General features: G+C 39.8%; 2 protein-coding genes across 2 annotated transcripts; both read left to right on the forward strand.

The window, feature by feature from the left end:
- Positions 1–32,173: 32,173 nt before the first annotated feature.
- On the forward strand, positions 32,174–36,566 carry LOC145124444 (protein trichome birefringence-like 41). The gene is made up of 5 exons (XM_079059764.1): positions 32,174–32,533; positions 35,320–35,497; positions 35,597–35,772; positions 35,847–36,005; positions 36,132–36,566. Exons 1-5 carry the CDS (start codon positions 32,262–32,264, stop codon positions 36,415–36,417), a joined length of 1,071 nt encoding a protein of 356 aa, XP_078915890.1. The 5' UTR covers positions 32,174–32,261; the 3' UTR covers positions 36,418–36,566.
- An 88-nt stretch (positions 36,567–36,654) lies between these two features.
- LOC145124443 (protein ROOT INITIATION DEFECTIVE 3-like) lies at positions 36,655–38,159 on the forward strand. Its single transcript, XM_079059763.1, has one exon. The coding sequence runs from the start codon at positions 36,850–36,852 to the stop codon at positions 38,068–38,070; it is 1,221 nt and encodes a 406-aa protein (XP_078915889.1). The 5' UTR covers positions 36,655–36,849; the 3' UTR covers positions 38,071–38,159.
- The last annotated feature ends 33,930 nt before the right edge of the window (positions 38,160–72,089 follow it).

The raw sequence follows: 72,089 nt of genomic DNA on the forward strand, positions 1-72,089 counted from the left end.
GTCTGAAACTAGAAAGCTCAACTCCCGGATCACCACCACAAACTCCACCACCTATATCCGACACATCACAAGGTTCATAAATTCCCAAGATACCCCCTTCAGAAGTCAACTGGTCAACCCTTGGTCAAAGTCAAAGTCAACTGTCAAGGTCAACAGTCCATGTTGATGTAACAACGTAAATTTCCAAAACATTTTTTCATTTTTAAAACATACTTTTATTCGTAAGGTAATATCAAAACATAATGTATCCAACGTTATCATAACAAAACATATCCCAAAATCTCAAGACATAAACTCCATGAGTGTGTACGGATCATGTCGGCGCCTTCCCGCGATTCTCGCTAGTACCTGAAACACATAACACAACAACTGTAAGCATAAATGCTTAGTGAGTTCCCCAAAATACCACATACGCCACTCAAGGCTATAAGACCTTCCAGTCACTGTGTCTCAGAGGACTTCCGTCCCACAACCCTGGTAGACCTTCCGGTCCTACCCGTAATGACCTTCCGGTCCATATCATCTTGACCTTTCGGTCCATATCATAATGACCTTCCGGTCCTTAGCATTCATAACATAAATAACACACCCATATCATATAACAGCATACAGCACATACATCTCATAGCATATAAGACCTTCCGGTCACACATAGGTACCACTCTAGGTACAGTATAGTGAGAAGACTCACCTCGTACGAAGTCGGATAAACTCTCATGCTTGACGTCCCGACCTAGCCTCCTCCTCAAAGTTGCAGATCCAAGCTGGAAATCTACATAATAGCAATCCCCTTGACCTCCTCTTGCTGGAAACACCTTCTTCTTTGCAAAATCACACTAATAAGGATGAAAAAGGCTCTCTCTCTTATACCACTCGTTCAAGCTCTCTAGGGTTTCTCTCTCTGGACTGGTAGCCGAAATTGAGGGCTATAAGGATCCTTAAATAGGGCACAGGCCCAAAGATTTAGGGTTTCTGTCCACAGCGCGGACTCGTCGAGTCCACCCATCGACTCGTCGAGTCCCTTCATTAATCCAGTCAGCAAATCGCGATCCTACTCGACGAGTCTAGGCGTCAACTCGTCGAGTCCCTCCTCATAACTCAAAATAAATGAATAACGTAGAATACCTGGGAATCCGGATGTTACAATTCTCCCCCACTAGAATCAGACTTCGCCCTCGAAGTCTCGCTCGGCAAACAACTCTGGATGCTGCTCCCGCATCTCTAACTCCGGCTCCCAAGTCAGCTCGGACCCTCTCCGATGTTGCCACTGGACCTGAACCAGGGGCACCTCCTTGTTCCTCAGAACCTTGATCTTCCGATCCAGGATCGCGATCGGTCTCTCAACATAATTCAGGCTCGCATCCACCTGAATATCCTCCAGCGGCACCACCGCCGACTCGTAGGCTACACACTTCCTCAACTGAGACACGTGGAAGGTATCATGAATCTGGCTCAACTCTGTAGGTAGCTCCAAACGATACGCTACCCTGCCCATCCTCGCGGTCACCCTGAACGGACCAATGTACCGGGGCCCCAGCTTGCCCCTCTTCCTGAATCGGATCACTCCTTTCCAAGGAGACACCTTCAGGAGTACGAAGTCTCCCACCTAAAACTCAAGTTCGGATCGTCGCCTATCCGCATAACTCTTCTGGCGACTCTAAGCTGTCAACAACCTTTGCCTGACCTGTTGTATCTGCTCAGTCGTCTGAAGCACTATCTCGGTGCTACCCATCATGCGCTGCCCTACCTCTCCCCAACAAATGGGAGTCCGACATCTCCTCCCATACAACAACTCGAAGGGAGGCATACCAATACTCGAATGGTGGCTGTTGTTATAGGAAAACTCAGCCAACGACAAGTACGTGTCCCAATTCCTCCGAAATCTAACACACATGCTCGAAGCATATCCTCGAGCGTCTGAATCGTCCGCTCACTCTGTCAGTCCGTCTGTGGGTGGTAGGCGGTACTGAAATGCAATCTCATACCCAACTCCTCATGGAACTTCTTCCAGAACCTGGAAGTGAAACGTACATCTCGATCTGACACAATCGAGATCGGTTCTCCATGACGCGATACCACCTCTCTCACATATAACTCGGCCAGCCTCTCTACGGAAGAGCTCTCACTGATAGCAAGGAAGTGAGCGCTCTTCGTCAGCCGGTCAACAATCACCCAAATTGCATCGACACCCCTCGCGGTCCTTGGCAATTTGGTGATAAAATCCATGGAAATTTGTTCCCACTTCCACTGGGTAACCTCAAGTGGCTACAACTTGCCATGCGGACGCTGGTGCTCGGCCTTAACCCGGGGACAGGTCAAGCACCTCTCGACGAACCATGCAACATCCCTCTTCATACAGGGCCACTAATAGTCTCTCTTCAGATCCAAATGCATCTTAGTGGCTCCGGGATGGATCGAGAACCTCGATCTGTGAGCCTCCTCCATCAGAATGGTACGTTCCCCGCCTGTATACGGCACCCAAATCCGACCTTGAAAGGTCATCAGCCCTCGGCTATCGATAACGAACTTAGACACCTGCCCGATCACCCGCTCCCTCTTGCGGTTCTCTGGTATCACAGCCTCTTCCTGGGCCTCCCGAATGGTGTCCAACACCGGAGTCATCACCGTCAATCGCATACAAGTGTCTCAAATCGGGGCACTCTCTGCCCTACGGCTCAGAGCATCAGCTACAACATTAGCTTTGCCCGGGTGGTACAGGATCTCACAATCGTAATCCTTTACCACATCCAACCATCTCCTCTGGCGCATATTCAGGTTAGGCTGATCCATCAGATACTTCAAACTCTTGTGGTCCGTGTATATGGTACACCGAACCCCATACAGATAGTGACGCCAGATCTTGAGGGTGAACATCACCGCCCCCAACTCCAGATCGTGGGTGGGATACCTCATCTCATGAGGCTTCAGCTGCCTCGATGCATACGCTATCACATGCCCTCTCTGCATAAGCACCGCACCTAACCCCGATATCGATGCGTCGCAGTACACTACAAAATCCTCCATTCCCTCTGGAAGGGATAACACCGGGGCTTCGCACAACCTCTGGCGAAGAGTCTCAAACGAGGTCTGCTGCTCCGGACCCCACGAAAAAGCAACGCCCTTCCGGGTCAACTTGGTGAGAGGCACGGCAATCTTGGTGAAATCCCTGATAAATCTCCGATAGTAGCCGGCCAACCCCAGAAAACTCCTGATCTCGGTGGGTGATCTCGGCACCTCCCAACTCATCACAGCCTCAATCTTGGCCGGATCGACCAATATCCCATTTTGGTTAACGAGATGCCCCAAGAACTGGACCTCCCGTAACCAGAACTCGCACTTGGAGAATTTTGCATAGAGCCTCTCTGATCTCAAAACTCTGAGAATCTCTCTCAGATGCTCCTCATGCTGCTCTCTAGATCTCGAATACACTAGAATATCATCGATGAATACAATCACCGACCTATCCAACATCGGTCTGCATACCCTGTTCATGAGATCCATGAACGTTGCTGGTGCATTGGTGAGCCCAAAAGGCATCACCACAAACTCGTAGTGCCCATAACGAGTCCTAAACGCCGTCTTCTGGATATCCTCATCTCGCACCCTCATCCGGTGATATCCAGACCTCAAGTCTATCTTGGAGAACCAAGATGCTCCCTGCAACTGATCGAACAGATCGTCAATCCTCGGCAGTGGATAACGGTTCTTGACCGTCAACTTGTTCAACTCCTGGTAATCAATGCACATCCGGTGTGAACCATCCTTTTTCTTGACAAAAAGGATCGGCGCTCCCCAAGGTGAGCTACTTGGTCTGATAAATCCTTTCCCCAACAGCTCCTGAAGCTGTGAGGATAACTCCTGCATCTCTGGTGGCGCAAGGCGATAGGGCGCCTTGGCGATAGGCGCCGCTCCCGGAACCAAATCGATGCGAAACTCCACTTGCCTCTTGGGAGGCACACCCGGCAACTCCTCGGGGAAAACATCCGGGAACTCATGCACTATCGGCACATCACTAACCGAACCCGGCCCCTCAGCGGCCACCCGTGAATCCATCACATAAGCCACAAACCCGCTACAGCCCTGTTGTAGGCTCCGCCTCGCTCTAGCAGCCGAACAAAATGCTGACCTAAAACGGGTACCCTCGCCGTACACCGTAAGTACTCCCCCACTAGGGTCTCGTATCGTCACCAACTGTCGCTCGCAGTCTATAACAGCCCTAAATTGGCTCAACCAATCCATGCCCACTATGACACATACGTCCCTCATCGCAATCGGGACTAGATCTATCGGGAACTCAACTCCGAAGATCTCGAGTACACATCCTCGAATCACATCTGTAGCATACACCGCTCGCTCGTCAGCTATGGAAACCCGTAGAGGTCGACTCAACGCCACCCGCTGGATACTGATGTGCTGACTAAACGCTAACGACACAAAAGACCGACCCGCACCCGAGTCAAATAACACCAAAGCAGGTACAGAACTCACAAGAAAAGTACCTACGCATACCATAATATAAGCACAATATCTCAAACTCAACATAAGTACATGAAAGAATACATACCAGCCACGACATCGGGCGCTGCGCGGACCTCCTCCGCTGTCAACTGGAAGGCTCTCCCGCGAGCCTTCGGTGCCTCGGCCTTCATCGGCCGAACCTCAGTAGCTCGCATGGCAGCAGGGGCGGATCCCTGCGGTGCTCCCTGTGCTGTCCCCCACAGCTGCGGACACTCGGCCTTCCGGTGTCCGGTTTGGTTGCAATGAAAGCAAACCATGAACCCCTTGGGGCAATCCTTGGCTATGTGCCCCTCCTTGCCACATTTGTAGCAAGCACCTGATCGACAAACCCCATCATGTCCCTTGCCGCACTTCCCACAAGTGTGGCCCTTCTGGCCTCCAGATCTCGAATCGGCGGGCTTTGCCCGCTTGGCTGCCGGCTGAGACTGTGCCGGCCGCCGGTCCCTCCCCTGAGACTCGGCCTCCTCCCGGGCCTGAGTCTCCAGCTCAATCTCCCTCTTCCGTGCATTTGCCTGGAGCTCAGCAAATTTCCGGTATGATGAGTTCGCCACGAACTCCCTGATATCCCTCCTCAAAATGCTCAAGTACCGACTCATGCGTGCCTGCTCACGTGCTCAGGTCAAAACAACGCCCTCTCATGGAACATCCGTGTGATCACGGTCACTGACTCTGTCCCCTGCTTGAGGGACAAAAACTCCTGTGCCAACCGTTCCCTCTCCATCAGGGGAACGTACTCGTCTCTGAACATGATGGTGAACCTCTCCCAAGTCACCTCCGAAATCTCTGCAAGAGTGAAGTTCGCCGTCACAAACTTCCACCAGTCCTTCGCTCCCAAGCGAAGCTGGTTCAGTGCAAACCGAACCCTCAAATGCTCCGGACACGAACAGGTGTAGAAGCATCCCTCGATATCAGAAATCCATCTCATCGCAGCAATCGGATCCTGCGTCCCATCAAACTCCGGTGGCTTCGTGTTGCTGAACTCCCAGAACAACATCGAGTCACCCCCTAAGGTCTAGCAGCAGCAACAGCTGCAGTAGCTGCAGCAGCCGCAACCTCAGTAACCGCTGCGTACCGCTCATCAAAGGTCTCAATCAATGTGGTCTTGATAGACCCAAACTTCTCCGGAATCTCGGCTCGGATCACCGCAGCCACCTCATCGTGGATCATCTGACGAAGCTCATCGTCACTCACGCCGCTCGTCTCAGGTCTGTGGCGTGTCCCAACCATGATGTCTCTGAAATACAAACATAAAATATCAGAGACTCGCTCGAGTATACTCGCACTTGATCACTCAACCCTACTTGTTCCCTAGTACCCTAAGGATTCTTACTTGGACTGCGCACTGATCCGGTGTCTTCAGTAGTACGGGCCCTATACTACCGTCCACACCGCATCAGTATTCACCCCAAGTCCACCTCCTAGGATCCCAGATCACAAGTACTCTACATCTCGCTAGCATGGGCTACCCTTCGGTAGACCGCTCATAAGCTCCTCACTGCTACCTACTCACTCTCAAACATCTCATAGCAGTAGAAATCTTCCTAGGCTAAGGCATCACAAATCAGGCCACTCTAGTCCTAATATGAATACCTAGCCTACTCTAGCATGCATAACATATCATATCATATCTCATAATACATAATGTAAGGGTATTTTGGGAAATCACCTTTCGGGCGCTGGCTGATCGTACACACTGCTCCTTTCTGCTTTTCTCAAAGTCTTTTACTCTTTTAGAAAAATTGTTTATTTTATGAAAAACTTTCTCAAATCCTCAGTTTGAGTTCAAATACACCCGAAGGTGCATCCGAATCCCTCAAACCAAGGCTCTGATACCAACTTGTAACAACGTAAATTTCCAAAACATTTTTTCATTTTTAAAACATACTTTTATTCGTAAGGTAATATCAAAACATAATGTATCCAACGTTATTATAACAAAACATATCCCAGAATCTTAAGACATAAACTCCATGAGTGTGTACGGATCATGCCGGCGCCTTCCCGCGATCCTCACTCGTACCTAAAACACATAACACAACAACTGTAAGCATAAATGCTTAGTGAGTTCCCCAAAATACCACATACGTCACTCAAGGCTATAAGACCTTCTGGTCACTGTGTCTCAGAGGACTTCCGTCCCACAACCCTGGTAGACCTTTCGGTCCTACCCATAATGACCTTCCGGTCTATATCATCTTGACCTTCTGGTCCATATCATAATGACGTTCCGGTCCTTAGCATTCATAACATACATAACACATCCATATCATATAACAGCATACAACACATACATCTCATAGCATATAAGACCTTCCGGTCACACATAGGTACCACTCTAGGTACAGTATAGTGAGAAGACTCACCTCGTACGAAGTCAGATAAACTCTCGTGCTTGACGTCCCGACCTAGCCTCCTCCTCAAAGTTGCAGATCCAAGCTGGAAATCCATAGAATAGCAATCCCCTTGACCTCCTCTTGCTGGAAACACCTTCTTCTTTGCAAAATCACACTAATAAGGATCAAAAAGGCTCTCTCTCTTATACCACTCGTTCAAGCTCTCTAGGGTTTCTCTCTCTGGACTGGTAGCCGCAAGTAAGGGCTATAAGGACCCTTAAATAGGGCACAGGCCCAAAGATTTAGGGTTTCTGTCCACAGCGCGGACTCGTCGAGTCCACCCATCGACTCGTCGAGTCCCTTCATTAATCCAGTCAGCAAATCGCGATCCTACTCGACGAGTCTAGGCGTCAACTCATCGAGTCCCTCCTCATAACTCAAAATAAATGAATAACATAGAATACCTGGGAATCCGGATGTTACAGTTGACCTCAACTCGTCGACTACCCTTAGCTACTCGCCGAGTTCCTTGCATGACTCGCCGAGTCACTTGGGTGACTCGTCGAGTTCCTAGTGTCAGTGGCCGTAATTCCTTGGCCAACTCGCAGAGTTTTCCCTTTACAACTCCCCGTGCGCACACGTGTCCGAAGGTTGGGAAAACCCTAACAGGCTCACTGAGTCACTCTACTGACTCGCCGAGTTTACGATAATCCTCATCGGACTCGCCGAGTGGTTCATCCAACTCGTCGAGTGCAGGACCATCTTCATGTGACTCGCCGAGTCGACCATGCAACTCGCCGAGTCCCTTTAGTCCTTCACCCATATAGGTGCTTTCTAAGCCATGCAAAGGCTCCATATTGCAGATCTAAGCTCCTAAGGCATGTTTATCACGTAAAGTTGCAAACTTTACGTGCATGCAAAGCTTTAAAGCTCTAAAATGACAAAACCAAGTTTGCAATAAGGTCTAACACTTGAGGGGAGGTCCATTCTTGTCAAATCTAGCAACTTTATTGTAACATCCGGATTCCCAGGTATTTTATTTTAACCTTTATTTTGATTTTAGGGGGGACTCACCGAGTCGGCGCCTAGACTCGTCGAGTAGGATCGTGATTGATGATTGGATTTAATGAATGGACTCGACGAGTCGGCTAGGTGACTCGACGAGTCTGTGCTGGCGGCAGAAACCCTAAGTCTTGGGGCCTGTGCCCTATTTAAAGGCCTTTATGGCCTTCATTTGCGGCCACTGCACCCCTGAGAAACCCTAGAGAGCAGAGAGAAAGCTTGTAGTGCAAGAAGAGGGCTAATTCATCATTACTTGGTGTGTTTTAGCAAAGAGAAGGAATGATTTCGAGCTAGGCTGACTTGTGGGACTCAAATCTTCCATCATTTCGTTCAGAGCTGCTGTCGGAGGTAAGGATTCATGTCTATCTTCATTTGAGTAATAGATTTCAAGAATCTAGGGTTTCATCTCTTCACTTTGGTAAGAGATCTAGTGTGTGTGATGTCCCCTTGTGACGATATTATCAGATCTAGACCTTGAGAGGTCCAGAGAGTCCCTATTCTTCAGCTTTATGCAATCCTTTATGAGTTTTGGGGCCTAGGTTATTATATTAAGGGTTATTTTGGCATATAGAGATGATAGTGTGATGCATGGGCCTAAACTTTGAACCTTTACGTGACTTTTGAGTGCTAGAAGGTCAGATCTACTAGTTGGTGAAGCAGATCTGACCTCAGACGGTCGTTTGAGTGTTGCCATGGAAGGAACTCGCCGAGTCCATAAGGAGACTCCACGAGTCGAGTCGGGTTGACCCGCGATTCATGGCCAGTGGTGACTCGTCGGGTGGAAGGTTCGCTCGGCGAGTCGAGTGAGGTTTAGATAGACCCAGAGGGCACGCTTGGACTCGCCGAGTCACCTATGTGAACTCGACGAGTCTGGTCAAAGTTGACCGTTGACTTTCGTTGACTTTTAGGGTCCAGTCAATGTTTGGGCTTTTGAGCCATTGGAGGGGTAAAATGGTCTTTTCCCCCTCCTGAGAGAACTTAGAGAGGGAATAGCCTAGCCTTGAGAGCCGTATTGATTAGAGTAATTATTTTATGTGATTAGGCGAAGGCTAGATCAGTATTTCCGAGTTCGAGGTTTTCCGAGTTATCCGAGGTGAGTCTTCTCACTATACTTTACCTTGAGTGGTAAGTAGAGTTATGTGACAGAGTATCTTGTATGCTATGTATGTGATGTGTTGCACTGCATTATTTCTATGTGATTTATGCTGTGTGTATTCCAGAGTTTACAGAGTTAGGACCGGAAGGTCCACAGAGCTAGGACCAGAGGGTCCACAGAGTTAGGGCCAGTAGGCCCAAAGAGTTATAGTCTCGAGTGGCTGATATGTGTTATATGTGGTATTTTGGGGAACTCACTAAGCATTTATGCTTACATTGTTTTGTGTTATGTGTTTCAGGTACCAGTGAGGATCGCGGGAAGGCGTCGGCATGATCAGTACTGTGGCATCCCCATTTTTCACGGCCAGAAAAGACCGAATTTGTTTATGCTTTATAAAAATCAGAGTACCTCTTTTAATAAAAATGTTGCGGAATTTGTTCCCAGAAAAACATGATAAATACGTTATCAAAGCATTTCCGAAGAAATGTATTCTTATCCATTTTATAACATTTGGGATGTCATCGTTAATACAGAAACGTAAGCATAAACAGAACTTACATTCATTTACACTAGTGATCTACATCTCTTTTAAATCCCTCAGTGTAAAGTAGCTTCATATCGACACCTGTGATTCAAATAAGCTTGAGTGGGTCAGGTTGGGAAACCTGGTGAGTACATAGGGTTTTCAGCCCACAATAATTCAATTATTATGTTTAAACATCAAACAATCAACCCAATTACCCATCCCCATTATCTTCCTTACTCTTAAGGATCTACCCTAAGAATCATCTATCCTGCATTCATTCATTTCGAAGCCCATTGCTTCCAGGGTTTATATGATAGGCACTAAGTCCATAGCTGCCAATGCTTGTTCGTAAAGCACTAATTCCATAGCTGCTAAAGTTCATTCATCGGTTACTAAATCCATAGCTACCGGTGTTCAGCTAATAAGTACTAAATCCATAGCTACCAACGTTTATTTAACAGGTACTAAGTCCATAGCTACCAATGTTTATTCTATAGGCACTAAGTCCATAGCTGCCAATGTTATTTGTTAGGCACTAAGTCTATAGTTGCCAATGTGCACTCATATAATCTTTCATCTCTCATCATTCATCTACCCATGTTTTACCCAACATATTCGTAGATATAAAATACAAATACATTTTAAATTATTTAAAACATGTATAAAATCGTTCATCCAGCATAGAAAGCAAGTATTCAAATAATATGCACACATACCACGTAATTTATATAAAATACTTCATGTCTATGTGTAAGATGAAAGTAACTATGCACTCACCTGCAATGGTGGTGACTCGGTACTCGGACAGCATTTCGTTTACTTTAAAACGAATTTCCGTTGACAAAACCTAGTATCATTTCCACTAGAGTTTAGTCTAATGTTCAATGACACTAATTAATAGTCTAACTATTATTACTATTATATAAGCGTTAAACAATACTCTTCACCCACTATGTACAGACAGGGGCCAGACATGAAACACTCGAGGGCAGGATCATTTTAGCATATAACACTTCTGAAATCCAACAACCCAGGCGGCCCTTCAAACTGGATTCCCCGTTCCGCGAGTGGTTAAAAATATACTATAACGACACTTATATAACCCGTAATAATAGCTCAAATAATTATTATAAGGTCCTAATAACGTTACTATATTTAAAGAAAAACTATATTAAAAATTAGGTAGGCGTATATTACCTACGAGGGGGTTTGGCTAGAAGCCGCGCTCTGCAGGGGCAGAACTTCCGAGCCAAAAGCTCTTCTTCTCGGAGCCGTCGAGCGCTCCGGGGCTTTCTTCTAGCGCTAGGGAGTTTTGGGAGGTTTAGAGAGAGAGTAGAGAGAGAAGGGTGGAGGTGTGAAGAAATGAGGGTGGAAGGGGTTGTATTTATAGGGTGAAATATGGCTGAAATTAGTGCCACATGTCACCATCTAGTGGCAAGCCTTGGGGAGAAAGCAATGGCCAAGATTGTGTCATGTCACCCTTTTTGCAGCAGCACCCTGCCGACTTCTAAACCCCGTAACATTTGCATACGAGCTCCGTTTTCGACGTTATTTATATCCACACGTAGGTAAAAATAAGATCTACAACTTTTATTTTGACTCCGTCAGCTAATTCTCGACCGATCTTAAATTTAACAGTACGAGGAGATTATACTGTTAAATGTCCGCGTAAAATTCATAACTTCAACATACAGACTCCATTTTCGTCTGTCTTTTTACCGTTGAGTTCCTATTAATGAGATCTTCAATTCTCATTTAGGTCGCGTAGGCCAAAAACCGCTTGATCTAAAATTCGAGTTTCGGGTCGTGCACTGTTATGCCAAATCTTAGAAAATTCATAACTTCCTCATACGAAATCAGATTTGGGCGTTCTTTTGTTTGTATGTTCTCGGTTTAACGTATACTACAAATTTTGTTTAGATCAGTAAGGCTAAAAAGTCTTCTACCGTAAATTCACTATTTACGTCTCCCGGTGTCGTGTCGGTTTTGCCGTAAAACTTCGACGGACCATAACTTCTTCGTTATAACTCGGATTTCGGCGTTCTTTATATGTACGAAACCCTTGTAACATATACTACAACTTGGTTAAGATTAATCCTTCTAAATAATCTTCCATCAAAAACTCATTTTTGATGCTCATCGTCTCTAAATTGACTAGCCCAGATCTGCGGGCGTTACAATTATCTCCCCCTTAGGATGATTACGTCCCGGAATCATCAACGAAACAGGGCTGTATAATGACTCCGTACGTTATCTCTTTATCCTAGGTAATAATCGTAACTTCTATGCTCCTTCGAATGATTATCTAATTCTTGGACTTCTCGACTGCAGGCGGTGCTCGATCTTGCACTTGCTCCCTATCTCACGTTAGACTCCAAATTATGACCTTCAAGTCACAATCTCGATCATCACTGGATACGAATTTAAGATAAGTTTTTTTTATTACTACAATGGAACAGTGTATCATATTCTAATGACCTATCATTGTATGTTGTAACGCTTAGACTCAGGTCTCTTAGAGTCTTCCAGAACAGACTATACTTTCGTTCATGTTCTAATCTCATCTTAAAAGGTAGCATTTCTAGCTACAAGCAACTTTTCGCGACACCTCTACTGATCGTTTTTTATTTCAATCTTCCGTCTTAAGTCAGATGCTACATCGAACTTGATTCTCTGTCTACATAACATACTCAGCGTAGTCGGAATCAATTTGATATGACCACTAGGGTCGGAATAACAATCATCTTCTTAGTCATTACCGAAACGATGGTAACGACATACTTGAATAAAACGAAATCAATTACTAGCTCCTTGGTAACCTTGTGACTTTCCATGTTCCAAGCGTGAGTCATGTGCTTTCGGTAGTATAGGCCTCTACTACGATTCACACCTACTCATACTCGTCCCAAGTATTGTCTCGCAGTCCCCAAGTTCTTATTTCTTAAAAGCACAAAACAATTTAACACATACGAATGTGTCCAAATAATCATAAATATTTCCCTAGACTCTACTAGGACTTCTTCCATGTATATCTTCAACAACACTTCTGCTTCAACTCGGTTGGTGATGGAAACATCATACAATAGGACAACTTTAGGAATTACACCAATTGTTCTATCATCCTGTCAGTCAAATGTGTATATTCGTGCGTACCATACTCCTCTATACATAACGTTATTTTATCAAACGTATTTTAAAAAGCAAGATACCACTCTTACGATATCTTCCGATAGGTATCATTCACTATCGTAAGCCTTCTCATTTCCTCCATTTATTTAATTCGCTACGAGTCTTCACCATGATGTTCTGTACACCAAAGAAATCGTTTGGTGTATTGAGACGAGAATAAAGATAGAGGAAGGTTTAGACGCGTATTCCTCCTTATTACCTCGAAAAATTATATGTAAGTTATAATATCGTAATTAAACGTTTAGAAATCTGAACACATAAAATTTCCGAATCCGGTCGGCAACAGACCATAGATCCGATCAAACGATAGCATAAAGCATCACAAATTATTAAGCACATAAAAGCATCTTAGGCATCTTCCCTAATTAAGCTAGTGCTTATGTCTATTCAGGCGTACTTCCTAAAATATACTAGACACACTCCTCACGATCATCAATTAGCATTCTAAGTTTAAGTCTAGAAATAAATCCTTATTCCTAGTTCGCTTAAACTAATGCTCTGATACCAACTGTGACATCCCCATTTTTCACGGCCAGAAAAGACCGATTTTGTTTATGCTTTATAAAAATCAGAGTACCTCTTTTAATAAAAATGTTGCGGAATTTGTTCCCAGAAAAACATGATAAATACGTTATCAAAGCATTTCCGAAGAAATGTATTCTTATCCATTTTGTAACATTTGGGATGTCATCGTTAATACAGAAACGTAAGCATAAACAGAACTTACATTCATTTACACTAGTGATCTACATCTCTTTTAAATCCCTCAGTGTCAAGTAGCTTCATATCGACACCTGTGATTCAAATAAGCTTGAGTGGGTCAGGTTGGGAAACCTGGTGAGTACATAGGGTTTTCAACCCATAATAATTCAATTATTATGTTTAAACATCAAACAATCAACCCAATTACCCATCCCCATTATCTTCCTTACTCTTAAGGATCTACCCTAAGAATCATCTATCCTGCATTCATTCATTTCGAAGCCCATTGCTTCCAGGGTTTATATGATAGGCACTAAGTCCATAGCTGCCAATGCTTGTTCGTAAAGCACTAATTCCATAGCTGCTAAAGTTCATTCATCAGTTACTAAATCCATAGCTACCGGTGTTCAGCTAATAAGTACTAAATTCATAGCTACCAACGTTTATTTAACAGGTACTAAGTCCATAGCTACCAATGTTTATTCTATAGGCACTAAGTCCATAGCTGCCGATGTTATTTGTTAGGCACTAAGTTTATAGTTGCCAATGTGCACTCATATCATCTTTCATCTCTCATCATTCATCTACCCATGTTTTACCCAACATATTCGTAGATATAAAATACAAATACATTTTAAATTATTTAAAACATGTATAAAATCGTTCATCCAGCATAGAAAGCAAGTATTCAAATAATATGCACACATACCACGTAATTTATATAAAATACTTCATGTCTATGTGTAAGATGAAAGTAACTATGCACTCACCTGCAATGGTGGTGACTCGGTACTCGGACAGCACTTCGTTTACTTTAAAACGAATTTCCGTTGACAAAACCTAGTATCATTTCCACTAGAGTTTAGTCTAATGTTCAACGACACTAATTAATAGTCTAACTATTATTACTATTATATAAGCGTTAATCAATACTCTTCACCCACTATGTACAGACAGGGGCCAGACATGAAACACTCGAGGGCAGGATCATTTTAGCATATAACACTTCTGAAATCCAACAACCCAGGCGGCCCTTCAAACTGGATTCCCCGTTCCGCGAGTGGTTAAAAATATATTATAACGACACTTATATAACCCGTAATAATAGCTCAAATAATTATTATAAGGTCCTAATAACGTTACTATATTTAAATAAAAACTATATTAAAAATTAGGTAGGCGTATCTTACCTACGAGGGGGTTTGGCTAGAAGCCGCGCTCTGCAGGAGCAGAACTTCCGAGCCGAAAGCTCTTCTTCTCGGAGCCGTCGAGCGCTCTGGGGCTTTCTTCTAGCGCTAGGGGAGTTTTGGGAGGTTTAGAGAGAGAGTAGAGAGAGAAGGATGGAGGTGTGAAGAAATGAGGGTGGAAGGGGTTGTATTTATAGGGTGAAATATGGCTGAAATTAGTGTCACATGTCACCATCTAGTGGCAAGCCTTGGGGAGAAAGCAATGGCCAAGATTGTGTCACGTCATCTTTTTTGCAGCAGCACCCTGCCGACTTCTAAACCCCGTAACTTTCGCATACGAGCTCCGTTTTCGACGTTCTTTATATCCACGCGTAGGTAAAAATAAGATCTACAACTTTCATTTTGACTCCATTGGCTAATTCCCGACCGATCTTAAATTTAACAGTACGAGGAGATTATACTGTTAAATGTCCGCGTAAAATTCATAACTTCAACATACGGACTCCGTTTTCGTCTGTCTTTTTACCGTTGAGTTCCTATTAATGATATCTTCAATTCTCATTTAGGTCGCGTAGGCCAAAAACCGCTCGATCTAAAATTCGAGTTTCGGGTCGTGCACTGCTATGCCAAATCTTAGAAAATTCATAACTTCCTCATGCGAAGTCAGATTTGGGCGTTCTTTTGTTTGTATGTTCTCGGTTTAAAGTATAATACAAATGTTGTTTAGATCAGTAAGGCTAAAAAGACTTCTACCGTAAATTCACTATTTACGTCTCCCGGTGTCGTGCCGGTTTTGCAGTAAAACTTCGACAGACCATAACTTCTTCGTTATAACTCGGATTTCGGCGTTCTTTATATGTACGGAACCCTTGTAACATGTACTAAAACTTGGTTAAGATTAATACTTCTAAATAATCTTCTATCAAAAACTCATTTTTGATGATCATCGTCTCTAAATTGACTAGCCCGGATCTGCGGGCGTTACAAGTACACACTTGTGGGGTTTTTATGTATTGTGATCTTGGGATTAATTTTATGGATTTGATATGTGATACATTGAGATGGATAGTATTTATGAATGAAATTATATTTTTAAAAGTGAAAAATTGTTTTGGAATTTACGTCGTTACAAGTTGGTATCAGAGCCTTGGTTTGAGGGATTCGGATGCACCTTCGGGCGCATTTGAACTCAAACTGAGGATTTGAGAGACTTTTCGAAATAAAACAAAATTTTTCAAAAAGAATAAAAGGTTTTGAAAAAAAGCAGAGCAGAGCAGTGTGTACGATCAGCCAGCGCCCGAACGGTGATTTCCCAAAGTACCCCTATATTATGTGTTATGAGATATGATATGATATGTTATGAATGCTAGAGTAGGCTAGGTATTCTTATTAGGACTAGAGTGGCCTGATTGTGATGCCTTAGCCTAGCGGTTTTGCTGCTAGGAGATGCTTGAGAGTGAGTAGATAGCAGCGAGGAGCTTATGAGAGGTCTGCTAGAGAGTAGCCTATGCATAGTGAGAGTAGAGTACTTGGGATTTGGAATCCTAGGAGGAGGACTTGGGGTGAATACTGATGCGGTGTGGACGGTAGTATTGGGCCCGTACTACTGAAGACATCGGATCAGTGCGCAGTCCAAGTAAGAATCCTTAGGGTACTAAGGAACAAGTAGGGCTGAGTTATCGAGTGTGAGTATGCTCGGGCGAGTCTCTGATATTTTTATGTTGTATTTCAGAGACATCATGGTTGGGACACACCACAGGCCAGAGACCAGCGGTGTGAGTGACGAGGAGCTTCGTCAGATGATCCACGAGGAGGTGGCTGCGGCTATCCGTGCCGAGATTCCAGAGATGTTTGGGTCTATTAAGACCACATTGATTGAGACCTTTAATGAGAGATACGCAGCGGTTACTGAGGCTGCAGCCCCTGCAACTACCACAGCAGTTGCTGCTGCTAGACCTCAGGGTGGTGATGTGTTGCTGTTCCGGGAGTTCAGCAACACGAAGCCACCAGAGTTTGATGGGACGCAGGATCTGATTGCTGCGATGAGATGGGTTTCTGACATCTAGGGATGCTTCTTTACGTGTTCTTGTCCGGAGCATCTGAGAGTTAGGTTCACGCTGAACCAGCTTCGCTTGGGAGCGAAGGACTGGTGGAAGTTTGTGACAGCGCACTATTCTTCTGTAGAGCTTGCCGCGGTGACCTGGGAAAGGTTCACCGCTATGTTTCGTGATGAGTACGTTCCCTCGGTGGAAAGGGAACGGTTGGCCCAGGAGTTCTTGACCCTCAAGCAGGGTACTGAGTCTTTTACTGTGATCACCAGGATGTTCCATGAGAGGGCGATGTTCTGCCCTGAGCACGTGTCTTCCGAGCAGGCACGCATGAGTCGGTATTTGAGAATTTTTAGGAGAGACATTCGCGAGTTCGTGGCGAACTCGTTGTACCGGACATTTGCCGAGCTTTAGGTGAATGCTCAGAAGAGGGAGATAGAGCTTGAGACTTAGGCTAGGGAGGAGGCGGAGTCTCAGGGGAGGGATCGGCGACCGGCACAGTCCCAGCCGGCAGTCAAGCGGACCAAGCCAGCCGATTCGAGATCAGGGAACCAGAAGGGCCGCACTTATGGCAAGTATGGCAAGAGCCACGAGGGGATTTGTCAAGCAGGGTCTTGCTACAAGTGTGGCAAGGAGGGGCATATGGCTAAGGATTGCCCCAAGGGATTTGCGGTGTGCTTCCACTGCAATCAGACCGGCCATCGGAAGGCCGAATGTCCACAGCTGCGGGGATCGGCACAGGGAGCACCGCAGGGGTATGCCCCTGCTGCCATACGAGCTACTGAGAGTCGGCCCGTGAAGGCCGAGACGCCAAAGTCTCGCGGGAGAGCCTTCCAGTTGACAGCAGAGGAGGTCCCTGCAGCGCCCGATGTTGTGGCTGGTATGTATTCTTTCATCTATTTCTTTTGAGTTTGAGATATTGTGCTTATATTATGATGTGCGTAGGTACTTTTCTTGTGAGTTCTGTACCTGGTTTGGTGTTATTTGACTCGGGTGCGAGTCGATCTTTTGTATCATTAACCTTTAGTCAGCACATCAGTACCCGTCGAGAGGCGCTGAGTCGACCTCTGCGAGTTTCCATAGCTGACGAGAGAGCGGTGTATGCCACTGATGTGATTCGAGGATGCGTACTCGAGATCTTCGGCGTGGAGTTTCCGATTGATTTGGTCCCGATTGCGATGGGAGATGTCTGTGTCATCGTGGGTATGGACAGGTTGAGCAGATTTGGAGCGGTTATCGACTGCGAACGATAGCTAGTGACCATACGAGACCCTAGTGGGGGAGTTCTTACAGTGTACGGTGAGGGAACCCGTTCTAGATCAGCTTTTTGTTCAGCCGCTAGAGCGAGGCAGAGCCTACAGCAGGGCTGTAGTGGGTTTGTGGCTTACTGTTGGATTAGATGTCTAAGCCCATAACTATTATTGGTATGTACTTGACCCGAGAGTAGCATGGTCCATTTGGGTTGCATATCATCAGGACAATTTGTTAGGATGGACTTTTGAGAGAAGGTTATTTATGGTTTATTAATATATTATAAGTTATAATATATTAATATGAAATCATATGTTTTAATTAGTATCGATCAAGAATTAATTTGGAATTAATTTAGTGATCAAAAGAGACTAATTAAATCTATGGGGACTAATTATGATAATTAGTTATATTTATATGTGTTGGGCTTATGATCCATGTTGGACCAAGTTTATGTATGGATACATAAAGAGTTGGGCCACATGAACCATGGATCATAAAACCCATGGGTATGGATTATGGGTTATACCCATGACCCTTGGAATCCTACATATAAATAGGTTACTCCATAGCCAAAATCACCACTTCTTTTCTTAGAGAAATATGGAGGTGTTTTGGTGCATGGAATTCTCTCTCAAGAGCCACCTTTGTCCTAGGTGTGTTGTGATTCCATTTGAGGCATTTCATACTATTGGTGCTAAGCTCTTAAGGCCAAATACATCAAGACTTCAAGCCACATAAAAGGTATGTTTCCCTAACTAGTATATTATATGGTTTATGTCAAATGCATACTAGTTATAGGTTTAATGCCTTGGAAACCATTTGCATGTATAATAGAGAAAACATAGATCCAAGGTATTTAGGGTTGTATGTGCACCATAGGATGTTGTGGTATACTAAAACCCAACAGTGGTATCAGAGCCATGGGTTGTTTTCTGTTATATTGATGCAAATGTTTTATTTTCAAGTTGAAAAAAAAGGGAAAAAAAACATGACGTTTGTCAAATTTTAAGATAATTACTTGTTTTTGTGAAAAACTAATTATTTGTAAAATTTGAATCATTTGCTATATGAATTGAATTAGGTCAAATTTAGTAAAAGATAAAATGATATGATTATTTTATTAGTTTTAAAAGTTTGATCTAAAGAGTTTTTTGAAACCTCCATAAGTTATGGATATGAAAAGGTTTTAAAAAAATTGATTCAAAGTTTTTTATGGAGTTACCAAACTTGGTCTTAATGTTTTAAAGAATTCCATAACTTGTTCTTAAGTTATGGAACATGAAAAGTTTCATCATAAAACAAGTATTTAACTCCATAAGTTATGGAATCCAAAAGTTTTCAAGAGTTACAAAACTTGCCCTTAAGTTTTGGAATTTGGAAAAAGTTTTTTATGATAAAAAAAAGAATTGAATTCTAAAACTCTTGGGTTCATAACTTAAACAATTAATTAAATGATTTTAATTTTGAATTTAATAATTGGAATTATGATGTTTTTATTGAATAATTCAATTAACTCTTATGGACTTTATTAATAGATAATTAAAGTGTTTAATTAAAAGAGAATTAATAATTCCATAATGACATGGTTTAAATTTAATTAAATTAAGAGTATAGTTTAATTAATAGATTAAACCACCAAGTATTTTAAATGTCTAAAATACACCCTTGTACTATTATAATATTAAAAGTTTAATATATTATATGTATAAGAGCAAGTCGTCTTACCATTAGTAGGCCTCATTCACGAAGCCGGTCTATAAGGGGGGTATAAGGTTACTGCCTATAAAATGGCAGTTTAATGGGTGTCCACTCTCACCCACCGCTTCCTTGACTGGTGGAGGGTCGTTAGCCGAACAGGTAGGACAAGGACTATAATTCTCCCTTCATTATAAGTATAATGATAAATACTAAGTAACTAAACACTTATAAATTCCCAATCTTAGTTACTTAGGAAAATGTGAATAAGGTGCTAATCCATGAAATTACACTTTGCACTTTGTTTAAGCTGTTAGTGGAGCGTGTGTGGTTAACCGGCACACTAACCTGGACTTAACAAGGTAGGCAAAGGGTAACATAATGTTTATCATAGTATCGTTGGAGCGTGTGTGGTTAACCGGCACATCGATTAAGGGGTAAATATTAAGGGTACCAAGTATATTTGCATGGTTACTTCACACCTTGTTTTGTGATCCTCGGCATCCCAGTCACAAAACCTGAAGGGCACACTCGAGATTGAAACATGCCATTGAAAAGTTCAATGAATCTCAAAAGAGTCTAGGAGTTTCAAAACCAATTAAAACCTAATAATACATTTCGTTTATCTTGGTGCAAAATTGGTGAATCGTCATTCACCTACCTTCAAATATTTTATAGCTTGGATTACGGCATCCCTCTTCCATGTTATAAAATAGTTTGTTGGGTCCTAGCCTTAATATATCATATTGAGTGTTATATTAAGTACTTAAATCAACTTTACGTGAATTTCTCCCATTGTTGATGTATGGTTTAGACAACAATGATCTTCCCAAACCAAGCTTTCCTAATGAATATGACTTCCCGAGTTTGGCTCATGGAAGTCATACTTCTCTTCCTCCACCTCCTCCAATTATTCTCCCTAACCCACAAGTTCAATGTCACTCAAGCCCTAATGGCAAGCAAGGTCTATGTGTGATCACATCTTAGAGATGAAGTCACATATTGACAAGCCGGGAGAGTTGGGTGTCAAAGTCTTGAGAAAGTTGGATGTTCAATCACTTTCTAAGTCACATAGTGAGTTCCTTTGGGACTACTATGAAACAGACTATGACATGAACCTTAATGATCATATCTATTTGCTTGGTGCTGCTGAATCAGCAATGATTTGGAACAATAGTAAAGCAAATTTGATTAGAATATCAACTTCCCAAAAACTTTATGGACAGTGACAATGGTGACACTGGAAATCCAGAAAAAGCATTCTCTTCCCAATGGAAAGGGATTGGCCATAGTCAACCCGGTTGACCAAATGGTAAAGAGAAAGGCTAAGTCTGAGATAGTCCCATTACCAAAGGGTCCATATGTTTATTTTGCCAAAGGAAGGGGCGTTGATTGCAAAGCTGCCAAATTTACCTAAGGATGTTAAAGTCAATAAGTTTGACTCTACATCAGGTAGAGCCCATTATCTAACTCTGTTAAGTTCTATTCTGAGATCCTCATTACATGATGTGACTGGGTCACATGTTGATGTTTTAAGAATCAAAGAATAGAGAGAAATCTTAAAGGAAGTATATGCTGATTCTGATCGCGAAGGTGGATTTCGATCGCATCAGAATTTTGAGCAGTTGCTTAAGAAGTTATGATATATTGCTAAGGAATAGATAACAACAATTTTCCATGTGGATTGTAAGGATAAGTTTTTCCGCAAAGTTTTAAAATAAAAGAAAATTGTTTAATTTTATTTATTTGAAGTATCCTTACAATGGCATTTGTGGAAAATTGTTGCTTATATGATTCCACTGACAGCAATATTGGAAAATGGATTTGATTCTTTCATTTGTGGTAGTGTCTAAATTTACCAAATCAGGAAAGTTCCTCATCGCCCAAGTTTCAATTGGACCGAAACTTGGAATCATGCAATTTGAATAGTATGATGAATGAGAACTTTCAAGCATTTGAAAATCAAGACTAATTACTTGTTCACATGGATGTGTGAGTCAAGTGAATGACTAAAGGGATCGAGTACACATTCTTGTGCACTGGTCATGTCCACCACAAAGCTCGTTAAAGACTATTTGATTTACTAAAGTTTAGTAAATATGGTTATACTTACAAGTTTACGTATAATTCTGAAACATTGGAAAAGTCTCAATGTATGGCAGAACGAATGGGAAGAATCAAATTAGGCAGAAAGATAAAAGTTTCTCAAATCTGAAAAGATGGGAGAGTACTTTAGTATCATGTTTGTGATCATATTAATGATTTAGAAATCATATCACAATTAGTCCTCTAAAGGTCATATTAGTGCATTCTTATGACTAAGAAGAGGAGTCATGAATTGTTGAAATGGTTAGATCAGGAAGATGAGTCATACTTCGTTCCAAAACAATTCTTAGAGTCATACTCCAAGATTGTAACTTGAGTGACATATCTTAAAGAAAGGTTTAAAACACTTGTCAAATGTAAGAGTAAAAGTGTCCTACTCTTGTACATTTGAAATTGGTAAGTTGTGATGTTTTGGATAAAACAAAGACCAACTAAGGCCAATTGTGTGAAGTGTTTGTCTTGATAAAGAATCCGCACTATCTCTTGAATATTTGGAAAGATAGTCTTATATGTCAAGAGGATAGTGGGAGTCTTAAAGATCCTAAAAAGAATTTCAAGAACTAATCAAGAATAAAACCTGAGGTTCTTCACTAGCACACGACTTGAGGTTTATAACCTATCGTGTTGACATATTCTGTGCCCATTCTAGTTAAAGTTGGCTTTGCATAGGAGTTCTGAAAGTTCTCAATTGGTTGCATAACAACTTGGAAGCAATGGCAGGCCCTGTACTGCCAGGTGGCAAGAAGTTAAGATTGCATAAGTTCAGTCCATATGAGTTTGGATTTGTCATTATCCTTGTCTTGTGACTATGGTTTTGACGATTCACATGGATAAGAACACATACACCATAAAATCTAAGGGTCATAAGGTTTCTCTCCGATTCATGAAAATGATGGTGGGGAAACACTTCCACCAAGTAGATTTGAAGCAGATGGCAAAAGGTCTAAACAATTGAGACTATGATTACGGCATCCCTTTTCATAGTTCTGAAATTGTTTAGACACACATGCATGCTATCTAAGGAAAGGTGTATGATTTTGATAAAGTTTTATCAAAGCATCTCGTATCAGAAATCTGAACTTTGGTAACAAAGTCAATAAAGTATTGATTTCTAGAAGTCCAGCTGATTTCTGAGTACACGTCAAAGCTAGTGGGAGCATAAGTGTTATGCTAATAATCATCATGTTAGTGGGAGCATGATAATTATTGTTAGTGTTGCAAGTTAGCAATGTTAATTATAGAAAACAAAAGTTTCAATTCGTGAGGCTGCAAGGATTGAAAAAGTTGTTTTGCTATAATTAAGGGAGAGGATATACTTCATTTCAGTTCTAAAGGCTTAGATTGAGACCTTAATCATCTTTAGTCAGGAATATATATATACATATATATATATATATATATATATATATATATATATATATATATATATATATATATATATATATATATGAATTTCATGTTGGATTGGTTCAACTTAAGGAAATTCTATATATTGTGTTCTCAAAATTCGATTATGATTACGGCATCCCTCTTCATAGTCAAATTTTGAAAACATGGCAAATAAAAATATTGTAGCAAAAGACTGGTCTAGAATCATGTCTTTATGTGAGACATCATGAATCGTGTACCATTTGCTTTGGGTACAGGATCGATTGCATGTGCTATAATATTTGTCATTTCTAAATTTTTCCAAATGCCCAGAGGCATTAAGAAGGAAAAGGTCTAGAATTGGATATGACTAAAATGATTAAGCAATTGTCGAGGACAATCTGAGGTTTACCAAAGATTGGTTGCTCAGGGACAGTTGGAAGTATAGTGCTAATTTTGGAAGGACCATATTGACATATTCTGAAAAGAGGCATCTCTTATTCATAAGTGATAGTCAAAATGAGAATATGGAGTTGTCTCCATAGGTGGAAGTTATCTGTGTAAGATTAGAAAACTTAATGCAAGAAGCATGTCCAAAGCAATGTACTTTGAATATGAGACTTAGTTTCCATGGAGTTGATCTCCATTGGAATACTTTATAATGACTGTTGGCAAGTCTTTGTGACTTTGTACATATTCATTACAGGAGGGTCAGTGCATATAAGTTTAAAATCTAAACAGATTTCGATAAATGATAGGAATTTGAAATTCTCACATTTTTCGATAAGGATTTGGGAGTGTGAAATTAGAATCATTGAAATTATGTTCAATTGGTTTATTTCACAAAGTAAGGATCATAGACAAACATAGAGTGCATACTTGGTGTATGGAAAAGCTATTGTTTAAGAAAAACATAGTGTACATGCTTGGAGCATGGGACAACTAGTGTTTTTAATTCAAGTATAAAGTTGATAAAACCGAAACAATGAATAATGAGTAATCAGTATGGTGATAAATAAAAGTGTTTATTTATATTCATAGGGTTTGATACCATATTTGATTCATTTATTCTTGTGTTTCACTTTGCATGTTTTGACTTCCAGAATAACTAAGTCGCTCTTCCTGAATGATTAAGTTATTCAAACCATCCACAGTCGGTCATATGTTGGAAGTAGATATGAATCAAGACTGTCATGGGTTGGTTTGTAGAGGTCCAAGTTGGTGGACAAAGTGGTGCTACAACACTCATGAGTGCTCATAAGTTCTGAGTATTGGATTCAACCCGCGCTCATTTGAATCACTTCATGGATTTTATCACGAGTGATCATGAGACGATAATATCTTATATTCTTCAAACCTAGAGATATGAGTTGTTACTATGAGTTGGTTATACATTGATTGCACGAAAACGCATTTGGTAACTCGATGTTATAAAACGTGCCTTTGTGTATGATTCAACAAGTAGTAGAACAGGCCATATGAGTCGAAGTTTATCCATTCCTTTTACCTTCGGGATAAAAGCGATATCTGTGGGCCCCTCGATGATTTAGCGATGACACATATGAGTGCTTGGCCAAGCCAGGACTGATTTGATTTGTTCAATCAGTCAGTCATCATAAATCGAAAATCGGGAAACAACAAATGGACAGAGAGAATGATTATAATCCATGTCTCAGTCCATATGATATCTAGAATGAAGGAATATATGATCCCTTATCTAATGGACGCGTCATTGATTTGTTCAGAGTTCGACAGCGGCTTTAAGAGCTACGATTGCTAGTCGGGTTATGAAGTCGTACTTGCAATAATAGTTTTAGACTTATCCAAGTGGGAGACTGTTGGATTAGATGTCTAAGCCCATAACTATTATTGGTATGTACTTGACCCGAGAGTAGCATGGTCCATTTGGGTTGCATATCATCAGGACAATTTGTTAGGATGGACTTTTGAGAGAAGGTTATTTATGGTTTATTAATATATTATAAGTTATAATATATTAATATGAAATCATATGTTTTAATTAGTATCGATCAAGAATTAATTTGGAATTAATTTAGTGATCAAAAGAGACTAATTAAATCTATGGGGACTAATTATGATAATTAGTTATATTTATATGTGTTGGGCTTATGATCCATGTTGGACCAAGTTTATGTATGGATACATAAAGAGTTGGGCCACATGAACCATGGATCATAAAACCCATGGGTATGGATTATGGGTTATACCCATGACCCTTGGAATCCTACATATAAATAGGTTACTCCATAGCCAAAATCACCACTTCTTTTCTTAGAGAAATATGGAGGTGTTTTGGTGCATGGAATTCTCTCTCAAGAGCCACCTTTGTCCTAGGTGTGTTGTGATTCCATTTGAGGCATTTCATACTATTGGTGCTAAGCTCTTAAGGCCAAATACATCAAGACTTCAAGCCACATAAAAGGTATGTTTCCCTAACTAGTATATTATATGGTTTATGTCAAATGCATGCTAGTTATAGGTTTAATGCCTTGGAAACCATTTGCATGTATAATAGAGAAAACATAGATCCAAGGTATTTAGGGTTGTATGTGCACCATAGGATGTTGTAGTATACTAAAACCCAACACTTACGTGATGGATACGAGGTGTGATGCGGAGAGACCGAGATCGGTCGATGAGGTTCCGATAGTGCGTGATTTCCCGGATGTTTTCCCCGAGGAGTTGTCGGGTGTGCCTCCCGAGAGGCAAGTAGAGTTCCGTATCGATTTGGTTCCGGGGGCAGCGCCTATTGCCAAGGCGCCCTATCACCTTGCGCCTCCAGAGATGCAGGAGTTATCCTTGCAGCTTCAGGAGCTGCTGGGGAAGGGGTTTATTCGGCCGAGTAGCTCGCCATGGGGAGTGCCGATCCTTTTTGTAAAGAAAAAGGATGGTTCACACCGGATGTGCATTGATTACCGGGAGTTGAACAAGTTAACGGTCAAGAACCGTTACCCCTTACCGAGGATCGATGATTTATTTGATCAGTTTCAGGGAGCGTCTTGGTTCTCCAAGATCGATCTGAGGTCTGGATATCATCAGATGAGAGTGCATGATGAGGATATCCAGAAGACGGCATTCAGGACTCGTTATGGGCATTACGAGTTTGTGGTGATGCCTTTCGGGCTCACCAATGCACCGGCGGCGTTCATGGATCTCATGAACAGGGTGTGCAGACCGATGTTGGATTGTTCGGTGATAGTGTTCATTGATGATATACTGGTGTATTCGAGATCTAGAGAGCAGCATGAGGAGCATTTGAGGGAGATCCTTGGAGTTCTGAGATCGGAGAGGCTTTACGCCAAATTCTCCAAGTGTGATTTCTGGTTACAAGAGGTCCAGTTCCTGGGACATCTCGTTAATCAGAATGGGATATTGGTTGATCCGGCCAAGATAGAGGTGGTGATGAGTTGGGAGGTGCCGAGATCAGGAGTTTTCTGGGGTTGGCCGGCTATTATAGGAGATTTATTAAAGATTTCTCCAAGATTGCTGTTCCTATCACCAGGTTGACCCGGAAGGGCGTGGCTTTTAGTTGGGGCCCAGAGCAGTAGGCCTCCTTCGAGACACTTCACCAGAGATTATGCGAAGCCCCGGTGTTAGCCCTTCCGGAGGGGATGGAGGATTTTATAGTGTATTGTGACGCGTTGATATTGGGATTGGGTGCGGTGCTAATGCAGAGAGGGCATGTGATAGCATACGCATCGAGGCAGCTGAAGCCTCATGAGGCGAGGTATCCTACTCATGATCTGGAGTTGGGGGCTGTGGTGTTCGCCCTCAAGATCTGGCGTCGCTATTTGTATGGGGTCCAGTGTACCATATACATGGATCACAAGAGTTTGAAGTATTTGATGGATCAGCCCAATCTGAATATGCGCCAGAGGAGATGGTTGGATGTGGTAAAGGATTACGAGTGTGAGATCCTATACCACCCGGGTAAGGCTAACGGTGTAGCCGATGCCCTGAGTCGTAGAGCGGAGAGTGCCCCGATACGTGATGTTTGTTTGAGGTTGACGGTGATGACTCCGGTGTTGGACACCATTCGGGAGGCTCAGGTTAAGGCCATGAGGCCAGAGAACTGTAAGAGAGAGCGGGTGATCGGGCAGGTGTCTGAGTTCGTTGCCGATAGCCGATGGCTTATGACCTTTCAGGGTCGGATTTGGGTGCCATTTTGAGGGCGGGGCACGTACCATTCTTATGGAGAAGGCACACAGATCGAGGTTCTCGATCCATCTCGGGGCCACTAAGATGTATTTGGACCTGAAGATAGACTATTGGTGGCCCTGTATGTAGAGGGATGTTGCATGGTTCGTGGAGAGGTGCTTGACCTGTCGCAGGGTTAAGGCCGAACACCAGCGTCCACATGGCAAGTTGCAGCCACTTGAGGTTCCCCAGTGGAAGTGGGAACAGATTTCCATGGATTTTATCACCAAATTGCCAAGGACTGCGAGGGGTGTCGATGCAATTTGGGTGATCGTTGATCGGCTGACAAAGAGCGCTCATTTCCTTGCCATCAGTGAGAGCTCTTCCGCAGAGAGGCTGGCAGAATTGTATGTGAGAGAGGTGGTATCGCGGCATGGAGTACCGATTTCGATTGTGTCAGATCGAGATGTGCGATTCACTTCTAGGTTCTGGAAGAAATTCCATGAGGAGTTGGGTACGAGGCTGCATTTCAGTACCGCATACCACCCACAGACGGACGGACAGAGTGAGCGGACGATTCAGACGCTCGAGGACATGCTTCGAGCATGTGTGTTGGACTTTGGAGGGAGTTGGGACACGTATTTGCCGTTGGCTGAGTTTTCTTATAACAACAACCACCATTCGAGTATTGGCATTACTCCCTTTGAGTTGTTGTATGGGAGGATGTGTCGGACCCCCATCTGCTGGGGAGAGGTAGGGCAGCGAGTGATGGGTAGCACCGAGATAGTGCTTCAGACGACAGAGCAGGTACAGCAGGTCAGGCAGAGATTGTTGACAGCTCAGAGTCGCCAGAAGAGTTATGCGGATAGGCGACGATCCGAGCTCGAGTTCCAGGTGGGAGACTTCGTTCTCCTGAAGGTATCCCCTTGGAAAGGAGTAATCCGATTCAGGAAGAGGGGCAAGCTGGGACCCCGGTACATTGGTCCGTTCCGGGTGACAGCGAGGGTGGGCAGTGTAGCGTATCGTTTGGAGCTACCTGAGGAGTTGAGCCAGATACATGATACCTTCCACGTGTCTCAGTTGAGGAAGTGTATAGTCGACGAGTCGGCGGTGGTGCCGCTGGAGAATATTCAGGTGGATGCAAGCCTGAATTATGTGGAGAGACCGATCGCGATCCGGGATCAAAAGGTCAAGATCCTGAGGAACTAGGAGGTGCCCCTGGTTCAGGTCCATTGGCAACATCAGAGAGGGTCCGAGTTGACTTGGGAATTGGAGTTGGAGATGCGGGAGCAACATCCAGAGTTGTTTGCAGAGCGAGACTTCGAGGGCGAAGTCTGATTCTAGTGGGGGAGAATTGTAACATTCGGATTCCCAGGTATTTTATTTTAACCTTTTATTTTGAGTTTTAGGGGGGGACTCGACGAGTCGGAGCCTAGATTCGTCGAGTAGGATCGCGATTGATGACTGGATTTAATGAATGGACTCGACGAGTCGGCTAGGTGACTTGACGAGTCTGTGCTGGCGGCAGAAACCCTAAGTCTTGGGGCCTGTGCCCTATTTAAAGGCCTTTATGGCCTTCATTTGCGGCCACTGCACCCCTGAGAAACCCTAGAGAGCAGAGAGAAAGCTTGTAGTGCAAGAGGAGGGCTAATTCATCATTCCTTGGTGTGTTTTAGCAAAGAGAAGGAAGGATTTCGAGCTAGGATGACTTGTGGGACTCAAATCTTCCATCATTTCGTTCAGAGCTGCTGTGGGAGGTAAGGATTCATGTCTATCTTCATTTGAGTAAAAGATTTCATGAATCTAAGGTTTCATCTCTTCACTTTGGTAAGAGATCTAGTGTGTGTGATGTCCCCTTGTGACAATATTATCAGATCTGGACCTTGAGAGGTCCAGAGATTCCCTATTCTTCAGCTTTATGCAATCCTTTATGAGTTTTGGGGCCTAGGTTATTATATTAAGGGTCATTTTGGCATCTAGAGATGATAGTGTGATGCATGGGCCTAAAGTTCGAACCTTTACGTGACTTTTGAGTGCTAGAAGGTCAGATCTACTAGTTGGTGAAGCAGATCTGACCTCAGACGGTCGTTTGAGTGTTGCCATGGAAGGAACTCGCCGAGTCCATAAGGAGACTCGACGAGTCGAGTCGGGTTGACCCGCGATTCATGGCCAGTGGTGACTCGTCGGGTGGAAGGTTCGCTCGGTGAGTCGAGTGAGGTTTAGATAGACCCAGAGGGCACGCTTGGACTCGCCGAGTCACCTATGTGAACTCGACGAGTCTGGTTAAAGTTGACCGTTGACTTTCGTTGACTTTTAGGGTCCAATCAATGTTTGGGCTTTTGAGCCATTGGAGGGGTAAAATGGTCTTTTCCCCCTCCTGAGAGAACTTAGAGAGGGAATAGCCTAGCCTTGAGAGCCGTATTGATTAGAGTAATTATTTTATGTGATTAGGCGAAGGCTAGATCAGTATTTCCGAGTTCGAGGTTTTCCGAGTTATCCTAGGTGAGTCTTCTCACTATACTTTACCATGAGTGGTAAGTAGAGTTATGTGACAGAGTATCTTGTATGCTATGTATGTGATGTGTTGCACTGCATTATTTCTATGTGATTTATGCTGTGTGTATTCCAGAGTTTACAGAGTTAGGACCGGAAGGTCCACAGAGCTAGGACCAGAGGGTCCACAGAGTTAGGGCCAGTAGGCCCACAGAGTTATAGTCTCGAGTCGCTGATATGTGTTATATGTGGTATTTTGGGGAACTCATTAAGCATTTATGCTTACAGTGTTTTGTGTTATGTGTTTCAGGTACCAGTGAGGATCGCGGGAAGGCGTCGGCATGATCAGTACACACTTGTGGGGTTTTTATGTAAGCCCCAGTCCACAAGTTGTTGCACCTTGACAACTTTAGTCCTCAACCAACTTTCAACTACATTTGAGCTATTTTCAGCATTTGTCACATCTAGCCCTTAATTCACAAAACCTTGCACGGACACAAAGCAAGTTAGGACCTGTTTGATTTACCTCTTATTGAGTCCAGTAAGAGGCTACCTCTTACTCGACCTAGTAAGAGTGGTTGATTTTAACATCTTTAGCCTCTTACAGAGTCCATTACCCTCTTACCGAGTCCATCAAAAAATAACGCTGACTGATTAATTTTTGAACCTTTCCCGCTTTTACCCTAACTATACACGCTTCTCGCTTCTTCCCTTCCATCGTTGCTTCTGTATCTACCTTTTCTGCTTCCCTTCGTAGACCTCCACCACTGCCTTCCTCCGCCATTTGCCAGCGAATCGTCAGCCACCTGCAACTCCTACTGCAACTCCGACGGCAATATCGAACTTGTAAGTTTTTTTTTCATGTTTTCTTTTTTTCTTTTCGTTAATCTGATACATGTTATTCTCCTGTTTTCTTTTTCTTTCTTTTTTCTAATACGAGGTAACATATGAAATTACACGTTGTGTTTTCTGGATTATAAAATTAGATGTTCTTTGTTTGCTGAAACATGAAATTAGATGCAAAAATCAGATTTTTTTTATGCTATTACTTTGCTAAAATTTGATATTAGATGAAGAAATCTGAAAATAGATGCTATTTGTTTGTATAAATCAGATTTTTGATTGTATTACTTTGTTGAAATCTGAATTAGATGCAAAAATCAAATTCTTTTATGTATAAATCAAGTTTTTGATTGTATTAATTTGCTAAAATCTGAAATTAGATGCAAAATTATGAATTCTTGAACTTTCATTGCTGAAATCAGAACTTTATAGTTGTATTTTCAAAAAAAAATTCTGTTTTTTTTTTCGTTTTTTGAAATTGAATGTTGAATATTTGCTGAAATTATGTTATCTGTTGAATATTTGCTGAAAATAGATGTTGTTTGATATGTACTAGGAGCAATGAAAAAGAGATGTTGAAGAGACTAGAGATGTGGTGAAGGCATTAGAGAATAAATCGAGTGACTCAAGAAGATATATTGACATTCATTCTCTAGTTTATTTTAATCATATGCTATACATAGTTTTGTTCTTTTGAGTTGTATGATTGATTTTAGTGGAAATGAATAATAAACTTGGTGAATTGATACAATCTCAAAGTACAATGCCAAAATTAGATATAATTTCTAATTTTGATGTTAAAAATGTTTGATGTTAACAGAAGAAAAAGAGTATTGAAAAAGTAGCAACCAAGTTTCAAAAATATGGAACATGTGTGTGTGTGTGTGTTTGTAGGTGAATAACAACCAAGTTTCAAACCATTTTACATGTTAATTTAAAATAATTATGATACAGAACAAAAGGGTAAAATTGTCATATTTAACATTTAACACATCCAGTCAGAGGTGTGAGCAAACAATATGTTTCAGTAAGAGCTTCAGACCCGGTCAGGGCTCTGACTCAGTCAGATCTAACTTAGTCAGCAGCTATCAAACAGCCCCTTAGTATTTATTCTTTTATTTCATATTTTACCCTTTCAATGATTATATTGGTTCAAAGGACATAATTTATCACTACAGAACAATTATTATAAATCTACAAATTCAAAAAACTTCATTCATCAAATTTACAATTAATAGGTCATAATATCTTATGTAACTCCTACAAAATACAATTATAGATGCAACATTAAATTTAATAGAATACATAATGTAAGAAAATAACACATCAAATTGGTCAACAAAACTATAAAGAGTTGTATTATTAACACAATGAATGAAATTTATCACACAGTTCAACCAATTTCCATGTCTAATATTTTCTTCATACATCATTTATTTAATTTCCAAATACTAGTATAAAATTTATTAGTATATCACTATATGCATTTAAAATTTTCACTTAATAAGAATGAAATAAATATTGTAATATTATAATCACATGGAAACCTCACCTATAAATACCCATGTCCACATTGATTAACAGAATAAGCCAGAAAACCAAAAAGTGTTTTTCATTCCTCCCTCCTCATTCTCCCTCTCTTTCTCTCTCTGCAATTTCTGGTTTTTGCGAGAGAGATTGAAAATGGAGTTGAGGGTAAACAGTGATTTGCGTTTGTTAGTGGTGATTATTAGCATTCTATCCCCATTAATGGCACTCGGAGCAATCAAATCCGACGAAGCAATGATGGGGTGTGATCTGTTCGAAGGAAATTGGGTATTGGATCAAACATATCCACTCTACAATGAATCCACCTGCCCTTTCCTTGAAAAGGAGTTCAACTGCGTCAACAATGGCCGCCCTGACCGATTGTATCTCAAATACCGATGGCAACCCCATGACTGCCGGTTATCCAGGTACTTCCTCCATCTATCAATCTGATCATCTGAATGTTACTATTTATGTTGATAGTTACTGTTCATGAATGTTATTGGTGTATATCTGGGGCTTTGATGGCTATTGATGGAGGTTGTTGTCGACGGCCGCCATTGGTGATTGTTAATGGTTGTCGTTGGCGGTGGTTCGTTTTCCCTCCACCAAGAGTTGGTCCCCCACACTTGAAAATGGGTGGTGCTTCATAGCTGTCATTTGAGAAAGGGAATTAGTGTGTGCAATGTGTGTATTTTATTGGGTGAAACTATTCCTTTTCTGTTAATAACTTTTTACTTATGGATTTGATTTGATTAAGACGTAATTTCTTTTAATTTTTAATATTTAATTGTTATATTTAAAAAATATAGAAAGAAAGTAAACATATATCCGAAAGTTTAGAATTAGAATACTAAAACATATATCCTTGCTTTTGTGTCCAAAATCGTTGATTATTGTTCCAAATAGTTGTCTGTAAAATGAATAATTTATTCAATGATTAGATTCAAAACATTGTTTACCAGAAATTAATAATTTTATTGTGTTAAATCATATGGTATCATGTGATTTTGAAAAACATGGTACTTAAAAAATCAATTATTATTAAGATATTAAAAAATTACCATAATTTACTAAATTACCTACAACGTTATATATTAATTTATATTTTGTTTTAAGTAATTAATTATTTTAACTAATTGTTTTTAATTAAAAAATAAACAGAAAAGCAGTAAAGATGAACAATACAGTAGCAATAAATACAAGAATATTTATCCATAATTTCAATCTCACTGTTTAATAACTAGTGATTTAATCCTATAAAATCAATTATTTTGCGATATTAAAAAGTTACCAAATGTGATTGAATTTATTATTTATCCTTATATATTTTTATTTCGTACTAGTTTTAAATATTTATAATATTAAGATGGAAAATAATTTATTCATTGATTTAAAATTTTCCACCGACATTTCTTGTGAGAGAGAGAAAAAAATAAAATAATAAAAAGGAAATGATTGTGAACATGAAATTGAGGACATAGATCTCAAATGTGATTGGGGAGGGTTGTGTTCGTTTTATGGGCAATTATTATATTACTTTCTCAAGTGTAAAAAAGTATAGTATTCATTTTGTGAAGTAATTATATATTTCTTAAAATGCGTTTAAACTTTAAATAAAAAAACAAAAAAATTTTAGTAGTAAATTGTTAGCAAATATTTTAAATTTTTAGTACGGATAATATATTAATTAAAATCCGACAAAAGGGTTATGTGAGGAAGGAAACAACGAAAAAAGCATGGCACAATGTACGAGGTGAGTTGTCACGGAGGATGTCTTCTCGATCTCTACATCTTTTTTCTACTATTTATTTCCCTCGCAAATTAAATCCAACTTATTTTTAAAATAATACATAAATCTTCAAAACCAAATTATATTTATAAAGATTAAAAATATTAGAGAATAACAGTTTATTTGGTTTTATAAAACAATATTATTTAAAAAGTATCATCATAAATCATAAATTGGTAATAAACTCTTCATATTGGTTCAGAAAGTATCGTTGAAATAATGGTATTAATGATTTGTTATGAAAAAAGTTATGTTTGCATATTTTACGACAATATTCTCTATATCTATGATTTGTTATGAAAAACAACAATACTTTGTTACCATTTATAACAATGACCCTATTTATAATTTTAATTGAGATCACATGCTATAAGCTATATCATACATATTTAATGAATAACTGAAGATATCTTTATTAAATTATATGTTTAGAAAAAAATATAAAAAGTTTAATAAAAGCTCAATTTATTTGGTATATAATATTAGATAATGAAAATAAAATATGGATAGTGATGGTTTTAGCCTTTATGGGACTAAGGTTGACACTAGAAATTAGTGGGGCTTGATAGGTGAGGTAGATTGTGACAAAGAGCAAGATATACATTAATATCATTTTCATTGAAAAAAATACAATGTATCTTTAAAATAAAAAAATATAAAGTAAGAAAGTTTTCGTATCAAACACGGAAATATCTCGTAAAGTACGAATTATTAAAGTTTTTTTAACTTGATATAGCGGAAATTAATATAACGATAAATTAATTGTGGGGCTTCTTAGATATATTAAGCTTGTCATTTCAAGTTCATTTGGTGATGGTTTGTGGTTGTGGGCACAAGCAATGGTTGTCTTTTATTTCGAGTTTCTTGATGAAGAATTGATTGATAACAACCATTTTTTAATGCAATGAGTATGGGAATGAAAGTTTAGGCATCCATATTTGACACCAAACTTTTTTTAATCAAACTTTTATAAACCAAAATTGATGTGATTTATGAAACACCTTCATGTGATTATGCATGTGATTGGGTCCATTTTACAACTAGCAAATTGTTTTTGTTTTAGAAAGAAATTTTAGTCAAAGTATAATGATGGGATACTCGTCTTTACATGTTATAACATTGATAAAACATAATTTTTGTTTACAACGAATTGAAAGATTTTTATATTTGTGTTTGAAGGTGTCTACCAATATCCTTACTAAGTAAAGTCATACTTATACAAATGCTAACTTATAAATTCACCCAAAATCATAATATCTATATTTTAAAATGTATTAACTGTTACTTGTAGCTTGCCTCTTTAGAAAATAGAAAAATATGTACAAAACCTAATGATGAATATATTTTCTTGTATTTGATATAAATGAAACTACTAATCCATTATTAAGAATGTTAATTAATATATTCCCCTTCTTGTACTAGATTTGATGGTCGAAACTTCTTACAAAAACTAAGAGGGAAAACAATAATGTTTGTAGGAGATTCACTCAGTCGAAACCAATGGTTGTCGTTGCTCTGCATGATTCATTCATCAGTGCCAACTGCAAATTACGCTGTTAACATCTCCTTAATTCAAGACATGACAACCTACACATTTACGGTATATATTTATATTCAAATTCAACCTCATTTTTTTTTAATCTCAAAACAAAAACTATCTTGAAATATTTTGTAATGAGTTTTTTTATGATAATTGTAGGATTATAAGGTGAAAGTAATATACCATCACAACTTGTACCTAGTAGATATAGTGAAAGAAAAAATTGGGAGGGTGTTGAAGTTGGATACATTGACAGCTGGCAAGCTGTGGTTGAACGTTGATTACCTTGTGTTCAACACGTGGCATTGGTGGAATCGCAGAGGAGCAAGCCAACCGTAAGTTTTTATTTTATTTGTATTTTAATAAAAAATATTTTATTACAGTTTTTGATAAAAAAAAAGTTATATAGATTTGATTATATACAAGATGGAAGTCGTATATACAAGGATATGGATCGTGTAGTCGCTTTTGGAAAAGCCATTACTACATGGGGTCAATGGGTTGATAAAAATATTATTCAGAATAAAACAAAAGTGTTTTTTCAAGGAATATCGCCTTCTCATTATAAGTAAGTTTTTTTTTTTTTAAAAAAAAATTATTTCAAGTTTTATGGTACAATTCGAAATGCATCTAGTACAACTTACGAAGAATAATTAGGTCAAAATCTAAATCTGAAAATTTTGGAATTACACAGCGGCACCGATTGGGGAGAACCGAAGGCAAAATCCTGCTCCGGCGAGAAAGTTCCTCTTCTGAGCTCTACCTATCCCGGAGCTTCGCCGCCGGCGTTGAAGGTTCTCAAGAACTCACTCAAAACCATCAAGAAACCGGTGACTTTGCTCGACATTACTAACCTTTCACTGCTGCGGAAAGACGGACATCCGGCGGCGTACGGCTTAGGAGTGGTGGATTGCAGCCACTGGTGCCTCGCCGGAGTTCCAGATACATGGACGCTTTTACTTTACAATCTTATGTTTTAGAAAATGAATATTATATATTCAATTATTGGATTATATATAGAAAATAATGAAATATGGTATAGCATAAAATATCCCAAATGGGTATTTCCTGAGTAAGTGGCATTATTGTAATTTTGTTTAAAAATATATACAATTGTCATTGAATTAAATGGCAAATATTCCATTCTTTTTATATTTTTTATAAAGAAATAAAATTTTATCGTCAATATTGAGCTTCGTGTTGTCTGATTCAAACTCATGCAACCATGAGCCTGGACGTCGTCGACGACGACCAATGACACTTTCTGTTCATCTTTGTCCCCAAAAAGTAGAAACTCAGAAAGACGAAAAGGTGAAAAGCTTTGAATTTGGTTACGATTTACGATGATGTCGTTGTCGATTACTTATAAATCGCGTTTGCTAGTCCATCATCGATGCTGTGATTCTGTGTAAATGTTATCGCCACCTCCATTGCCGGAAATTGTCCTCACAGCCTCTCCTGAAGGTCCGTTCACCGCCTACGATCCATACACTGGAAATGTTGTCGGTCGCTTCAATGACGACCGGTGTCCTCGTAACGGCATCTGCATTCTCGGAAACGACCTATTCGCCGCCTCTCATGTCTCGCCGGAGACTCGTGCAGGCTATCTCCGCATCTATTACTGGTGGTCAACATCTTGTACACAGAGTGTTCCTCTTCCAGAACCTGTAGCTCCGCTTGTTGCTTCCGTCGACGGATCGTATGTATTTTCCGGCGGAATTTCAGGTCAGATCTATTCGGTATCGGTGCATTCAGGAGATGTAATTAGGTCATTTCCGGTTCATGAGAAGCCTGTATCTTGCCTTGCGATCAATTGTGATGGATCATTGATTCTCTCAGGAAGTGATGATGGAACAATTGCTATTCTTCCGGTTTTCCTGCTTCTAGATGCTTCGTTTGATACAGAATCGAGATATTCCCGTTTCACTAGATTCACCGGACATGAGTCACCGGTGACGGGATTAACCACCGGGGTGGGAAGATCCGGTGGATTTATGATCTCTAGTTCCTTGGACCGTACGTGTAAGGTGTGGAGCCTCGTGAACGGGATCCATCTACAAACGGTGAGATTCCCCAACGAGGTGTGGTGCATGGTGTTGGATCCGTCGGAGACGGAGTTGTTCGCTGCGGGTGTAGATGGAATGATATACAAAAGAAGGCTTAAAGTAGAGACGAGAAAGAAGGTTGCAGAAAGTGGAAAGACGGTGGTGTGTGGCGGGATGCACGGCGGAGGAGTGGTGGCGATGGAAATGCTGAGTTACGGGAGGATTCTTTTAACGGTTTCTGAAAATGGTGAACTTTGTCTCTGGGAGGTGGAGAGTGGTAAGATGATACGTGGATTCGGTGAGAAGATTGGAGGAGTTAGTGGAGTTGTGGTGGCGAAAGGTGGTGGTGGTTTTGGAAAGAGATGGGTTGGAAGTGGGGAATGCGGTGGTTATGGCGGAGGGAAGGAGTTGGGTAAGGCGGTGAAGGAGGTGGCGGAAATAGAGAAAGTGTTGAAAGGGGCTGTGGAAGACCGGAGCAGGGCGATTAGTAAACTTGAGTCAGCAATTGAGATTAACGACAAGATGTTGAAACTCATGCTCCGGGAGGCCAAAGCAATTGCCAAATATAACGACTCCAATGATAACTAGAATTTAGATTCATTATTTTAATGAACTTATAATGGATTAAATTGGAGTATACTTTTTGGGTGGCTAGGAGTTGTATGAATTATATATTATATGGGTTAATCTAAAAAAAATTAAATAAAATATTTAAAAACTTTGAATTTATAAGAAAATAAGAAAAATAATTAATTATTATAATGAAAATGTTTTATCTTTTAAATTTAAATAAAAAAAAACTAATGAGCTTTAATTTTAGGAATTTTGAAATTAAAATGTAAGTTTATTAATGAAATTGATATCCATTTTTTAATACATTTATTGTAATTGTTATATTATGTTGAATTTAATAAAATAGAAAAAAAAAACTCATAAAATAACATGTGAAAAAAAATTAATTAAAACTAACCACAATATGACATTTGGAAAATTGAATGATAGTGTGATAAGTAGCAAAAAAAAAAACATTCATTTATTAGAGAGGATATGTCATGATTAGACATAATACCTGTATAAAAAAAAATATTAAGTTAATCTTTAATTTGTGTAAGGTATATAATAATATCATATCATAATATGTGCTTGTCGAATTGTTCGGTATTAACTAAATCTTTGAAATTATAGCGACATGGATATTCATACGTTTTTTATCTCAATAAAGAAAATAACAGAAAATACATATAGAAGTGAATGCAGAATATTTCTCTAGCCAATGCAATGTACAAGGCAACGACAAAGTAGCATATAGGTTCAAAGACATATGAAGACGTGGACGAGGTCATGGTTCACAAAATATTGCAAAACATCAACAATGACACATATATTGTTGACCTTCCTAGCACATTGTCTATTTGCAAGTTGTTCAATACATTTAATCTCTAAAGGTACTTCCCATAAAAGGAGGTGGCTGGTTGAGTTCTTCTCAAAGTTAGGGGGAATGGTATGGAGCATATTTAGAAATTTCTAGAGGTTTTTATGGATAAACGAAGAACGTAACGGGAAGAAGACTCAAGAAACAACATAACTTCAAATTTGATGAAGGATCAATAGTCTCAATGGCTATTGACAAGAATCACGAAAACTCTCAGAGAATCCAAATTAAGGTTTATTTTATGACGTCAAAAGTACATATAAGAAATCGGTGTATTGTTTTTAAGCTTCACTTGGTCCATTTTCTCGAGATTGTTCAGTTTCTTACTAATAATGGGTATGATCGCTTTGGAAAACAAACCAAATATTTATAATAGTGATTGAACTTAATCTTGAATTTGAAATTGATTAGGAAAGTACATCCAAACCAAAATTTATCGCCATCTAACTATAAAAAAATCCAATATATATATATATATATATATATATATATATATATATATATATATATATATATACATACTAGGCGAATGCTCGCGCGTTGCACAGAAACACTTATATAGTTGAAGTCTTTACAAATATTTGTTTTTTTAAATATAACAGTAATGTTGTTGTTAAATTTGATATAATAATTCGTATATTAAATTGATATAATATATTGATTCTTTTGAATTATATGATAATATATACATCTATTATAACTGCATAATTTTAATCGTTTGAATAACTTCTACCCGCGAGTTACACATGAATAAAATTAAATATAATATATGGTTTAATGTTATTTATAGTTGTTATTATTGTTAATTAATTTTTTAAAATTTATTTGCTTAATGTTTTAATTTCTATCATTATAATTATTTAAAACATAAAACATTGTTTTTTGATTTTAAATGTAACAATAAAATCCTTTATATATAGTTATTTTTAACTATTGTTATTGTAAGTTATTTTAAGCTACTTATTTAAAAACTTTTAACGATTATAAAAATATATTTAGGAAATATTTTAGTTAAATTGATATTATAATTTAGTTTTTTCATTTATCACTACAATTTATCGCTTTTAACTATTTACAAAATATTCTTTGGTTTTTTTAAGTGGAACTGAAATTTATATTTAAATTTCACTGTAATGTTATATTTAAATTAACAATTTAAGTATTTTGTTCAAATTGTTCAAAAGTTGTAGTTTTAAACTGATAATGGTTTACATACAACAACATTTTAAATCTAATAAATTAAGTATAATATGTTAAAAGTTAAAGACATAACTTTATAAGTAGAAGTAAAGATATTATTTAAAATTGTAATTTAGTTTATTTATGATTACACTTTAGTTTTGATATTTATTTAACCTTATTAACCAACTTATAATCATTATTAGAAATACACTACAATTTATCACATTTAACTATTTACAAAATAGTTTTTGGGTTGTTTAAGTTAAACTAAAATTTATATTTAAGTTAACCATGTAATGTTATATTTAAATTAATAATCTAAGTATTTTATACAAATTGTTCCAAAATTGTATATTTAAAATGATAATGATTTACATCCAACAATATATTAAAACTAATAAATTAAGTATAATATGTTAAAAGTTAAAAAATATAATTTTATAAGTAGAAGTAAAGATATTATTTTAATATTGAAATTTAGTTTATATATGATTACACTTTAGTTTTGATATTTATTTAACATTATTAACCAACTTATAATTATTATTATTAGAAAGAAATTGAAAAGTCATGGGAGTTTCAAATGAATGTGGTGAAAGGAAAAATGCTTCCTTTATAATATAGTATGATATGATATGATGATATGATATGATATGATATATATATATATATATATATATATATATATATATATATATATATATTATGAATTAAGCGTAATTAATGTAATTTTAAACCAAACCAAACTAGTAAACTTTGATAAGAACTTTAATTGAGAAGAAAGAATATTTAGAGAGAATATGAAAGTTATATCTCTTATAACTTTTTTTGGTATATCTCATCCTTTACAATGGAGGGGTATTTATACTAAAAATTTTACTAACATATAATTGTAACTAGTTAGAAATGTTGACAAATTTACCATGCACCAATTATTATGCCATCCACCAATTATTTACACCACCACCAATTATTTACAACACTCCCCCTTGGATGACATCATTTTAGCGTTCAACTTTGATGTACTGCTTCATTAAAAACCTTGCTAAAGAAAACCCAGTGGGAAAAAACTTTAGCGAAGGAAAAAGAGTGCAGTGTATAGTTGACTCCCCCTTATTTAGACATCTGTCACATTATATTCTATGCACATGTCGCATTCCGATGCCATGGACATGTTTCCTGAAGATTGCAGTAGGAAGCGCCTTCGTAAAAAGGTCTGCTGCATTGTTACTGGATTGAACATATTTGATTTCAACTTGATGGTTCTTTATCAGCTATTGAGTGTACTCAAAAACTTTGGAGGTATATGTTTTGTCCTGTCGCTCTTGATATATCCTTCTTTCATTTGAGTGACACGTGCTGAGTTATCTTTATAAATTAAAGTTGGACCTATATCCTTTTCAAGTCCACATGAAGTTAAAACTAGTTGTGTCATCGATCTTAACTATGCACATTCTCTACTAGCTTCATTTAGTGCAATTACTTCAGCATGATTTGAGGATGTGGCAACAAGTGTTTGCTTTTGAGAACGCCGGGAAATTGCAGAACCTCCATTCATGAATATGTATCCAGTTTGTGATCTAGCCTTATGAGGATCAGACAAATAACCTGCAACTGCATAACCAATCAAGCCTTGTTTTGAATTGTTAGGATAAAATAACCCTAAATCACTCGTTCCTCGAAGATACCGAAAAATATGTTTGATTCCATTCCAGTGTCTTTTTGTTGGGGCTGAACTAAATCTTGCTAGCAAGTTTACAGCGAAAAGAAATGTTAGGTCTAGTACAATTGGTAAGATACATAAGAGCTCCAATTGCATTAAGGTACGGTACTTATGGATCAAGAACTTCTTCATTTTCTTCGCATGGACGAAATGGATCCTTGTCAATATTTAATGATCTAACAACCACTGGAGTGCTTAAATGATTTGCATTGTCCATATTGAAACGTTTCAAGACTCTTTCTGTGTAATTTGATTGATGCACAAGTATTTCGTTAGGCATATGCTCAATCTGTAAACCAAGACAATATTTGGTTTTTCCAAGATCTTTCATTTCAAATTCTTTCTTTAAAAGTTCAATCACTTCAAGGATTTCTTTATTCGTTCCAATGATGTTCGGATCATCAACATAGACTGCTATGATCACATATCCAGATGTTGTTTTCTTAATAAATACACATGGACAAATAGTGTTATTTTTGTAACCTTTACTTGTCAAATAATCGCTTAAACGATTGTTGTAACGCCCCGATTCTCAGGTATTGATTTATATATAAGATTTTCTTGATTTCAAGGTCTACTCGACGAGTTGGTTTCCCTACTCGTCGAGTAGCAGCGGGTTGGTCCACGTATTTTAGTGACCTACTCGCCGAGTCCAAGAATGGACTCGACGAGTAGGAGCTGGCAGATGAAACCCTAAATTTCGGGGTTATGCACCCTATATAAAGGATCATTGGCCTCCCCCAGCCTCCCATTTACAGCTTCTTGACATCTTTAAACCCTAAATCGTGTGTGTGTTTCTTTGGTCTGATAGAGCTTGGAATAGAGATCTTGGTGAGGAACACTTGGAGGAAACAAGTAAAATCGAAGCTAGGAACTCGTGGGAAGCAAATATATACATCAGTTGACACTCTCTGGAAGGTATTAAGCTGTCTCTTTGGCTCATCTCATCTTTAACCTCTTTTTGGGTGGGTTTTAGGAAAGGCTTTTGTGTTTGAGCCAAGATCTGAAGTTGCAACTTCAGATCTGGACTTCCTTTGGTCTCTAGATCCATAAAGTTATCAACTTTGACAAGTATGAGCCTTTCCTCAAGTGTGAGACTTCTTTAAAAGCTTGGTGTTGTCATTTTAAGACTATAGAGCTTTACATGCACGTAAAGTTTGCAACTTTACGTGATAAACATGCCTTGGGAAGCTGGATCTACGATTTGGAGCCCTTGCATGGCTTAAAAGACTCTGTATGGATAAAGGACTGAAGGGAATCAGCGAGTCTCATGGAAGACTCGGCGAGTCCGATGAAGATTGCCGTGGACTCGACAAGTCAGATGAGTGACTCGGCGAGTCGGCTAGGGTTTTCCAACCTTTGGACACGTATGGACTTGGCGAGTTGCAAGAGGAACTCGTCGAGCTGGCCAAAGAGGTTACGGTCGCAAACCGTAGGAACTCGACGAGTCACTATAATGACTCGGCGAGTTGCCTAGTTATGCTAGGAACTCGACGAGTATCTAAGGGTACTCGACGAGTTGAGGTCAACATGGATTGTTGACCTTGACCGTTGACTTTAACTTTGACCAATGGTTGACTAGTGGACTTCTGGGGGCATTTTGGGAAATTGGAGATTTATGAATATGGTTTGATGATAACTATAGGTGGTGGAGTTCGTGTTGGTGATCCGAGAGGTTGAGCTTGTCTTTCGAGTCGACAGTTGCGAGGTGAGTTATCCTCACTATACTAAGGGGTCTAAGGCACCAAGGCCGGCCCATTGGATATGTTATCCTAGCAGTGTTAGATGTTAAGTATGAGTTAGTGTTGCATGCTAGTGGTTATGCAGTTAGGTAGATCTGTAGGACTACCTGTGTTGTTATATGATTATCTGCATGCTCAATAGTTATGTTATATGTTGATATGTTATGAGGGATGGGTTGAGGTGATACTGCACCGTGTGGTAACCAACAAACCCGGGAGCATTCCAGATACGGGCTAAGGGAGACTCGTACTGTGGGCTCAGTGGTAATCCGGATGTGAGTTGTGGGCCTGGAAGGCAATCCAGACTCACACTGTGGGCCCAGGGGGTAATCCAGTCTGTGAGTTGTGGACCCATTACATGTTGTTCGGTTTGTTATGTTATGATATTGCTGACATGGTTATGTGGATTGTATGTGTATCGGTATTTTGGGGGAACTCACTAAGCTTTCGGGCTTACAATTTCAGTTTATTGTTTCAGGTACATCAGGGGATCGCGACAAGGCGAAGGCGTGATCGTACACCTCCTCACTTTTTATGACTTTGTTTCTGGGATACTCTGATATGATACATTTTGAAAACAAGTTTTGTAATGGTTAATGGTTTTGGAAATGTTTTAAAAGTTTTAAATTGGCTTGAATTTTATGGGTGTTACAAGTTGGTATCAGAGCCTTGGTTTGAGTGAATTGGAGGAACATTCATGTGAATCCAGTCTCAAACTAAGGAAAAAGATTTTCGAAATAACTTTAAATGGTTTTCAAAATCAGAAAGGAGGATGCGAAGTGTACGATCAGCCGGAGCCAGTAAGTAGATCCCAAAATACCGTACATTTATTTGATATTATGATATGTTAGAACAGCATGCTAGTACTAGGCTAGGGATCCTCAGGAATTGCATGATAGAATTGCCTGATTTCGTGATGCCTGCTAGCCTAGGGTTTCTTTATGTGAGATTGACACCATTACTGTAGTTACTTGTGTATGCATCACGACTGTACATAATTAAGATCTTATAGCCTAAGAATGTTTGATTTCGCCTTATGCTCTGTTCTTATCGATTAGGGTTTAGGGTAGGATTGGATATTCGGAAGTCTATAGGGTCCAGCATTATGTATGGCTAGCATACACTAGTGCTACAGGGTTGTTGGAAGTTTCATGGATGGGTGAGTTGTGTGGGACCGGTAGGTCAGTTGTGAGACAGTTAGATTTCCTCTAGGAGTGAGGATTGAGCGCTCGCTATGCTTATGTATATTGTTAGGGGTGTTGTGGTGATACTTGAGACAAATATGGCTAGGTGTGGAAGGTAGTATGGGCCCGTACTACTGAAAGCACAGGACCCACACGCATATCATGGAAGTCACAACCCTTAGGGTTTAGTTGGGGGTTGGTTCCCAATTATTCATGTGGGTTATCTGATATCTTGAGGTATGTTTCAGAATGGTGATGACGAGACGCTTTGTGACTGGATCCGGTTCAGGATCAGGATTAGGAGACGGGGGCCAGGAGGGGCCCACAGCACCTGAGCCTGTGGTGAAGACGGGTACCGAGGAGTTGGATGCCAGGATTCGGGAGATCCTGCATGATGAGGTTGCTGCTATGTTCCGGGCACAGCTGCCGGAGATGTTTGGGTCTATTAAGACCGCTACGGTTGAGTACTTCAACGAGCGTTACGCAACCCTTGCAGAGACGGCTGTCGTTGCAGCTGCATCGGCTGTAACAGCGGTAGGAGGAGGTGGAGCTAGTTGGGGATTCCAGTACCGGGACATCGATAACACGAAGCCCCCGACATTCGATGGTACCTAGGATTCGATTAGAGCCATGAGGTGGTTATCTGACGTGGAGGGCTGTTTCTTCACGTGCTCATGTCCTACTGACCAGAAGGTCAGGTATGCCCTGAACATGCTGAGGCTTGGGGCCAAGGACTGGTGGAGGTTGACGACAGGGTTGTACACCGATGAGCAGAGGGTTGCTATTACTTGGGAACAGTTCAGGCATATGTTCCGCGCCCAATACGTCCCACGGGTCGAGCGGGAATGATTGGCTCAGGAGTTTTTGAGTTTGAGAAAGGAGGGGGAGTCGGTGACGGAGATCACTCGCATGTTCACAGAGAGGGCGATGTTCTGCCCAGAGTTTGCTTCTGAACAGGCTCAGATGACCCGTTATCTGAGCATGCTCAAGACTGACATCCGTCAATTTGTATCTACCCAGCGATGTGATACTCTTTTGGAGTTGCAGGAGGCAGCTAGGCGGCGTGAGTTGGAGATTGAGCTGCAGTTGAGGGAGCAGCGGCAGGCCCCGACACAGTCGCAGTCGGCGCCTAAGCGGTCTAAGACCGCTGATTCTAGGACTGGGGGTCAACAGAGCCGTACTTGTGGAAAGTGCGACAGGAGTCATTCTGGGGTTTGTAGAGCTGGTAGTGGGTGCCACAGGTGTGGAAAAGAGGGGCATTATGCGAAGGACTGTCGCCAGGCCGCCCCAGTTCCGAGTTTGAGGTTGTGTTATCATTGTGATCAGGTTGGCCACATGAAGACCAACTGCCCGTTGCTTGCCGCTAAGCTGACGCAGGTTCCCTCGACAGCTACATTGAGGATTTATGATGGGAGGACAGCTAAGGCAGAGCCTCCGAAGGCTCAGGGGCGTGCCTTCCAGCTTACAGCGGAGGAGGCCAGGGCAACACCAAATGTGGTTGCTGGTATGTTTCTATCCTTTATTTCATTTATTGTATTTGTTTTACGCTTACCTGTCGTACCTGTGAATATGTACGTTTTTAGTGAACTTTTTGCCTGCTTTGGTTTTATTTGACTCGGGTGCGAGTCGGTCCTTCGTATCTTAGTCGTTTAGTAGGGAGTTCAGTGTGCCAGTTGGCGAGTTAGAGTGTCCGTTGCGAGTCTCCATCGCCAACGAACACGGGGTTTCTGCTTCTTCAGTCTACCGAGGGTGTGAGTTGGAGATTTTTGGGGTGTCCTTTCCAATAGATTTGATTCCGATCCCCATTAGGGAGGTGTGTGTGATTGTAGGGATGGATTGGCTTAGTCGGTTCGGTGCCATGATTGATTGTGAGGGCCAGCGAGTGGTAGTTCGAACCCCAAGTGGGGGAGAACTGATTGTATATGGTGAGGGCACCAGAGTGGGATCAAGGTTTCGTTCGGCTGCCAGGGCTCGGCAGTATATTCAGCACGGGTGTGCGGGTTACCTGGTGTATGTGGTGGATACGCGAGTCAGGGATCAGATTTCAGTCGCAGAGGTTCCAGTGGTTAGGGATTTTTCCGACATGTTCCCGGAGGAGTTGCCAGGGATACCTCCGGAGAGGCAGGTCGAGTTCCAGATCGACCCGATGCCGGGTGCGGCTCCTATCGCCAAGGCGTCGTACTGATTGGCGCCGCCCGAGATGCAGGAGCTATCTTCACAGCTGCAGGAACTGGTGGGCAAGCAGTTCATTCGACCTAGCAGTTCTCCATGGGGAGTGTCGATCCTTTTCGTCAGGAAGAAGGATGGTTCGCACCAGATGTGCATTGATTATAGGGAGCTGAACAAGTTGACGGTAAAGAACCGTTATCCACTCCCAAGGATAGATGATCTTTTCGATCAGTTGTAGGGTGCATCTTCGTTTTCTAAGATTGATTTGAGGTCGGGGTATCATCAGGTCCGGGTCAGAGAGGAGGACGTGGAGAAAACCGCGTTTCGGACTCGTTATGGTAATTACGAGTTCGTGGTGATGCTATTTGGGCTCACCAACGCGCCAAGAGTATTCATGGACCTGATGAATAGGGTCTGCAGACTGATGCTTGATCGCTCGGTCATCGTGTTCATAGATGACATCTTGGTGTATTCCAAGACCCGAGAGCAGCACGAGGAGCACCTCAGGGAGTTGTTGGGAGTTCTGAGACGAGAACGTATGTATGCCAAGTTATCGAAGTGTGAGTTTTGGTTGCGAGAGGTCCAGTTCCTAGGACATCTCGTTAACTAGGAGGGGATCTTGGTAGACCCGGCCAAGATCGAGGCAGTCATGCAGTGGGAGGTGCCGAGGTCTCCCTCGGACATCAGGAGTTTTTTGGGTTTAGCAGGGTACTACCGGAGGTTTATTCGAGATTTTTCTAAGATTGCAGTACCCCTCACTCATCTGATGAGGAAGGGGGTGGATTTCCGGTGGGGTCCTGAACAACAGAGGGCGTTTGATACCCTCCGTCAGCGTTTGTGCGAGGCTCCAGTCTTGACACTCCCAGAGAGAGTAGAGTATTTTGTGGTGTTCTGTGATGCATTCATCACAGGTTTAGGGGCGGTCCTCATGCAGAGAGGACGGGTGATAGCCTACGCGTCTCGGCAGCTGAAGCCACATGAGACGAGATATCCTACTCACGATTTAGAGTTAGGAGCGGTGGTGTTCTCTCTCAAGATATGGAGGCATTACCTTTATGGGGTCCGATGTACCATATACACGGATCACAAGAGTTTGAGACACATCATGGATAAGTCGAACCTGAACATGAGGCAGCGCAGGTGGCTGGATGTAGTCAAGGACTACGACTGCGAGATCCTTTACCACCCCGGTAAAGCGAATGTGGTGGCGGACGCTCTGAGCCGCAAATCCGTTGGGTCTTCCACCCCCGCGGTATGTATGAGGATAGCGGTGGATTCTCCGCTTGTGAGTTTGATCAGGGATGCTCAGGTGGAGGGCATGCGACCAGAGAACTGGAAAATGGAAAGGATTAGGGGTGAGAACACCCGGTTTGTGCGGGATTGCCGAGGATTATTGACCCGATGCGGTCGGGTATGGGTTCCAATGTCTGGAGGGGTCAGACAGACAGTGATGGAGGAGGCTCATAAGTCTCACTTCTCTATTCACCTGGGGGCCACAAAAATGTACCGGGACTTGAGCTTGAGTTACCGGTGGCCGTTCATGAAGCGAGAATCGCTTGGTACGTCGAGAGGTGCTTGACCTGTAGGGTGGTCAAGGCCGAGCATCATAGGCCGCATGGCAAGCTGCAGCCCCTGGAGATTCCCATGTGGAAATGGGAACAGATCACGATGGACTTTGTTACCAAGTTACCGAGGATGGCGAAGGGGTTTGATGCTATATGGGTCATCGTGGATCGATTGACCAAGAGTGCCCATTTCTTGGCCATACGGGAGAGTTCATCGGCCGAGAAGTTGGCCGACGTGTACGTCCGTGAGATCGTGGCTCACCATGGGGTTCCGGTCTCCATTGTCTCTGACCGGGATGTTAGATTTACCTCCCGTTTTTAGCAGAAGTTCCACGAGGAACTGGGCACGCGGTTGCACTTTAGCACAACATTCCATCCACAGACTGACGTTCAGAGCGAGCGAACCATTCAGACCCTCGAAGATATGTTGAGAGTGTGTGTCATTGACTTCGGTGGGAGCTGGGATTCCCACCTACCCCTTGCAGAGTTCGCCTACAACAACAGCTATCATTCCAGTATTGGCGCCCCGCCTTTCGAGTTTTTGTATGGGCGGAGATGTCGCACCCCGGTTTGTTGGGGTGAGGTCGGACACAGGGTGATGGGGCGGACGGAGGTAGTCTTGCAGATTAGACAGCGACTGTAGACCGCTCAGAGTCGGCAGAAGAGTTACGCCGACAGAAGCCGATCTGAGTTAGAGTTCCAGGTGGGTGATATGGTTCTCCTGAAGGTCTCACCCTGGAAGGGTGTGATCCACTTCAGGAAGAGGGGGAAATTGGGTCCCCGATACATTGGGCCGTTCAGGATCATTGTCAGGGTTGGCAAGGTGGCTTATAGGTTAGAGCTACCAGAGGAACTTAGTCGGATCCACAGCACCTTCCACGTCTCGCAGTTGTGAAAGTGCATTATGGATAAGGAGGCAGTAGTGTCATTGGATCATATTCAGGTCGATGAGCGCCTGAATTACATGGAGAGGCCTTTGGCCATACTGGAGAGGAAGATGAAAGTTCTGCGGAACAAGGAGATACCTTTGGTAAAGGTACAATGGGAGCATTGGAGGGGATCTGAATGGACGTGGGAGCCGGAGGCAGAGATACAGGAGCACTATCCGGAACTGTTCACCGCGGCAGACTTCGAGGACGAAGTCTAGTTCAAGTGGGGGAGAATTGTAACGTCTCGATTCTCAGGTATTGATTTATATATAAGATTTTCTTGATTTCAAGGTCTACTCGACGAGTTGGTTTCCCTACTCATATAGCAGCGGGTTGGTCCACGTATTTTAGTGACCTACTCGCCGAGTCCAAGAAGGGACTCGACAAGTAGGAGCTGGCAGATGAAACCCTAAATTTCGGGGTTATGCACCCTGTTTAAAGGATCATTGGCCTCCCCCATCCTTCCCTTTACAGCTTCTTGACATCCTTAAACCCTAAATCGTGTGTGTGTTTCTTTGGTCTGATAGAGCTTGGAAGAGAGATCTTGGTGAGGAACACTTGGAGGAAATAAGTAAAATCGAACCTAGGAACTCGTTGGAAGCAAAGATATACATCAGTTAACACTCTCTGGAAGGTATTAAGCTGTCTCTTTGGCTCATCTCATCTTTAACCTCTTTTTGGGTGGGTTTTAGGAAAGGCTTTTGTGTTTGAGCCAAGATCTGAAGTTGCAACTTCAGATCTGGACTTCCTTTGGTCTCTAGATCCATAAAGTTATCAACTTTGACAAGTATGAGCCTTCCTTCAAGTGTGAGACTTCTTTAAAAGCTTGGTGTTGTCATTTTAAGACTATAGAGCTTTGCATGCACGTAAAGTTTGCAACTTTACGTGATAAACATGCCTTGTGAAGCTGGATCTACGATTTGGAGCCCTTGCATGGCTTAAAAGACTCTGTATGGATAAAGGACTGAAGGGACTCGGAGAGTCTCATAGAAGACTCGGCGAGTGCGATGAAGATTGCCGTGGACTCGTCGAGTCAGATGAGTGTCTCGGCGAGTCGGCTAGGGTTTTCCAACCTTTGGACACGTATGGACTTGGCGAGTTGCAAGAGGAACTCGTCGAGCTGGCCAAAGAGGTTACGGTCGCAAACCGTAGGAACTCGACGAGTCACTATAATGACTCGGAGAGTTTCCTAGTTATCCTAGGAACTCGACGAGTATCTAAGGGTACTCGACGAGTTGAGGTCAACATGGATTGTTGACCTTGACCGTTGACTTTGACTTTGACCAAGGGTTGACCAGTGGACTTCTGGGGGCATTTTGGGAAATTGGAGATTTATGAATATGGTTTGATGATAACTATAGGTGGTGGAGTTCGTGTTGGTGATCCGAGAGGTTGAGCTTGTCTTTCGAGTCGACAGTTGCGAGGTGAGTTATCCTCACTATACTAAGGGGTCTAAGGCACCAAGGCCGGCCCATTGGATATGTTATCCTAGCAGTGTTAGATGTTAAGTATGAGTTAGTGTTGCATGCTAGTGGTTATGCAGTTAGGTAGATCTGTAGGACTACCTGTGTTGTTATATGATTATCTGCATGCTCAATAGTTATGTTATATGTTGATATGTTATGAGGGATGGGTTGAGGTGATACTGCACCGTGCGGTAACCAACAAACCCGGGAGCATTCCAGATACGGGCTAAGAGAGACTCGTACTGTGGGCTCGGTGGCAATCCGGATGTGAGTTGTGGGCCTGGAAGGCAATCCAGACTCACACTGTGGGCCTAGGGGGTAATCCGGTCTGTGAGTTGTGGACCCATTACATGTTGTTCGGTTTGTTATGTTATGATATTGCTGACATCGTTATGTGGATTGTATGTGTATCGGTATTTTGGGGGAACTCACTAAGCTTTCGGGCTTACAGTTTCAGTTTATTGTTTCAGGTACATTAGGGGATCGCGGCAAGGCGAAGGCGTGATCGTACAGCTCCTCACTTTTTATGACTTTGTTTCTGGGATACTCTGATATGATACATTTTGAAAACACGTTTTGTAATGGTTAATGGTTTTGGAAATGTTTTAAAAGTTTTAAATTGGCTTGAATTTTATGGGTGTTATAGTTGTACCACATGCGCCCAGATTGCTTTAACCCATACAAAGGTCTTTGTAATTTTATAGAATACATTTCTTTGGGTTTTGCACTTAATGCTTCAGGCATTTTAATTCCTTCAGGGATTTTCATATAGATATCATTATCAAGTGATCCATACAAGTAAGCTGTAACAACATCCATAAGACGCATCTCTAAATTTTTAGATACTGCCAAGCTGATTAAATATCTGAAAGTGGTTGCATCCATTACCGATGAATAAGTTTCTTCATAATCAATTCCAGGTCTTTGAGAGAAACCTTGAGCAACAAGCCTGGCCTTGTATCTTACAATTTCGCCTTTCTCATTTCTTTTTCGTACGAAGATCCATCTATATCCTAATGGTTTCACAACTTCAGGTGGGAGGATAATGTTCCCAAAAACCTTTCTCTTGTTAAGAGAATTTAATTCAACTTGCATAGCTTCCTTCGATTTAGCCCAATCATTTCTTCTCTGACATTCAATGACAGATTGTGGTTCGGGATCATCATTCATAATATCACATGCAACTGAATAAGAAAATAATGCACTTATATTGTCAGTTTTATTTTGGTCACATATTCTATTTGTCTGACCATAATTTTGTGCATCATCCTCCTTTCCTGGTGGAATTTGAATAATTTGTGTTTCTTCAGGAACACTTTCCTCGTGATCTAGTGCATTTTCTGCTCCTCTTCTTTTTCGTGGGTTCTTATCCTTAGAACCAAATGGCCTTCCACGCTTCAGCGTGTTTTAGACTCTTGAGTGACTTTATCATCAGATTGTCCATGTGGAATTTCAATTCGAGTTGGAACATTGACAGCTGGTATATATGATTTAGTCACCCTTTTTGTGTCAGTAAATGCATCAGGTAATTGATTTGCCATTTCTCGGAAATGCATTATCTTTTGAACTTCCATGTCACATTGCTTTGTGCGAGGGTCAAGATATGATAAAGAAGGCTCATGCCATGACACGTCATTTTCCAGAATCTTCTTTTCTCCACCTAATGATGGGAAATTTGTCTCATCAAATTGGCAATCTGCCAGGTGTGATGTGAAAACATCACCTGATAATGGTTCAAGATATCTTATAATAGAGACTGAATCATAACCAACTTATATTCCCAACCTTCTTTGAGGACCCATTTTTGTCCGTTGAGGTGGTGCAATAGGGACATATACTGCACACCCAAAAATTCTCAAATGGGATATATTTGGCTCTTGACCAAAAGCAAGTTGTAGTGGAGAATATACATGATATGAAATTGGTCTCATGCATATCAATGATCCAGCATGTAAGATTGCATGGCCCCAAACAGAAACAGGAAGTTTGGTTCTCATTATCAATGATCTAGCTATTAGCTGGAGACGTTTAATCTGTGATTCAGCTAAACCATTTTGTGTGTGTACATGAGCAACTGGATGCTCAACAACAATTCCTACAGATATACAATAGTCATTAAATGCTTGTGAAGTGAATTCGCCAGCATTATCAAGTCTCACTCTTTTAATAGTATAATCAGGGAAATGTGCCCTTAATTTAATAATTTGGGCAAGAAATTTTGCAAATGCCATATTACGAGTTGATAATAGGCAAACATGAGACCATTTCCTGGATGCATCTATTAAGACCATAAAGTATCTAAATGGTCCAGATGGTGGGTGAATCGGTCCACATATATCACCTTGAATTCTTTCTAGAAATCTAGGTGACTCCCTTTCAACTTTCATTGGAGAATGTTTTATAATTAACTTTCCAAGGGAACAAGATGCACATGGTTTTATGTTGTTGGATTGAGGGAACTTTTGGTCCTTCAATGGTTGCCCATTCGTATTTCCAATTATCTTTCACATCATTGTTAATTCTGGGTGGTCCAACCTATCATGCCATAAACTGAATGTCCCAGGATCACAATGTTTTCCTTTTATTATCATATTTGATTCAGTCATATGTATATATGTATAATGCAGACCAGAATCAAGTGTTGGTAGTTTTTCAAGCACATGGTTTTTGTCTATAATATACATATATTTCTTATTTTCAATGGTCACAGTTTTTGTATCATATCCTTTGAAATATATGTCATTGAAACTTAGTAAGTTTCTATTAGACTTTGGAGAAAATAAGGCATTTTCTATACAAAAGCTTGTACCATTTGGTAATATAAAATGGGCTTTCCCCGTTGTAACACCCGTGTTACTAGGCTAGGCATTAATATTGACATAATAGTCTAGGTTAAACTTTGTAACTCATTTTGAAGAAATGAAGAGGAATTATGTGATTATTATGTGAATTATGTGTTTTATGCTTAATTATTAGGATTTAATTAATTAAGAGTAAAAATGAGCGTCGAAAATAAATATTAGATAAGGCCGATATCTATTAAGGAAGTTGTAGTGGTCGTGACAAGGATTACGGGTATATAAAGAATACCGAAATCCAAGTTATAACGAAGAAGTTATGACTTGTCGAAGTTTCGCGACAAAACCGGCACGGTGCCGAATGACGTAAAAAGTGAGTTTTTGATAAACTACTTTTTAGCCTTAGTGATCTAAACGAAAGTCGTAGTGTTCCTTAAACCGAGAGTATGTATAAAAAGAACGTCCAAATCTGACTTCGGATGAGGAAGTTATGATTTTTCTAAGTTTCAGCTTAGCAGTAGACAGCTAAAAACTTGAATTTTAGATCGAGTGATTTTTAGCCAACACAACCTAAACGAGAATCGAAGGTCTCGTCAATAGTAATACAACGGTAAAAAGACAGACGAAAATGGACGTCGGATGAAGAAGTTATGAATTTTTAACGGATTTCCTGTCCCGGTCTGTTAAAAATAATAATATTAAAATTAAATTCAAAAATAGCCGACGAAATCTAAACGAAAGTTGTAGAGCGTAATTTTACCTACGCGTGCATATAAAGAACGTCAAAAACGGAGCCCGTATACGAAAGTTATGGATTTTAGAAGATTTGGGCACAATTTCCGAAGAATCTCGCAAGGATAAGGCCAATCTCGGTGAGTCACCCGCTGAGTCCGATGCGTGTCGCTTGCTGATTTGACCGAGGATGTGGTCTAATGGCCTTTCGACGCTCCTCGCTTCTGACTTCGCCCCGTGTCCGAAGTGTTGGACCAATCCGAAGCCGGCACACACCCATCTCGCATCCGAGCCTCGCCCCTTCTGCCACGTGTTCCGAACCTCGTAGCCAGCTGCCTCCTCTCCGGATCCAAGCCTCGCATCTGCTGACGCGTGGAGTCCTCTCAGCCGCTGATCTTCGGACTTCGCCCGTATAAATACAAGGCCTGCGAGCCTTCTCGGCTAATTTTGAGAAATTGCCATTTTACACCCCTTTTTCAATATTTTCACTATTTTGACATCCCCCGAAGCCCCGGTATCAATTTTAACACCCGAAACACACCCCGAAGTTCCCGAGAAGCCCGGAAAATTTATCTTTTCCGTTTTGAAGCCCAACCCTTGCAGAGCCCGGTTTCTCAATAAAACTCCCGGTTTTATTAGGAACGAAGTGCTGCCCGATTATCGTTAAATCAAGTGAGTGTATAGTCACTTTCATCTTACACATAGATATGAAATATTTTATATAAAATACGTGCTATATGTATATGTATTGTTTGTTTATTTGAAATGATTGTTGAATGAATGATTTATACAAGTTTTAAAATGATTTAAACTGTATATGTATTTTATCTACAAATATGTTGGGTATAACATGGGTAGATAGAATAGTTGGTGTGTGATAAAATGATGAGAGGCCTATTGAGTAAACACTGGTGACTATGTGACGTAGTGCCTATTATATAAACCCTGGCGACTATGAGACGTAGTGCCTATTGTATAAACCCTGGCGACTGTGAGACGTAGTGCCTATTGTATAAACCCTGGCGACTATGAGACGTAGTGCCTATTGTATAAACCCTGGCGACTATGTGACGTAGTGCATGTTGTATGAACCTTGGTAGCAATGAAATTTGGATAAATTCCTTAGGTCAATCCTGAGGAATGAATGGATGAAGGATAGTCGATTCGTAGGGTAAATCCTTAAGAAATAAGGGAGATATGGGGATGGGTAATTGGGTTGATTGTTTGATGATTGAATATAATAATTGTATTATTGTGGGTTGAAAACCATATATGCTCACCAGGCTCCCAAGCCTGACCCACTCAGCTTTTTATGTTACATGTAGTAGACCCTGAGCATAGTCAGATGATCATGAGAGATTTTTGGATTATAGGCCAGTAGTTGTAAATAACTGTTGTAAGGCTTATAATGTCTTGTTTATGCTTTTGATCTGTATCGGAACATGACATCCCGAGGTTTTGATATAAAATGAAAATATATATTTCTTAAAGAAAGGTTTTGATAAATTTTTATCATGTTTTGTTTTGGGAACAAATTCCGCAACATCTTTTAAAAGGATTACTCTGATTTTATTTTAAAAAGCATAAATGAAATCGGTCTTTTCTGGCCGAGAAATTAGGGGATGTCACACTCGTTCCCTCTATCAAGTCTGCAGGATCTGATATTGTATGTATGACTGTTTTTGTTGGTACTAATTTTGAAAAATATTTCTTTGATTTCAGAATAGTATGCGTACTACCACTATCTGCTATACAAAGATCTCCAACCGTTTCTTGATGTTGTGCTCCAGTTAGACTCATATTAAACTTCACATATGAAAGAAATAATAAGCAAATAAACATAATCATAATAATTATTATAAATAAAGTTCATTTATTGTAGGAAATACATTACATGAGAAACAAATACAGGAAAACAAGTTTATTAGAACAATAATAGAAATTTTTCAGTTTATGTCTTCCATGTCATTGCAGAAATCATCAAAAGTTAGCGGAGTGAATTCAACATTATCAACGAGGTTTGCTTCTTTTCCTTTTTCTTTAATGGACTCTTGATAAAGTTGACAAAGATGTGCAGGTGTGCGACAGGTCCTTGACCAATAGCCTGTGCTACCACATCAATAACATGAACCATCAGATTTTTGTGATGTCCCAGTATCATGCCTTGCCACTTTAGCCTTATCTTGTGTATGGACATTGTTTCTTTGTGAAGATTGGTAATTATTCATTTTCTGGCCACGACCACGATTATTACCTTGTCCACGACCAAAATTATGGTTCTGATTATGGCTTTGGTTTCAATTAAAATAGCCACGGTCTCGTCCTCGGCCACGACCATGCCCTCGTCCACGTGGATTCTTTCGATGACCATCAGTATTTGTAGCATTTGCTTCAGGAAGTGCTACTGATCTTGTTCGACGAGATTCATGGTTTTTCATCAAGAGCTCGTTGTTTTGCTCTGCGACAAGCAGACATGCATTTAGTTCAGAATATCTTGTGAACTTTTGCATCCGATATTGTTGCATCAAGGTAATGTTTGTTACATGAAATGTGGAGTAATTTTTCTCCAACATATCTTCATCAGTAACTTCTTGTCCACAATACTTGAGTTGTGAACATATTCTGAACAAAGCTGAGTTGTATTCATTTACTTTCTTGAAGTCCTGAAACCTCAGTGTTCTCCATTCATCTCTAGCATTTGGAAGTGTAAGTTCCTTTTAATGATCAAATCTTTCTTTCAAAAGATTCCAGAGAATATGTGGATCAGTAACATCAAGATATTCAAATCTCAACATTTCATCAATACGCTTACGAAGGAAAACTTGTGCTTTTGCTTTGTCTTGTGCCAAGCAATTATTAAATTCATATATAGTATTTGAGATTCCCATGGATTCAAGATGCATTTTTACATCTATCATCCATGGCACATAGTTTTTCCTACTAACTTCAAGTGCTGCAAACTCGAGCTTTTCAATGTTGGACATAATGTAACTATAAATTTTAAACAAAATAAAAATTAAAATTAAAATCCATTTATTTCAATAAATATTACACAAAAAAGAAGCGGTAAAGCTAACATTGCATACAAGCCTAAAAATAGATGAAATTTCATATTATCTTCGATGTTAAGGATTGGGATGAAAAGTAACATGACTATTATAGTCATGATTATCACAAAAGGATGAATCATCTTGAAGCTTGATTTCTTGAAATTGATTTGTATGATAGAAGAGAGAAATATTTGTTGTGGGTAAAATAAGCAGGGTAAAGATGTTTATTTATGGTAAAAAATATAGTCGTTGTTTTTGCTGTTTATAACCGTTGCAAATATATATATATATATATATATATATATATATATATATATATATATATATATATATCCGTTGTGTATATATGTATATGTATTTTATAAATCATGTAATAAGACTTATAACTAATACATAACTTTACTAATTAGAAACATAAATAAATATTAGTAAATGTTTTAATAAAATTATGAAGAGTATCTAAAATATAAATAAACATTGACATGTATAAATAAATATAATTTAAATGTTAGTATGCACAAATAAAAGTTAGTAGCATAATATAAATGTTAGTATACATAAATAAAAGTTAGTTGCATAAATAAAAATTAGTTGCATAATGTAAATGTTAGTATAAAAATTAGAATACATAAAGAAATGTTAGTATAAGAAATAAAAATTGTTAGTAGTCCATAATGTATAAGTTTCATTAATTCATTAGTATTTATTATTTTAATATGATGGTATTTTTATAATTAATAGTGTTTTTACTAAGTAATACATACCTTGATTAAGATAGATGTGATTTCTACTTGTTTAATAACATTGATTAGAGCTTTCGTGCTGATAACGTGTTATGAATTAAGCGTAATTAATGTAACTTTAAACCAAACGAAACTAGTAAACTTTAATAAGAAATTTAATTGAGAAGAAAGAATACTTAGAGAGAATATGAAAGTTATATCTCTTATTGAGAAGAAAGAATATTTAGAGAGAATATGAAAGTTATATCTCTTATAACTTTTTTTTGGTGTATCTCATCCTTTACAATGGAGGGGTATTTATACTACAAATTTTACTAACATATAATTGTAACTAGTTAGAAATGTTGACAAATTTACCATGCACCAATTCTTATGTCATCCACCAATTATTTACAACAATATATATATATATATATATATATATATATATATATATATATATATATATATATATATATATATATCATTGCGTCCCTTGACGATCATGAATGTCTGAAAAACATCTTATATCACGGAGAAGTTCGATCTACCATGTGAAATTCATTTTATTATGAAGTTGAAGGTAAGTGCAGTTAAATTATCTAAGAGCTTCTCCAACCATAAACATAAAAATGGTGATGGTTTAACACAAAAATAGTGATTTCAATCCAACCAACCTTTAAACTGATGTTTTTTTAGAGGTTTTTCATTTTTGGCCTCTATATTTGGTGTAAAAAATAAACCAACACAAAAATGGTGTGATATTTGAAGGTTGATTGGAGTGAAAATGACCTCTAAAATGGTGTTTTAGAGGTCCATTGGAGTTGGTCTAAGTGGTGATTTGTGATGATATCATTGTTGATGTCGTCACCATTCTCTAGATTAGATATGTAGCAAGTTTCATAGCAAGTTACGAGTGCTACTTTACATAAACGAAAACTTCTCAATTGCCCATTTCAGATTCGTTGCATGTCACATGTCAAATCCAATTTAGATGTTTTAATTTTTATATAGTTTATACTCAAGAGTTTATACCGTTTTTAAATAGACATCTTATATACTAAAGGAAAATCAAGCTCACTTTGACCCACAAAAACATCATACTTATGGCTCTTTACCAATAATAGCAATGCAAGAAAACATAACAGAAATGGTGCATGTGTAGAAAAAGATTACATGATTGGTCCTTGTGGTGAAAAAAATTACATAATTAGTCCCTAGGCATAAAAAGATTATGTAATTGGACCTGATTCCGTAAGACAGAAAAACATTATAGTAGTATATCATGTGTCAAGAATAATATTACATAACTGGTTACCAATGGTGCGATTTTTTTTTGCTATTTAAAAAATGGAAGTATGTTGCTATAACTATAATTGGTAGATTTGTCATAGTACAATGCTATAATGATGAAACATTGATCGGTTGTTGTCATTAACAAAAGTCAAGGACGAACATTATCAACTTTTGGATATCCTACTTGCATAGGCCCGTCTTCACTCATACCAGTTATATGTCGTTTATCGCGTCACAAGTAAAAAAGGATTGACGGTACTCATATGTGACGATAAAGGTCGTCCAACTAATAAAACAAAAAATGTTGTTTACAAAGATGTCCTTCAACGATTATAGATATTTATGTATTTCATTATTTTTTTTCAAACATTTCAATGTTACCAATAACATTTAGTCTATTGCTATTAATTTATCTTTTTTTATTATTATTGTACCAACTTTTTTATACATTTATATGTATTTTTTTATATGTTCCCCGCGTTTTATGCGGGTCATAATCTAGTTAGTTTTATCAATTTCAATTATCATGATTTGGCAATATCTACCAACTTTAGAACCTTCTAAACAATGAGAAATTGTAGGCCTTTAAAGTTATAACAAAAAAAAAATCCTTTTTTATGAAACATTGAACTAGAGATACACAACCAAACTAATTTGAAAAAACCTAAAATTCGACATTTGATCTGTATGTAGATTTAGGAAAACCGAATATGATAAATTTGATTCGTCGGATCAACGTGGGTTCTCAAAAAATTTGGAATACTAGATTTGAACCGACTTGACAATTAATGTTAACCAATTCATTAATGCTAGAAACGAGACCAAAATTTCTGGTTCTACTCCCCATGATATGGACTAGATACAAAATGTCATTTTACTTGAAGACGAACTTGAAACACCCATCATGCATGCTAGATGAAATATATATTTAAATTCTTTTTAAAAGTTAAATACATTTTAGTAATGCAAAAGTCCCACAAGTAATTAAACTTATTTTAAATAATGTATATTGTTAAAAAGTTTATGAAGGAACATATATAATGACAAAAGACATAGATGTATAAAATAGTCCAAAACTATTAAATGCCCAAAAATGAAATATTCTTAATCTTCAAAAAATACTCTTATCTCTAATCTTGATTTATTGTGCTTTTTTTTGTCACTCGAGTTATGGTTAGTTTTGAAAAGTAATAGTCACACAAATAAAATATAACATCATACAGGACATATGGCTTTATACATTATGTTACTTTATACATTATGTTACTTTTTCTCATGTAGATTGTTATCTCTAATGTTTTTTTACACACCCAAAAGGATAATGAATACCTATATGTGCTAAATAAGTATAATAAAATCACCTAATTAATCTTAAATTTTCTAATGAAGGTCATTTATGACGTAATTATTTTTATTTATCTCTTAAACATTGTTATATATTTTCCATAGGAACGCACGTACGCTGGGCGTACTTAACATGTATGTAGGGCGTACTACATCTTGACCAGAAGTCGAGGGGTTGATCACGTACGCGCAACGTACGCAGCTGCCACCCTCCCAATCCATTAAAAGCTTAAATCATTTAAGCTCTTTCGTCGAAAATCCAGATCTAATCCCCAAATGATATATTTAACCATAAAGTTTCCAACTTTATGGTCTTGCATGACTATTAAGTCTTCATCATTCAAAAACCCTAACTTCTTAACTCATTAAGACATCCAAGACCATGCATGGAGGAAAACTAGGGACCAAGGTCAACCTTTTATGGATCCTAATGACTCCATAATGGATAAAGTTTCCAACTTTATCCATTACGATGGTCCCAATAAACAAGATCTAGTCTAAGTCTCAAAGGGACCAAAAGTGCATCTTTTTCAACTTAATCCATTAATTCTAAGTCTCCAACCTTCATATCTGAATCAATATGATGTTTAGACGGATAAAGTTTCCAACTTTATCCATAACAAGGTCACAAACTTTCAAGATCTGAACTTTATGCACTTATAGTTACCAAAAGCTCATAACACCCAAAATTAGCTAGATCTAACAATTTTATCATCAAAATTCTAACTTTATAGAAGAAAGATCAAGGTGAACAAGGTCTGGATCTACAAGCTCCAATGCAACCAACACTTCTTCAATGAGTTCATTCTTCTCCGAGGTGCACCAAGAGCACTCCCAAGCACTTAAAAACACATTCTTTTTGCTCACAAGGCTTAAACTAGGGTTAGGGTTTCAAATCAGGGTGTTGGAGAGGTGGAGGCTGAGAATGGAATGGGTTTGCGGAAGTTAAGGTGTAACATTCTAGTTTTGGTAAGTTTCACTTTTAGCCACTAATGCAATTTTCTTTCAAAAATTGGTCCCTTGGTTAGTATGTGGGGCGTATTTAATTGGTATGCTTAGCGTACTATCCATAATCTGGTCGCAGGACTTAACCATGTACGCACGGCGTACGTGTAGTACGCATGGCGTACGTGAGTCTGAGACAAACCCTACTTTTTAGGGTTTGCACCCTATTTAAACCTCATTATAGCCTCATGTGGACATGTTTAACCAGCCTCCATCCTCATTGTCCCATAGAACGAAACCCTAAGTGTGTTAGTGAGTTTGTAAGTTTGATAAAGAGATTTTTGGTGTCTTAAGGTGAAGAGGAAGAAGAAAAGCCCCTGGAGAAGTTGATTAAGCTTGTAGATCCTGGATCATTTCCATATTTGCAAGCTTTTTGAGGTAAAAAGATTACATATTTATGCTCTTCTATGTTAGATCTAGTTCATGGAGTATTTGTACACTTTTTGAGTCCTTTGTGTTAAAGGAAAGCTTTTGATCTACTCCAGAGGGAATGGATGCTAGTTTTAGCTCCATTCAGTCCCCAAGTTCATAAAAATGCAAACTTTATGGTGTATCTTGACCCATGCATGTATTAAGACCTTTGTTAAGCTCTTTTTGAGCTCTTGAGCCCCATTTTAGCCATGCATGCACGTAAAGTTGCCAACTTTACGTGATAAGTCACCTTTAAGGACCAAATCTGTGAGTTTGGATGAAGGACTTAGCGGGTTAAGTGCTTAATGGAGTGAATTGACATACTGGGGAGTACGCGGGGTGTACCCAGCTAGTATGCTGAGCGTACTAGCCCCAGATGGACTACGCTAAGCGTACGAGCTGAGTATGACCCACGTACTTAGAAGATGGGCCTTTGGCCTTAGCGTCCTCGGTATTGGGCCATAGTGTGGGTTTGGAAGCGTGGGCCTTATTTGCGCATTAGATCTATGTTTGGCCTTTGGGCTAGCATGTTAGGCTACCTTGGATTTTAGGCCCATGATGGATTTTGGGCCCAATTTAGAAGATATGGCCATATATTGGACTTTAGGATCTGGGCCTTTGAATAGTTGAGTTGGGCCTTAGGTTTGGGCCAAGTTAGATAAAGGGTAAATTGGTCTTTACCCTGGTTATGGGACAAATAGCTTACAATTTTGGTTATGGGTTGGAATCCAATTAATAATTGGATGTTATTGATTTTGATAGCACAGAGATTTTCCGGGCCAGTAGTCAAAGGTTCATTCGAGTGATTTAGTAGCTTTAGGTGAGTTTCCTCACTGTGTTTAGTAGGTCGAAGGTACTAATGTCGGTCCATGGTTTATTATGTTAGGATACTAGATGTATGTGTGACTCTTGCATGTGTTATGTGTTGGTATGCTTACCGGGCAAGGCCCAATGCCCCCGCCAGGGGGGGGGGGTGACTGTATTGTATGCTATTGTCTTTGTGATTATCGCATGTGTTCATATGATTATATGTTTATATGTGTACTGGGTGCGGCCTGATGACTGACAGATCTATATACCGAGCGATACTTGATGTCGGGCAGGGACCGATGTCGTATGGGACCCGATGTCGGGCAGGGCCCAGTATGTGATTATTATGTATGGTATGTGGTAGTTTGGAACTCACTAAGCTTTGTGCTTACGGTTTTCAGTTTGCGTTTCAAGTACTTCTGGTCCAAAAGGGAAGAGCTCAGGATGATTGCAGAGCACACAACACATTATTCTGCATTTTGTGATTTACTTTGATATTTTATGATCTATTGATACACTTTGTTCCACCTTGGTTTCATGATGATGTTTTGCTATTAATTTTAAAATGAAATTTTTAGTCTTAATTTTTGGGACATTACATAAGGAGCTTAAATATGGCTTAAACCATGAAAATAGGGTTTGGGCACTGATCGCGTATGCCCAGCATACTTCTGGTATGCCCAACTTACTCCCCGTATGCCTAGCGTATGTGGCTAACCCAAAAATCGTCCTAACTTCAGACGGTCATAACTTCTTCGTTTCAACCCCGATTTTGACGATATTTATATCCACGGAAAGGTATTGAGGAGATCTACAACCCTATATAATTATATTTAACTTCAAACACATCAAACTAAAATCCATAATTCATAAAAGAAGTCTGAAATACTACTTTCCCATTTTACCCTTTGACTCCTAAGCACAAACCGAACTCTTGGATCACATAATCTACATTACCCACATACAAATGGGTCTAAACCTCTCTTTCGCAAAGCCCGAAGCCTTATGATACTTGATCTTTGGGTCACAAACCCAAATTATGAAACGACTTGAAACAGGGTGTTACAACTCTCCCCCACTTAAATTAGATTTCCTCCTTGAAATCCTTCCTTACTACTTTCCAGGAAATCAGACGATCCGACCATATATTCCAGATCCCTGATAAAAGTTGACCCTAACATATGATGTCCTTCTAATAATTGAATCCATCCTTAGCAAAACTCACTTACTGATGACGGACGAATCCTTGCTCCTACTGACCTTAACCAATAAAGGAAAAATCCATCACTACTCAGCTCTAAACCAGGAATCCAATTATTTATCTGACTTCCCGACATAAAAAACCATTCTCAATCACAACCAATATGGCTCCACTTCGCAATCTAATCTGAACGAAATCCTTACGACCCTAAATTATCTTGCTAACCAACATTCACATTTTTGATCTATCCAAAAATTTTTGAGCTCCGAGCTAACCTACCAATTATCTGAAGCGCCAGATTCCCGACCGGTCGCTGAAACCAACATCCTTTCAAACGAATGTACCACGAGTCTCTATCCAAGAGTCTTTCTGGCAAAGCTACCCTATCATACTTGTATATAAGGCTTCAACATCCCTACTGTTCCAACCAGGGATATCATAACCAACCATCACATTGATGTAACGTAACTTACTTTGCTCTAAATGAATGCTACACGCCCAACTGTAGTCTTACATCACGACCAACCCCATACGACCCACAACCTTCCATGATTCCACGAATGTTGTGGCCTTCCCACAGTCTCATAACACCTCTATTACTACCTGCCAACCTAGTGAATGCTACGGCCACCCCACAGTCTTACAATACTTCTATCACTACCATGGACCCAACATATGGTCTTACCGTCCATCTACCATACCAACCATAATCATCATGATTCGAAACCTTATCTGGCTATACCACAATCAGGTGTCTGGGTTATGCTTTGAACCCCAAAGCCTTCATCAGACAAGAACAGGCAGAGATGCTCTAACACAAGCCCTGCACCTGAACCTAATCACATACCCGCCATACCCCACCACTAATGCGCAAGGTAACCTGAAATCTCATTCATTGTGCAATCCTTTAGTACAAGCGGTTCTCCCCTACTTGGATTCAACTGTGCTCTTCCAACCATAAAACTGATAGATTTCCAAGCTATCTCATAACCTGACTACTCGAAGCTGTCGACAATCTGAGCCCACAAATACTAACGTTCCATTACTAGCCAATCCTAGCGAACATATACCTACCAAAATTGAATGAATACTCCCTGAAATCTCAACAAGCTCAATATTCCCGAGCACTTTCCACTTAATCCATTATAAGTCCTCGATGACTTTGTTGGATGACGAAGAACAAAATCTCAACTATCGAAACGGGTACCCAACCAATTCAATGACCTACTTTCACTAGAGTTATTCCCATGTGAACCTGCAATTGAAGACACTTCGAAGGTATGCACTTGAAAATTACCGATCTTACACCCATGATCAAAGCAATTCCTCATTGCCTCGTATCCCCAAATGAACCCTACAAATCCTGCATTCAAACCCAACATGCCCACCTTGAAGATTCCTTGAGTTCCTTGCTGATACCACAAAAGATTGAACCGTCTGTTGGTCTTTTCTCGCTTAAAGCTTGCTCTGACGGTGTTCAATTCCTACCACATTGAATTCCAAAACCAGCTCACCTGAATATTCTCTAAGCACGGCTCTCGGTATGCAAAATGGCATATGAAGATTCTTAAAGTAAAATATCTAGACCATAATGAAGAGAAATTTTAATTTCTAGGTGGAGACTTAGATAAACAAGACATAGCATCTCATACACAACATACCATCACAAACGCAAACAACAAGAGCATGAAGGAGGGAAGATAGCACATGCCTACAACGTCAACTGGAGGAACTTGGATCTCATCGTCATGTGAATGCAATGCTCGGCTCCTCGCCATGGGAACATCCACTCTGCCCTTGCGACCATCAGTGACCCTCAAAGTCAGGTGCACACACTGCTCCACTCTACAACGTCGGATAGTCGGCCTTCTCGTGGCTCACCTGGTTGCAGTGGAAACATAACAGACTCGTCCCCTTGGGACAAATCTCTGCTGACATGACCAAGCCTGCCATACTTGTAGCAACACGAACCCCTAGATCGATAAACTCCATCGTGAATACAACCACATGCAACAAAGCTTAGATAATCCTTCGAGTAAAAGACTCAACCCTACAACGGTTGGAATCAAACTAGAGCTACTCAATAGAGTCAAATCAGTCACTCTTTGCTTATTTAACCTTTGCAACATATGACTTAGGATATTCACTTAATAGTTAACTCACATCGCTAAGAGTTCCACAAAGCACAAAGCAAGCAACATTCGTGCAGTAACACTCCAAGCTATAAAACAACAAAGGGCATCCCAAGCTCACTAACTACAACCCATGCTAGGAACTTCCACTCTCACTGCCGGTTGCCTTATGCATGCAAATTATACACAATAAAGGATCAAATAGACTATCGAATGAAAGACTCTACCCTAGGACCACAACCAAACAAGGAACAGGAAATAAGGCCAAATCAGTCATTCTATGGATATATGATCCTAACCGTATACAATCTTTAAAACATACACTTAGAAATCACTTCTACCAATATAGATTCCAAATCTAGCATATCATCCAATTCTCCTAGGCTACAAGACATTACATATCAGGCCGATCTATCATGCAATTCCTGAAAGTATCCCTAGCCTTATCCTAGAATGTGAACATTCATATCATATATCATATCAACGTGTATGGTTATTCTTGGAATCACTTACTTGAGCTCAGCTAATTAAACGCATCACACCCCCTTTTTCTTTATAAAAATCTTTTCAGAAACTTATTTTCTTTTCAAAAATATTTTTTTTAGAAATTTATTTTCTTTCAAAAGATTATCAATTCCTCAGTTTGAGTTCATAAATACCCAAGAGTGTGCCCGAATCCCTCAAACCAAGGCTCTGGTACCAACTTGTAATGTCCCGAAAATGACCCTATATAACAACTTGTAGCTGTGTCGGGTCCCTATCAACCCTCGGGTCCGTATCAACCCACATATATAAGCATACAAACATATAAGCATGAGTCGCAAAGACAACAAGCGCATACAAGCATATCAACAATTGTCACAAAGACAACCATCATCCTACAGACATAATCCAGTGGACTGGCATTGGTGACTTCGACCCACAAGTATAGTGAAGAGACTCGCCTCACAATCTAAAGGAATTGATGCACCAATCACCGCTCTAAAAGTTAGCTCTACCGGTCACCTATATAATTAACAGGAACCCAAGTCTCAAATTATAAATCAAATTACCCAAAATACCCTTAGGTCAAACTTGGTTAAAATCTAGGTCAAAGTCAATTGTCAACCGAGTCGACCGGGTCAACTCAGTTGAGTACACTTGGCGTACTCAACATGTATGCGATGCGTACTATGCCTTGAATAGAAGTCAAGGGGCTGACCATGTACGCGCAACGTACCCTTTGGTACGCCCAGCGTACGCAGTTGCCACCCTCCAAATCCATTAAGAGCTTAATGCTTTAAGCTCTTTCATCCAAAATCCAGATCTAACCCCCAAATGATATCCTTAACCATAAGTTTCCAACTTTATGGTCATACATGGCTATTAACTCTTCAACATTCAAAACCCCTAACTTTTTAACTCATTAAGACATCTGAGACCATGCATAGAGGAAAACTAGGGACCAATGTCACGTACCAACAAACAAGATCTAGTCTTTAAGTCTCAAAGGGACCAAAAGTGTATCTTTTTCAACTTAATGCATTAAGTCCAAGTCTCCAACCTTCATATCTGAATCAATATGATGTTTAGATGGATAAAGTTTCCAAATTTATCCATAACAAGGTTACAAACCTTCAAGATCTAAACTTTATGCACTTAAAGTGACCAGAAGCTCATAACACCCAAAACTAGCTAGATCTAACAATTTTATCATCAAGATTCAAACTTTATGCCTCCAGAAGAAAGATCAAGGTGAACAAGGTCTAGATCTATAAGCTTAAATGCAACTAACGCTTCTTCAATGAGTTCCTTCTTCTATGAGGTGCACCAAGAACACTCCAAAGCACTTAAAAACACCTTCTTTTTGCTTACAAAGCTCAAACTAAGGTTAGGGTTTCAAATGAGGGTGTTGGAGAGGTGGAGGTTGAGAATGGAATGGGTTTGGGGAAGTTAAGGAGCTTAAATAGGGATCAAACCATGGAAATAGGGTTTGAGGACTGATCACATACGCCCAGTGTACTAGGGATCCCCTAATACGCCCAGTGTACTCCCGGACGCCCAACGTATGCGGCTAACCCAAAAATCATCCTAATTGTAATGCCTGGTTCCTGGCATGCATTTAACTTAATTATTTATTCATTTTGGAAGGGCTACTCGACGAGTTGGTGGCCCTAACTCGTTGAGTAGAAGGCAGATAATGCACATGTTTTAAGTGAACTACTCGACGAGTCGGGAGTCTCGACTCGACGAGTAGGAAAGCCTGGATGAAACCCTAATCTTTAGGGATTGCACCCTATTTAAGCATCATATATGGCCTCCACCCCAGCCTCTATCACATCCAAACCCTAATCTCGAAACCCTAATCAACCTTGAGTGATCTTGAGCTATTTTCTTTCCATTTTCGTGATTGAAAACTAGAAGAAGGAAGCAAGGACTTGGAGTTGCAGGAGGAAGGCTGAAGTGTTGGATAAGGTGTCTAAGTCCATAACTATTTCTGGTATATACTTGACCCGATTTGGCATGGTCCATTTGGGTTGCATGGCATCATGCATTTGGATAGACTAAAATGAGAGAAATAACACTTAAGGTTTATTAATATATCATAAGTTCTAATATATTAATAATATTATTTAATTAGTATTGATCAAGAATTAATTTGGAATTAATTAAGTGATCAAAAGGAGACTAATTAAATATATGGGTTGATTGTGTAAATCATCCATACTTCTATAGTGGGCTAATGCTTCATGGATTATCAAGTTGGGCTAAAACCCATGGGATGCTCCATGGTGTTTATTGAACCCATGGGTCATGGAAATGAAAAGTCATGACAATTAGGGTTTACATGGTGTAACCCTAATTGTAACACACTATATAAGCTTCATGTTCTTCACCAAAATCGGCCACTAAGATATACAAGTGAGGGCTACCCGATTTCTAAGTGTTCTTCATTTCTCTCTAAGTTATTCCAAGTGCATTTGGTGTTGTGTGAGACATTTGAGGCATCACACTTGAGGTGCTAGGCTCACAAGGTTTTCAAGGAATCCAAAATACTACAAGGTATGTTTTCTTGCTTACTTTTATGTTGAAAAGTTCCCCATGTATGCTAGATAGGATATAAACCTTGGAAATCAAATTTGCATGTATCATAGTAAAACATAGATCCAAGGTTTCTAGGGTTGCATGTACACCTTAGGAGTGTTAGAATGCTCAAAACCCTTCAATGGCCTAGGCTTGTTTATTTGATACTTGATGCAAATTGTTGAAAAAACTCAAGTTTTGTGCATTCTGCAGCATGAACTCACCGAGTCCATGGGGGGACTCGACGAGTCCATGGGTAAATTCATCCTACTCGTTGCGTAGGTTCGTGCACTCGACGAGTAGGAGCCGCTGAATGCATATTTTCTAGTTTTGCTCCTGAAAATGGACTAGAAACATTACCCTAAATTGTTTTGGTGTTATAAAACTTGTTTTAGATGGTGTAATGGTTATGCTAATCCATTTTCAATGGCTATTATCAAAATTTCAAGTTTTATATGGTTTATTTATGATTCTTGAAATTGTTGATATGAACTTCATGAACATATGAGTTTAGAAGATCATAGGAATTATTTGTAACTTGCTTGTTAGATTAATTCTTGATCATTATGTGTTTTAATGGAATCCATAATTTGTCCTCAAGTTATGGATTACCAAAAGGCATTCTTTTAAAGTCCATTATTAAAAACATAGGTTACATAAAATGAAAAGTCTCTCATTTTATTAATCCATTAACTCATAAGTTATGAAAGATGAAATTTTTTGAAAGTTACAAAACTTGCCCTCAAGTTTTGGAACATGTAAAGTCTCTCTAAAAACTTTAGTTCCAACCCCTAGAATTTTAAAAGTTAAAATTCAACCCTTATACTTTATATTATTATAAGTTTAATAATAATTATATATGTATAAGAACAAGTCGTTTTACCGTTAGTAGGTCTCATTCACGAAGTCGGTCTATAAGGGGGGTATAAGGTTGTTGCCTATAAAATGGCAGCTTAATGGGTGTCCACTCTCACCCACCGCTTCCTTGACTGGTGGAGGGTCGTTAGCCGAACGGGTAGGACAAGGACTTCTAAATCTTCATTAAAAGTATGATGAAAGATAAAGTATCTAAATGTTTTTATAAGTTCCCAATCTTAGTTACTTTAGGAAAATGTGAATAAGGTGCTAACCCATGAAATTACACTTTTCACTTTGATTAAGTCGTTAGTGGAGCGTGTGTGGTTAACCGGCACACTAACCTTGACTTAACAAGGTAGGCAAAGGGTAACTTAATATTTATCATAGTATCGATGGAGCGCGTGTGGTTAACCGGCACATTGATTGAGGGGTAAATATTGATGGTACCAAGTAATTTGCATGGTTACTTCACACCTTGTTTTGTGATCCTCGGCATCCCAGTCACAAAAACTGAAGGGCACACTCGAGATTGAAACATGCCATTGAAAAGTTCAATGAATCTCAAAGAATCTAGGAGTTTCAAAAACCAATTAAAACCTAATAATTTATTTCGTTTTTCATGGTGGAAATTGGTGAATCGTCATTCACCTACCTTCAAATATTTTATAGCTTGGATTACGGCATCCCTCTTCTAAGTTATAAAATATTGTGTTGGGTCCTAGCCTTAATATTACATTTGGTAGTTTTATTAAGGACTATCTTTATATCTTATCTAAACTTGTCTTTCTTCTTTTCAGATGTCTTCCAACAATGTTGCTTCTGGCTCAAACCCTACCGACTCTTTCTCTCTCATGAACCTTTGCGGGAGAGTCATCTTTGATGGATCCAACTTTATGGATTGGATCAGGAACATCAAAATGGTCACTCGGTATGAGGACAATGAATATGTCCTCGATAAGGAGCTTAAAGAACTCGAGCCGTCTGCTACTCCTGAGGAGGTCGCTGAATATCAGGCCCATGAAAGAGATGCTACCAAAGTAGCATGCATCATGTTCGCCACTATGACAGCCGAGCTCCAAAAGTCCTATGAGGACTACTATCCTTTTGAGATGAACTAGGATTTGATGGACCTTTACCATCAGAGTGCTCGTCAAGAGCGATATGAGATCATCTCCTCCATGATAACAACCAGGATGAAGGATGGTGAACCCATCACGAGCCACATGCAGAAATGCAAAGGTATGTGGACCGTTTGCTGAAACTGAATGTGAACTTCCCAGAGGAGTTGGCAATTGATATCATTTTGCACTCTCTACCTTCGTGTTTTGATCAATTCCGCATGACATACCACATGAATAAGGAGGAAGTTACACTAAAAAAACTTCAAGGACTTCTGAAGACCGTGGAAAGTGGTCTTAAAGGTAAGTCGGTTGTTACTAATCCTACTCCTACCGCGGCCCCTGTCTTGGCAATCAGGCAAGGCAAAGGAAAGAAGAGGAAGAGCCCTTCGAAGGGTACCAAGGGAAAGTCCCTTGATGGCTCCTCTTCAAGTGGAACCAAGAAAGGTTTCGTCACTCCTTCTGCTAACCCTAAAGAGGTTGAATGCTTCTGTTGTCATGAAAAGTCGCACTGGAAGCGAAACTGCCCAAAGTACCAGCAAGATGTTAAGGATGGGAAAGTAAAACCCAACCATGCAGGTATTTACACTATATTGTCTAAGAACTCACCCTATTCTAATTCTTGGGTCCTTGATACAGGTTGTGGTATTCACATATGTTGTGATTTGCAGGGAC

The sequence above is a fragment of the Lactuca virosa genome, chromosome 7 (genome assembly GCF_052849685.1).
Source record: "Lactuca virosa cultivar CGN04683 chromosome 7, Lactuca_virosa_CGN04683_v6, whole genome shotgun sequence".
Lineage (NCBI taxonomy): Eukaryota > Viridiplantae > Streptophyta > Magnoliopsida > Asterales > Asteraceae > Lactuca > Lactuca virosa.

Coding starts and splice junctions, on each gene's coding strand:
- LOC145124443 (XM_079059763.1), top strand. CDS start 36,850: ATGTTATCGCCACCTCCATTGCCGGAAATTGTCCTCACAGCCTCTCCT.
- LOC145124444 (XM_079059764.1), top strand. CDS start 32,262: ATGGAGTTGAGGGTAAACAGTGATTTGCGTTTGTTAGTGGTGATTATT. Junction 35,498..35,596: donor TGACAACCTACACATTTACG/GTATATATTTAT, acceptor TGATAATTGTAG/GATTATAAGGTGAAAGTAAT. Junction 36,006..36,131: donor ATATCGCCTTCTCATTATAA/GTAAGTTTTTTT, acceptor GGAATTACACAG/CGGCACCGATTGGGGAGAAC.